Source organism: Artibeus jamaicensis, unplaced genomic scaffold, assembly GCF_021234435.1.
Source record: "Artibeus jamaicensis isolate MK-2021 breed Jamaican fruit bat unplaced genomic scaffold, CSHL_Jam_final contig_554, whole genome shotgun sequence".
Taxonomy (NCBI): Eukaryota; Metazoa; Chordata; class Mammalia; order Chiroptera; family Phyllostomidae; genus Artibeus; species Artibeus jamaicensis.
In genome coordinates, this window is record NW_026521885.1 from 2,036,113 (window position 1) to 2,097,060 (window position 60,948).

Below are 60,948 nucleotides of genomic sequence, written 5' to 3' on the forward strand. Positions count from 1 at the left end.
AAAAAATGAAGAGAGGCTGAGGGATCTCTGGGCCAACTTTAAGTCCTCCAACATCTGAATCATAAGGCTGCCAGAAGGAGATGAGGAAAAGCAAGAAATTGAAAACTTATTTGAAAAAAAAATGATGAAGGAAAACTTCCTGAATCTGGTAAAGAAAATAGACTTCAAGGAAGTCCAGGAAGAAGAGAGTCCCAAGAAATTGGACCCAAGGAGGGAAAACAACAAGGCACATCATAATTGTTACCCAAGATTAAAGATAAGGGGAGAATGTTAAAAGCAGAAAGAGGAAAGGAGAGAGTTACCTACAGAGGAGTTCTCATAAGACTATCAGCTGATTTGTCAAAAAAAACCCCAAAACTTACAGGCAAGAAGGAACTGGAAAGAAGTGTTCCAGGTCATGAAAGGCAAGGACCTACATCCAAGATGACTCTATACAGCAAAGCTGGCATTTACAATGGAAGGGCAGATGAAGTGCTTCGCAATAAGGTAAACTAAAGGAGTTCATCATTACCAAGTGCTTATTATATGAAATGTTAAAGGGACTTATCTAAAAAAAGAAGATGATCAAAAATATGAATAGTAAAATGACAACACACTCACAACTTTCAACAACTGAAACAAATACAAAACAAACTAAGCAAAGAACTAGAATGGGGACAGAATCACAGAAATGAAGATCACATGGAGGATCATCAGTGGGGAGGGAGAGGGTGGAGAGTAGGAGGAAAAGGTACAGAGAATAAGAAGCATAAATGGAAGTTACAAAATAGAGAGGAGGAGGTTAAGAATACTATAGAAAATGGCAAAGCCAAAGAACTTATATGTATATCCCATGGACATGATCTAAGGTTGGAGGAGGAATGCTGGTGGGATGGAGGGTGCAGGGTGGTGGGGAATAAAGGGGGAAAATATGATAACTGTAAGGGGGAAAATATGATAACTATAATAGCATAATCAATAAAATATATTTTTAAAAAATAAACATTTTTAAAACTTTGTTGTTCTAATAGATAACAGGAAAGGAGAAAAAGAGCATAGAAACAGAACACACAAAATAACATGGTCAAAATAAGTTCATATATACCAATAATTACAATAAATGAGAATAGAAAAAAGGGAGAGAATGGTGGATTCTCCCTGAGCAAAGCCCATGCCACTCCCACCAACAGGAGGCCATAGGAGAACAGTTCTCTCCCCACCTCTGGGTTCAGCTTGCTTGGCCCATCATTTCCCAGGGTTCTATAACCTGGCCAAGCTACCTGTGAAAAGGAGGGTAGATTGCATTATAAGGACCCATTGGTCTGGTTCATGGCTGCCAGAGCCTCTTTCAGGAATTGAAGGGACAAAAGGAACATAAGTTTGGCACTGGACTTCTTCCTCTCTTTGAAACCTGGCTCCTTCCTTGTTCTTTATTTCCTATTTTCCTTAACACTGAGCCTTTCACATAGCAGATGTTCAATACATTTTAGTTAAATGAATGAATGTAACCTCATCTCCACTGTCTCTGTTGCTAATTACAATGAAAAGTTTGCAGTCCTTTCCTCATTGGATAATTCTGCAGAATGTGATAATGATTGTGGCAGATGGTGTCCCCAGAAATGCATGATTTTCACAGTGATTTGAGCCCACAGTTCTGGAGGTACAAAGCAGAGTTTCTGGTAGTGGAACCTGAAAAGACATATGAAGGAAAGGTCCTGGGAAAAGGGTGTCTCCTCTTGATGGTGAGACCAGGTTAGCAGAGAGAAGTGGCAATATTTGAATCTGACCCTACTGCCTCTGTATTTTTAGTTGTCTGGTTGTCTCTTTCAGAGAGCCTGACTACACACTCCCTGACCATACCCTGCCCTAGGGCAGTCAGGCTACAGAGGGCATCCTGAGGAGGAGCCCCTGCCAACTGCTTTCCCCACTGGCCCTCTGAGCTGGTCCTACTTCCCTGAGGCCACTGTGGGCACACTTGCCCTCACTAATTTGACTACTTTGCAACTGATGTATAGATCCAGAGCCTCAACTTCCAAATCCAGAAGCCCAAGCCAACATGGGAAGCAGACAGCAGGACCCAGCCTCTGACTACTGTGCCTCAGCAGGTGCCAAGAAATGTCACCTGTGCGGAGGACTTTGTGAGAGTTCCACACCTGCAGCCTGCATCTTTTGGCTGTCTACACAACTTTCAGATGGATTTTAACTAAAAATAAACAAATTAATTAGATCACATTTTTGCCCTGCTTAAATCTTCCAGTGGCTCCCTACTTATCCTCAAAGTAAAATCCAAACCCCTTTTCCAAGGCCCACAGGGTCCTTTATAACAAAGACATTGGCCCTCTATATGGATTTGCCTCCTTCCACTTTCTCCACAGTCTGAGGCTAAAGGCTGCCTCATCCTTCAAGTAAAGCTGGGGGCCCTATGCACACTGCCTTTGTGCACTTGAGTTTCTGTGGCCTGTGAGGACCACCTTTTGCAAGGGCTCAGGCTTACCATGCCTCCACCTCTCTGATCACCCAATTGTGGGATGGGAGGTTAACACCTCCTCTACCTTCATTTACCCAGGTGCTTGGCTAAGAAGCCACCTCAGCCCAGCCTGCAGGACCTAAGAAGCTGGAAAGTGAGAAGACTAGAAAACTTGGGAGCTGGGAGCTGTTGTCAGATCCCTCAGGGCCCTCCAAAGAATTCCTTGTAACAGGATGCCTTGTGGTAGGCATTCTTCTATGATATCCATGAGGCAATTTGGTTATGCAGTTATTGGTCCCAAATACTAGCTCACTCATCCTTAGGTGGCAGGACCATGCAGGGAGGTCATTGATTCCCCGGTGGTCCCCTTCCAGGATTAATGGGCAGCTTTCTCCCTGACAAAGCATTTTTCAAGCCAAGAGTCTGCCTCTTCCTATCCCTCAGATCTTTTAATTGTGATTAAAATGCACCTAACATAAACTCTGAATCATTTTAAGTGTACAGTTTAGTGTTATTAAGCACATTTACATTGTGGTGCAACCATCACCACTACTTATCCCCAGAACTCTTTTCATCTTGCAAAACTGAAACTCTGTCCCCATTAAATACTAACTCCCCCTCTCCCTCCCAGCCCCTTGCAAACACCATTCTACTTTCTTTCCCTATGAATCTGACTCTTCTAAAGACCTCAAACAAGTAGAATCATGCAGTAGTTGTCCTTCCATGTTTGGCTTCTTTAAATCAGCATAATGTCCTCAAAGGTTTATCCACGTCATAACATGCATCAGAATTTCCTTCCTTTTTAAGGCTGAATAATATTCCATAATATGGACATAGTGCATTTTGTTTATCCATTTACCAGTTAATGGGCATTTGGGTTGTTTACACCTCTTGGTTATTGTGAATAACATTGCTATGAACATAGGTGAGCAGATATCTGTTCAAACCCTTTCAATTCTTTTGAGTATATACCCAGAAGTGGAATTTGCTGGATCAATATGATAACTCTCCACATTCTTGCCAACACTTGTTATTTTCTGCTTCTTTACATATATTTTTAAAGTAGCTACACTAATGAATATGAGCTGCTATCTCACTGTACTTTTGATTTGTATTTCCCTAATAATTAGTGATGTTGTGCATCTTTTCATGTGTTTATTGGCCATTTCTACATCTTCTTTGGAGAAATGTCTATTAAAACCCTTTGCCTATTTATTTTTTTAAGATTTTATTTATTTTTAGAGAGAGGGGAAGAAAGGGAGAAAGAAAGAGAAAAAAACATCAATGTGTGGTTGCCTACTGCATATCCCCTACTGGGGGCCTGGGCCACAACCCAGGCATGTGCCCTGACTGGGAATCAAACCAGAGACCCTTTGGTTTGCAGGCTGCCACTCAATCCACTGAGCCACACCAGCCATGGCTCTTTGCCCATTTTTTAATCAGGTCACTTGTTTTATTGGTGTTCAGATTTAAAAGTTCTTTATATATTCTGGACATTAACTCCTTTTCAGATGTATGATTTGCAAATATTTTCTCCCATTCTATAGGTTGCCTTTTTTATTCTGTTGGTTGTTTGCTTTGATGCACAGAAGTTTTTTATTTTGATGTCATCCAATTTATCTGTCATTGTTTCCTATGCTTTTGGTGTCATATCCAAGAAATCATTCCTACATCAAAAGTCATGAAGTTTCTCCCTTATATTTTCTTCTAAGAGCTTTACTGTTTTAGCACTTAAGTTTAGGTCTTTGATTCATTTTGAGTTAATTTTTTCACATGGTATAAGATGAAGGTCCAACTTCATTTTCTCTAATATAGATACCCAATTATTCCAAGACCATTTTTTTGAATTCCTCAGCTTTTAAAAGAAGTAGTGACAAGGAGCAGGGAAGCTGAAGGTAACTGGATGACTATTAACAAGGCTTTTCTTCTCCCTGGACCGCTCACTTGCTCAAGCAACCTGTGTAAATTACTCAACACTAACTCTTTTGTCATTTTGTCATTTTTCATTTGCCATTCATTCATTCATTCATTCATACAGCATGCAATGTCCAAACCTGGAGCTCACAACTTGTGTAAAATTTAGAGGGTCTGTGATGTTAGATGGGGGAATAATATTCTTTATATTCACTAACCTCCAACTGAAATTTAGCATTATGGGTAATGAATGCAGGCAACCAACTACAGGAAGATTAGCAGTACCTGTGAGTTTTTCAAAAAGAGAAATACCCCTGATATTTTCATATCATGTTATCATGGCAGCAACTTTATCCAAATATCCTTTATGCTTATCACTACTTACAAATTACAGTAATTACTGTATTTTTCAGACTATGAGACACATTATTTTTCCCCAAATTTGGGAGGAATAATGGCTGTTAATACTGCTGTTGACTTATGTTTATATTTACATTGGTGAAATAATATGTATTTATGTTATTAAATATTTTACCACATTTTTTGCTTCAACAATTTTTTCCTATTTTCCTCCTCTAAAACCTAGGTGCATCTTATGGTCTGAAAAATATGGTATTGGACCTGCCACTTTAGCTTATTATTTAACTTATCAGTGAAGATACATATATATTTTACAATAGCACAATTGTGATTTTTATAAGATTTTGATCACTGTATTCAATAAAAAGCTTTCCTTTGTAATTCTACCTGAAAAATATTATTCCGAGAAGAACCCTACAGGCTCTCCCAGATGATCAAGGAAAAGGTTAAGAAGCTCTGCCCTACATTGGTTGCTAAGGACACAGCCTTGGACGATGCCAGCTGCCAGTAGTGGGAAGGAATACAGATGCATAGAGACAATATAATATGGTGGTTTTTGTGCTAGGCACTGCAGGATCCCAGCAGACTATGCAACTCCAAGTTGACCAGCCTTTTCTTGGAGGCCTATGTATAAGGAAAGACCATCCACTCATCTCCTTGAGGAGTCATCCTGCCCCAATGACCTGCCCTTCTTTGTGTAGATAATGAGATTCAGAGAATGCAGACCTTCCCACTTGGCAGCAGAACATCAGCTCTCCTTTTCCCTCTTCTGCTGACACCAGATATATTTAGCTGTAGTTCAGAGATGCTCACTGTACTCTGGTTGCTATGGAAATTCCAGGGTTTCCCTAGCAACAGCTCTGGTTCAGCCTCGTTGCTAGGAATGCTGGGATTTCCCAGGCTGCTGCCCAAGCAAGACTGCTCTAGCCCTTGGAAAGAGGCATGAACACAGTTGTGTGCCTAAGCCCCAGGGAATGAATGGCCCGTACCCTTTGGACCCTGTTCCTCTCAGGGCACCCTGGCCTGTAGCTAAGTGAAGGTAGGCTGCACAATGGGTGAGAAGTCTTGAGAAAGGGATGAGAAGGGAGTGCTGTGGAGTGAGCAAACTAAGTACAAAAATCCAAATGAGCCCAGTGGATGCCAGGAAGCAGAAGACAATGGATTTCTAGGAGCTCTTTAATCTTCCAGTTCAGCACTTGGCTGTTTTTACAAGATTTTTACATAGAAAAAACCTACTTGGTTTCAAGAGCAGGCTCAAGGTAAGAACAAAGTCTAATCTCATGGTTGCACAAACTAAGCAGTCCCACAGGACCCCATGCTTAACAGGGCTCTGCATGATTGATATAATGCTCTGGTGTCACCACCCTGAAACTCAATTTTTAAAAAAAGCTCCAAGTGTTTATTTTTCACTGGGCTCTTCAGATTATGTAACCAGTCCTAGTCATAACTCCCATTTTACAGAGAAGAAAACGGACTCATAGGAAGCAGTAGTTAGCTCAAGTTCAAACGTCACAGAGCACACTTTATGGGCCACTATATTTGACCTTTGCTGCTCTCAGACACAAGCAACTGGAGGGGCTTGATCCAAACAGGCCTTTGGCATGGGAAGACACTACTTGGACCCTCATGGAAGGAAGATAGGGATGGCCAGAGTCGTGATCCCCTCACTTGTTCTAGGGGTTGAACAGAGAACAGAAGAAAATAAGGCTTTAGGGAACTCCCAGTCTAGTAAAAGAAACTGCCAGCATTAAGTAAATACAATTGGAATAACGGCAGAGGCAGTGGTGAGTCCATGGCAAGTGGGAGCAGCACTGGTTCTACTGATGTCTTAGAAAGTCCTGAAGAGGATATCTACTTCTTACTGCCCTGGACCTTTTAGTGTGGGTGTTTCCCATCTTTTTGTCCCCTAGGCACTAAATCTATGGCACCAGGAAAAGCTCCATGCAACATTATACATACATTTAGTGAGACTTTCTGCATGCCAGGACCTGGGATGATATTTTTTCTGGGCTGCATTGTACTCCCCCTGCCCCCAAATTTATATGTTAAAGAACAAATACTAGTATGTCATAATGTGTCTGTATTTAGAAATAGGGTGTTTAAAGAGGTAATTAAGTTTAAATGGAGTTTTTAGGGTGGACTCTAATCCAATATGACTGGTTTCCTTAATAAGAAGTAAAGTTAAAGATGCAAAGACACACACAGAGGACAGACCATGTAAGAGCACAGGGAGAAGATAGCCATCTGTAAGTCAAGGAGAGAGACCTCAGGATAAACCAACCCTGCCAACACCTTGATCTCAGATTCCTTAGCCTCCAAAACAGGGAAATAAAACATTTCTGTTGTTTAAGCTCCCAAGTCTGTGGTACTTTTGTTATTGTAACCCCAGGAGACTAATATAATATCCTTCACTATTCCTACTCCTATGGGAAAAATATGAATATCTCACAGATGAGAGACCTGACACAATGAGGGGTTAAGTATCTTGCTTAGAGTCATACAGGCTACCCCACAGCCATGCCAGGACACAGACTCAGCTTAGTTTAACACTCAAGCCTGTGCTTTCAATTCAGCCAGCTTGGGTGGGTTGCACCCCAACTCACACATCTCAGAACAACTCAAGCCCTTTCCTGGGTATGCCTGTACCTCTGTTGCCCTGTGGGCTCAGGTACTTTTGGCACAGTTCATGTGCCTCCAGGACCCATGACCAGCATATTTTTGTCTGGGATTCCAGTGTTTCAAAGCTTCCTGGTAGTTGGCACCAGTGACCCAGCTGAGATCATTGCCCTGGCTAGATTCTTTCACAGAAGGACTCTTGGGCCATATTGACATTTACTGTCCTAGAAGAAACAAAAGAATGGATCTGAAAAAGGTGAAAAAATGTCACAAAGCATAGTGGCAGCTGCATGGGGTCCCTAAACTCTTCAGCACTAGGGGGACAGCTTCCTTTAAGGTTAAAATGGCTATACTAGGAAAGGCCAGATTCTGCTGTCCTCATGTAAAGGAGTACTTTAGCTCTTAATTTGACTTTCTCCTTTTATCTCTGAGGAAGTCAAGTATCTCCCTAAGCAAAGAGCTGTTACTCATAGAAAATCATGTCACTCCCCTGGAAAGCAAAGCAACTGCAGATAGTTAAGGGGAGTTGCTTTTAAAAAAAAATTAAGTTAACAGGGCTTTTTTCTTGAGGTATAATGTACATATAATAAGCTGCACAGGTCATAAATATAAAGCTTGATGTGAAATTTAACAAATCTACACTCCTGCGTAATCATCTAGGTCAAAATGGTAGTTGTAGTTTTAAATAGAAACCCCCACCTCTCTGCTGTAAGGTTTACATGCACAGTGTACCAACTCTGGCCATGCCAGGTATTGAGTCTGAGAATGCAGAATTGAGGCACAAGGTCAGTGAAGTAGATGCCTTACTAACCTACCAGCACCAGAGATGTGATGGAGAGAACAGGGGCTAGAGGAGCACTGAGAGGCATATAGATCCAGCCAAGGTCAGTCACAAAAGAGTCCCCTAGAGCATGTGACAGGTAGGCTGAGTCTTGTAGAATAAGAATGAGTCTTCTGAGGGGAGAGGAGAAATAAGGGGGCATTTTGGACATACAGATATGCAAAGATTTAGGGGTATCATACAATTTAGGAAAGAGTTCACAGGATGTCATTGGGTCAGGAACAAAATGTGATTACAGAGAAATGAAACTGAGCTTTTTGTCTGAGCTGGAAGCTGTCTCTGAGGCCAGAACAGTCAGTGGCTCTCTAATGGTCATGTCAGGTATTATTACTTGTGTTCAAGGGTTGCTGTTGCACAATCAATACACAGAACAAAGCACAGTAACAGCATGATTCTCATAGCAACGTCCAGAATAAATGTGAGTCTCTGCCTGAAAAGTCGCATTGCAGAGCAAGTTATATAAACGAAATTATCTAACAGATCCCAGTACAAATTGATCCAGTTATCTACAATCAGCATATCAAAGAGATGTTCAGGGTTATAAAACCTAAAATGCATGCTTCATTTCATTCATTGTCCCAACACATTGTTTTCTCCCTCTTTAAATATTTGTTTCATTTTGTCACCATAATGTATCTTTTTAAGCTTCATTTAATCCTTTCTGAAAAAAGTATACACATAGATGACTACATACATATATGCATGTATCAGAAACAGTCCATTGTGTCACGCCATCCCTGACATAAACCAAATTGCAATATACACCTAAATCTCTTTCAAGACCATTTCTTCTTCAGTTCCAATAGTCATTTATTTCTGGCCCTATACCACGTTGTTTTTATTTTCTGTAATTCCCCCCACCACACTTTAAATATTCAAACATTCTCACGTCTCTCCCATTAAAAAAATTCTCCCCCATGCCACTTCCGTACGATCGCTGTGGAAGATCGCTACTGCCTTTCTCTTCTTATACTTTACACTCAAATTTCTCAAAAATGTTCTACATATAATCTTCTACTTCCTCACCCACATGTCACCTCTAATCACCACAATTTAATTTCTTTTTTATTAAATTTACTGCAGTGATATTGGTTAATAGGGTCATACATGTTTCAACTATACATTACTGCCACATGATCTGCATAGTTCATTGTGTGACCACCACCCAAAGTCAAATCATTTTTTATCACCATATATTTGACCCCCTTTTACTCATATGTGAGATATAAAATAAAACACAATCTGAATTCCACAGAAATTTCTCTCACTAAGGTCTGTCTCTTGACACACTCTCTCCTTGCTTCTGTGATATTCCATTTCTTTGGGTTTCCTGAAGTTGCTGTCCTTATTTTCACTCTTTTCTCTGCCTCTCTTCCTCTTCCCATTTTTGAACACTGAAGCTCCTGGGACTTCAGTTCTTGTCAGCCTTCTCTTAGCACACCCACTACACAGTTACCCTAGGAATGCTCCTCACATCTATATTATCTGTGACATAGGCAATGCTACATGTTCATCAAACACCATTTCCTCTTCCTCCTTTACTTGAAGCTAGACCACATTTCCTAGAATCCCTTGCGATTTGGTGTAGTCAGGTGACTGAGTTATGACCAGTAGGGTGTGGGTAAAAGATACAATGACATTTGCAGGTCTGGCCACTCAAAAGTCACACATGGGTCTCCAAGATCTATCTCTTCATTCATCTGCCTGTCAGGTGCAAAGAAGCCAGTGGAGACCTCCAAGTGCCTAAGGACCTATCAGACAGAAGGAAGATGGGTCTCTAATTACCAGAGTGGAGCAGAACCCAATCCCCACTCCAACCTACCCTCACTGACTTTGAACTGTAACATAAGTGAAAATAACCCTTTAATGAATCAGCTCACTGAGATACAGAGATTATATGATATAGCAGTTAGCCTGTCCCAACTAATACACTATCTTTATGCTAATATAATCAAATATATGAATTTCAGGACTGTATTTATTGTGCATTAAATAATTGACAAGAGTTCCAAAAATGATAAGCTAGAGAATATTTTATTAGCAAGTCACAGAAATTTATCAATTCATTCAACAATATTTGAGTGCCTACTGTGTACTAGACTTCTAGGCTCTAAGGTTACAATGATGAGTGAAGATAGATCCCAGTTCTCATTCTGAAAGAATTTAGGGTGACCTGGATGACAGCAGATCCTTAGGTCTCCTTATGATATCCCAACTTTCCAACTGTCAGGAATTTCCTCAGCACTGCTGCATCATACAAACACACCATCCATAAAACTGAAGCTACCCCTCTGTGGTCCCTAGAAACCATTATTTTCCCCTTTATAAAAGGGTACAACCAAATCTAATAGTACAACACTACTTTCTCTTAAGATTTTTTATGTTTTTTAAATTGTGGTAAAATATACATATTTATTATTTTAATGATTCATAAGTGACATTAAATATTTTATAATGTTACAGAGCCATCACCATTATCTATACTAAGAACTTTTTCATCATCCCAGCCAAAGCTCTGTACCCATTAAAAAATAGCTCCTCTTTCCCCCTTCCATCAGCCCCTGGTAACATCTATTCTACATTCTGTCTCTGTATATTTGCTTATTCTAGGTATGTCATATAAGTAGACTCATACAATATTATAGTCTACTTCAAATATCCTTTGCTATAGCATATATCAAATGTAATTCCTTTTTATAGCTGGATAATATTCCATTGTGTATGTATACCACATTTCGTTCATTCATTTGTCAACAGGGACTTGAGATTTTACCTTTTGGCTATTATGGATAATATTGTTATGAACATGAATATACACATATCTTTCTAAGTCCCTACTTTCAATTCTTTGGTAATATACCTTAAAGTGGAATTGTTTGGTCATTAGACTGTTTCCCAAAGTAGTACACCAGTTTATATTTCCACCATCAATGTATCAGGGTTCCAGTGTCTCCACATTTTTTTAACTTTTTTTTTGCAGTTAAATGCATTTTTTTAAATTTTTTTATTGATTATGCTGTTACAGTTGTTCTATTCCCCCCTTCATTCCCTTCCACCCTAACCCCCCATCCCCACCATTACCCCCCCTTTAGTTTATGACCATGTGTCTCAAGTCCTTTAGATTCTATATTTCCCATGCTATTCTTGCCCCCCCCATCTACTTTCTATCTACTGTCTATGCTACTTATTTTCTGTACCTTCTCCCCCCATCTCCTCCTCCCACTCCCCTGTTGCTAACCCTCCTTGAGATCTTCACTTCTATGTTTCCACTCCTGATCTAGCTGTCCTTTTAGTTTGCTTTCGTTTTAGGTGTGGTTGTTAATAAGTGTGAGTTTGTTGTCCTTTCACTGTTCATGTTTCTTTAACTTCTTTTTTCTTAGATAAGTCCCTTTAACATTTCATATAATAAGGGCTTGGTGATGATGAACTCCTTGAATTTGATCTTATCTGAGAAGCACCTTATCTGTCCTTCCATTCTAAATGAAAGTTTTGCTGGATAGAGCAATCTCGGTTGTAGGTCTTTGGATTTCATGACTTGGAATACCTCTTTCCAGCCCCTTCTTGCCTGTAAGGTCTCTTTTGAGAAATCTGCTGACAGTCTGATGGGGACTCCTTTGCAGGTGACTGTCCCCTTAGCTCTTGCTGCTTCTAGGATTCTCTCCTTCATTTTAATTTTGGCTAAGGTAATTATGATGTGCTTTGGTGTGTTCCTTCTTGGATCCAACTTCTTTGGGACTCTCTGAGCTTCCTGGATTTCCTGGAAGTCTATTTCCTTTGCCAGATTGGGGAAATTCTCCTTTATTATTTGTTCAAATAAGTGTTCCACTGGTGGCTGTGCCTTTCCCCCTTCTGGTACCCCTATAATTCGGATGTTGGAGCATTTAAAGATGTCCTGGAGGTTCCTAAGACTCTCATTTCTTTGAATTCTTGCTTCTTGACTCTTTTCTGTTTGGCCATTATTTGCTTTCTTCTGGTCCACTCCATTGATTTGAGTCCCAGTTTCCTTTTCATTGCTATTGGTGTCCTGTGCAATTCCATTCATTTCAATTAGTTTCACCTTCATATATTTGTCTAATTTGTGGCTATAATCAACCAGTTCTGTGAGGATCCTGATGACCAGTGTTTTAAACTGTGCATCTGAGAGTTTTGCTATTTCTTCATGGCTTAGATCTATGGGCTCTGGGGCTTTGAGATCTTGCGACATTTTTGGTCTGTTCTGGCCCTTTAAGTGTGAGAAGCTGTGCCTTGGACTCCCAGGTTGCTGGGTTGTGACGCCGTACGTGGGGGCGTGGTCAGAGCAGGGAAACGGCGGCACCCTCTACTGCCGCTTGCCGCCGGGGACCCGCCGGGCCCCGGTCCAACCACCCACTCCCTCGCCTGTCCGCTCGCACACAAATGGGCGACCACAGTCAACACGCAGCACCACTTCCTCGCTGTCTCCTCCACGGTCGCTCGCCTGGTGGCTCGCTCAGTCGCTCACTAGGTCCAACCCTGCGCCTGGATTCCGCGCGTCTGGATTCCGCGCCTGAGTCCATCTGACCGAGTCCTCCTGTGCAACCCCTCACCAGCCGCTGGTTTCGCCCCTTACCGGTCAGGCTGAAGAATTTGTTGTTAACGGACTTCTGAAAAGTTCAATTTTCCGTGTTCTGGCTGTGTTTTCTGTTGCTAATATTTAGTTGTCTCTAAACTTGGTTGTGTGAGAAGGCAAGGCACATCCACCTATGCCTCCATCTTGGCGGAAGTCTAACTTTTTTATTGATTATTCCATTACATTTGTTCTATTCCCCCCCATTCCCCTCCACCCTGTATACCCCTCCCCCACCATTTCCCCCTTTAGTTCATGAACACGTGTCTCAAATTCTTTGGACTCTGTATTTCCCCTACTATTCTTACCCTCCCCCCTATCTATTTTCTATCCACATTCTTGATAACACTTGTTATTTTCTGTTTTTTTATTATAAGCATCTTACTATGTGTGAACTATTATTTAATAATTCTTTTTTTTTTAGAAACAAAACACAAGAGTTTATTAAGAGATTGGTTTTTTTTTAACTATTTACTTTTTTTATTGATTATGCTGTTACAGTTGTTCTATTCCCCCTTTATTCCCCTCCACCCTACCCCCCATCCCCACCATCACCCCCCCTTTAGTTTATGACCATGTGTCTCACGTCCTTTAGATTCTATATTTCCCATGCTATTCTTGCCCCCCCATCTATTTTCTATCTACTGTCTATGCTACTTGTTTTCTGTACCTTCTCCCCCCTTCTCCTCCTCCCACTCCCCTGTTGCTAACCCTCCTTGAGATCTTCATTTCTATGTTTCCATTCCTGATCTAGCTGTCCTTTTAGTTTGCTTTCGTTTTAGGTGTGGTTGTTAATAACTGTGAGTTTGTTGTCCTTTCACTGTTCATGTTTCTTTAACTTCTTTTTCTTAGATAAGTCCCTTTAACATTTCATATAATAAGGGCTTGGTGATGATGAACTCCTTGAATTTGATCTTATCTGAGAAGCACCTTATCTGTCCTTCCATTTTAAATGAAAGTTTTGCTGGATAGAGCAATCTTGGTTGTAGGTCTTTAGATTTCATGACTTGGAATACCTCTTTCCAGCCCCTTCTTGCCTGTAAGGTCTCTTTTGAGAAATCAGCTGACAGTCTGATGGGGACTCCTTTGTAGGTGACTGTCCCCTTAGCTCTTGCTGCTTCTAGGATTCTCTCCTTCATTTTAATCTTGGCTAATGTAATTACGATGTGCCTTGGTGTGTTCCTTCTTGGGTCCAACTTCTTTGGTACTCTCTGAGCTTCCTGGATTTCCTGGAAGTCTGTTTCCTTTGCCAGATTGGGGAAATTCTCCTTTATTATTTGTTCAAATAAGTTTTCCACTGGTGGCTGTGCCTTTCCCCCTTCTGGTACCCCTATAATTCGGATGTTGGAGCGTTTAAAGATGTCCTGGAGGTTCCTAAGACTCTCCTCATTTCTTTGAATTCTTGCTTCTTGACTCTTTTCTGTTTGGCCATTATTTGCTTTCTTCTGGTCCACTCCATTGATTTGAGTCCCAGTTTCCTTTTCATTGCTATTGGTGTCCTGTGCAATTCCATTCATTTCAATTAATTTCGCCTTCATATGTTTGTCTAATTTGTCCGTATAATCAACCAGTTCTGTGAGGATCCTGATCACCAATTTTTTAAACTGTGCGTCTGTGAGTTTTGCTATTTCTTCATCGCTTAGATTTATTTCTGGGGCTCTGAGATCCTCCTGCGCCATTCTTGGTCTGTTCGGGCCCTTTAAGTGTGAGAAGCGGCGGCTTGGATTCCCAGGTCGCTGGGTTGTGACGCTGTATGTGGGGGCGTGGCCAGAGCGGGAAATGGCGACCCCCTCTGCCGCTTCTCACCGCGGGGTGCGGAGGAGCAGTGCCTTAGGTGGTTCACCTGGGCTGGGCCACTCAGAGTCGCTGGGTTATGACGCTGTATGTGGAGGTGGGGTCAGAGCAGGGAAATGGCGGCGCCCTCCACTGCTGCTTGCCGTGGGGACCTGCCGGCCTGGTCCAACCGCCCACTTCCTTGCCTGTCCACCCTCGCACAAATGCGCGACCTCAGTCAACATGCAGCCCCGGCCCGGCTGTCTCCCCCGAGGTCGCTCGTCTGGTTGCTCGCTGGGTCGCTCACTAGGTCTGACCCTGCGTCTGGATTCCGCGGGCCTGAGTGTGTCTGGCCGAGTCCTCCTGTGCAACCCTGCTCCGCCAGCCACTGGTTTCGCCCCTTACCGGTCAGGCTGAAGAATTTGTTGTTAACGGACTTCCGAAAAGTTCAATTTTCCGTGTTCTGGCTGTGTTTTCTGTTGCTAATATTTAGTTTTCTCTAATCTTGGTTGTGGGAGAAGGCACGGCACATCCACCTATGCCTCCATCTTGGCGGAAGTTAATAATTCTTTTTAAATTATAAAATCATATATGAAAACAATCTTGTTTTAAGAAATTCAAACCCAGATCAGAATAAAAGAAGGGAGTCCTTCTTTTTCAGTGTAGCTCCCTCTAAGAACCCTCCTCTCTCCAGAGAAAACCACTATAAAAACTTTGGTGTGCATCCTTCCAGACCTTGTATTCTGCCATAATTTTTTACATTATGTATATGCGTACATTATGCCAGTAATATCAGTAATATCAGTTTCCATCCTTCTTTCTACTCATTCCACTGTTATTTCTGTTAGAGAAATCCCATCTCTGAAATCCATCCCACTGGTTATAATGCAGTCTTGGATTTCCAGTGTTGGGTAATTTTGTCACGAGCAGAACTTCAGTGTTCGTCTCATGCAGAATGCATTTCCTAGGATGTCTCAAGCTTGTTCTGGAATGACCTTCACCTGTCAAATATACCAACAGCTATGTTCCTTTCTTTCTCTGAAATTATCATATTTTGTTTGGTGGTAAATAGAATTAGAAAGAGTTTCTCCCTTTTGAAGAAAACTGTGCAACAGTTCCAAATGGGAAATAGGAAGCATGTGGTAGGAGATGGCCCTCTGCTGGCTATGCCAGTTGGGTTCTCCAAAGAAACAAGCAATAGGAGATTAGAGAAGTGGGGGGAGGAGATTGATGTGTTATAAGGAATTGACTCACACAGTTAATGGAGTCTGACAAGTTTCAAGATCTGCAGTGTGAGTCAGCAAGCTGGAGACCCAGGAGAACAGATGTTGTCATTCCAGTCTGAAATCTGGCAGGCTTAAGACCCAAAAAAGCCCATGTTTCAGTTCAAGTTTGAAGACAGGAAAAAGCCAGGTCCCAGTTTGAAGGAGGGCAATTTGCTTTTCGCAGACTGTGAATTTAAATCACAGGTGTCAAACACAAGGCCCACGGGTCAAATCTGGCCCTCCACCTTGTTTTATCCAACCCAGTACCTTGTTTCTACCTAGCAGCAGCACCGAGGTCCTTGCCCCTAGTTCAGAAGTAGTTACATTTACACAGTCCTAAAATTACATTTGGCCCTTTGAAGGCAACAGCGAAGCTGATGTGGCCCCCCAGTGAAAATGAGTTTGACGCTCCTGATTTAAATGTTAATCTCAACTGAAAACACCCCTTCACAAAAACGCGCAGAATAATGTTTGACACCCCATGGCCCAGTCAAGTTGACAGATAAAATTAACCAACGCACTGGTCATGTAAGCCTCTTTGGAGGCCTAAACCCATAGCAGGAAGCTGAAATGCACTTAAGTAATTGATCTCATGGTGTTGTGGACTATCAAAATTCTAAGTAAGAAATTCATAATAGAAATCATGCAAACCAAACCAGAGAGAAAGAGAATAGGATAAAGCATCTAATTATCACTTAAAAGTATTTACCATATTTTGCCATGTATAACACGCTCTCATGCATAATGTGCACCAACATTCTTGGCCCAAACTTTCGGGGAAAAAAACTTTTAGTTTAAGTTTTTAAAATCATTTATTTATTTATTTATATTTAGAAACAAACTGATTCTCATATTCCAAGATATTTTTTAAAGATTTTATTTATTTATTTTTGGAGAGGAAGGGAAGGAGAGAAACATCAATGTATGGTTGCCTCTCATGCGTCCCCTGCTGGGAACTGGCCCGCAACCCAGGCATGTGCCCTGACTGGGAATCAAACTGCAATCGTGTGGTTCGCAGGCCCGCGCTCAATCCACTAAGCTACACCAGCCAGGCCCCAAGATATTATTTTACATATGGATATCATTATTGCTTTCCAGAGTTACACTTTTAACACATAAGCATAACTAAAATATTTTAAAACATTTATATAGATATGGAATTAGTACGACCCATGTATAATGTGCATACTTATTTTTCCCTCAAAAATTTGGGCAAAAAAGTGTACATTATACATGGCAAAATATGGGTAAGCTAATTGAAACAAGTAGAATATTGTCTTACTTAGGAAGCAGAGTGGTAGAGTAGAAAGAACATGAACTTTAGAGTCAGAAACTCAGCTTGAGCCTCAGCTTCCATGCTTAACCTCCTTGAGGCTCAGCAACTTCATCTGTAAAATGGGGTAATAATAACCTCTGCCTGATACTGAGAATACAAAGATCAAGTCCTTTGTAAACCACAAGAGTCTGGGAAATCCTGGGTCTGGGAGTTAGGCCATTGACCCTGGAATGATCTATGAAACCTGGCCAAATAGAGAGAAGAATTAGCTGTGGATGAAGAAATAATTAAAACTTGGGAAAATAATAATAACATTTTGAAGTTTATAATAATAATAGACAAGCTTGGATGGACATGCATGAGCTTAGAGTAGAGGACCTGAGAAGGAAGACTCCAGGAGGAAAAACGAAGAAAACACAATAGCATACAACACAATCTGTGGTCCCACTGCTAGAGACTCTAGAAGGTAAAGGTGGTTGCTGAAAGATGATGATTCCAAAAGGCAGAAATCTTTCTCTATCACTTTAAATTTCAGATCAGAAATTTCCCAATCTCAAGTAATTCAAATGTGATTTTTTTTAAACATCAGGCATGTGGCTATGTAGGGAGATGTCTAAGTGAGCTCATATATGAAAAGATATATGCTTTTACTCCTGCTGCCATAGACATTTCTCAACATTTTCAACACAGCCACCAATGCAAAACCTTATAATGTTACTTTCCTGCTCAGATCCCAGTGATGGCATTTCATCACCCAAAGAACATTAACCCTTATTTATGGGGTTTATGAGCCTTACCTTACCCCTGCCTACTCTGCAACCTGTCATTTTTCACTGTGTTCGCTTTGCTCCAGCCACATGTGCCTCCTCATTGTCCCTCACTCACAAGTCCACTGGTGCCTTAGGGCCTTTGCACTGATTTTCCCTCTGCCTGTGTATCCTTCCCCAGATGCTTGCACAGTTTCAGGTCTTTGCTTGAATATCATCTCTGCAGAGAGGCTTTCCCTTATCACGCTGTCGACAATAGTACCCTTCTCTATCTTTTTCTATCTCCTTATCCTGCTTTATTTTCTTGAGATTTTTTTCTCTGTCTCCTTCACTAGAATGTAAGTCCCATCAGGCCAGGGACTGTATTTATGTTACAGAACCTTACCAGTGCTGTTCTGGAACAGCTGTGGGGTTTGACTGCCTGCCACCAAGAAGCGTGACTCCCAATGCAAGATTTGGTGAAAAAGGAAAGGGGTTGTTTACTTAAAGGTTACACAGGTTTCGAATAAATGGCAGTTTCTGCCATCAAGTCCCACTTCCTTCAAAAACACCCCAAAACACATCATCCTGCCTCCCTTGACTAAACCAGGCCAGCTTCAGAATATACCAGTCAGAGGTACCATCTTTCAGAAAAGCAGATGTACAGAGGATCCAGAGACACATGAAAAGATGCTCAATATCGCTAGCTATCAGAGAGATGCAAATTAAAACCATAATGAGATACCACTTCATACTGGTCAGAATGGCCATCATAAACAAAGCAACAAACAAGTGTTGGAGAGGTTGTGGAGAAAAGGGAACCCTAGTGCCCTATAGGTGAGATTGCAGACTAGTACAGCCACTATGGAAAACAGTATGGAATTTTCTCAGAAAACTAAAAATGGATCTGCCTTTTGACTCGGCAATTCCACTGCTAGGATTATACCCTAAGAACCCTGAAACTCCAATCCAAAAGAACCTATGCACCCCAATGGTCACAGCAGCACAATTTACAATAGCCAAGAGTTGGAAGCAACCTAGGTGCCTAGCAGTACATGAATGGATCCAAAAACTATGGTACATTTACACAATGGAATTCTATGCAGCAGAAAGAAAGAAGAAAGAAAGAAAGAAAGAAAGAAAGAAAGAAAGAAAGAAAGAAAGAAAGAAAGAAAGAAAGAAAGAAAGAAAGAAAGAGAAAGAAAAGGAGGGAGAGAGAGAGGAAGGAAGGAAGGAAGGAAGGAAGGAAGGAAGGAAGGAAGGAAGGAAGGAAGGAAGGAAGGAAGGAAGGAAAGAAGGAAGGAAGGAAGAGCTCCTACCCATTGCAACAGCATGGATGGAAATGTAAAGCATTATGCTAAGTGAAATAAGCCAGGTGGTGAAAGACAAATACCACATGATCTCACCTTTAACAGGAACCTAAACAACAAAACAATAAAACAAGCAAAGTATAACCAAATACACTGAAATAGAGAACGAGCTGACAATGCCCAGAGGGGAGAGGGGAGGGAATTTCAGGAGAAAAGGGGAAGGGTTTACAGGAGCAAGTATAAAAGACACGTGTACAAAAACTAGGGGGATAGAAATGGGAGGGAGGGGGGAAGGCCGGGTGGGTAGGCTGGAATGAGAGTAAAAGATAGAAAACTGTATTTGAACAACAATTAAAATTTTAAAAATAGTTGAAAAAAAAGAAAGAAAAGCAGCAGTCTGCAGCTTAGTATTCCCAATTATAGTTCAGCTCCAAGCATCTCTCCCAAATCAGGTCACTGCACCTCCATCAGCTCTGCTGCTGTCTTTTCTCTAGGCAGGCTTCCAGGCCAACCTCCTTATGGTAGACTCTCTCACTCCACCCTTCATGACAGACCTTCTCCTCTTTTTAGCCCACCCTAATTTAAGTGGTTGGCCCAGAACTTCCTGCATGACTTCACATCTGGCCCTTCCTATGGTGCATTAGTGTCAGCCATTTTTGCCAGTTTCCTCTCTATTTTTTACCTTCTTGTGGCTGCCATTTTTAGTCAGGGCAAAAATTCCCACTGCTATGTCAACGGTCCCTGTGCATTCTCACAATCACATACACAATTCGCCCTGTGCGGCAGCCCTCAGCCCTCTTCCCTTCAGTAAGGAATAGTTATTAATTTGCCATTGTTATGCAATGTATCTTAAACTCTGTACCATCCACTCCCCCATTCCCCCAATGAAGGATTGTGGGGGTTGTTCTCCTATTTTCAGGAGACTTATGCTCTGCACCCTGTTACACTTCTTTACTTCAAGGTCTGGATCAGAATAAGTGCTCATTAAATATTTGCTGAATGAATGAATGAATGAATGAATGAATGAACAGACATAATGATGGGTTTTTTTAAAGCAATGGTATAGATCCCAAAGAATAATTTCAGAGAGGCTAAAGCTGAAATGAATTGAAGCTTTTCAACAACAACAAAAAACTGAAAACAGAGAAGTAAAAGTTCTTTTAGGCAGTATAAAGAGGGGAAAGAGCTACTTTTTAGAAGAAAATAAGTCATCTTTTGTTGCATTTTTCCTTCAAAAAGATTGATTTTCAAGCTGAAAGAAAAGACTGGATGGAAGGTAGAGGAGATGGGAGGAAATCCAGGTGAATCATTAAGTTGCTAGATCCCGGAGACTCCATGGAGCAAATGATTGCCAGGTCTAGACAGCAGCAGAGATGGCTTGGTAGAGCTTTCCAGGCCCCAGAGCGGTAGGGAAGCAGCAGTTTCAGGCCCTGGGGCACAACAGGCAGGGCCAGGAAACAGACAGACCTCAGGGAATGCCTATGAGGACAGAGGTTGTCAATACCAGTTTCCCCCTACTGTGGGTTCATGTAGTTCTCTCCATGTCCCAAAAGGCAATGTCCAATTCCAGGGAAGTCTCTGAATCTTTTTTGTTGTTGCTGTTTCATGGACTCTGAACAAATCTGATGAAAATTGCCCACCTGCCTGTACCCACAAATTGTGCATGTTGTTTCAGGATATTTAAGAATCTCCCCTGAAGTGTAAGCGTCCCAGGTGAGGAATCCCTCTTCTACCAGTATACCTCTAAATTGCACCACTGGAATAAATGATGCAACCCCCGAACCCTACAGTTGAAGATTGAAGCCAAATTTTGAGTTTATTCATTCAACAAATGTTTATTGAACACCTACCACATGTCAGGTTCTTTTCAAAGCTCTTCAGGCATATTAGCTTATTTAATCCTCACTGATATCCTTGAGGTTAGTTCTATTTATAAATTCCCTCAGCAGATAAAACCAATGAAGTAACTTGCCAGAGGTCAGGTAAAGGAACTTCACAAATCCAGCTCCAAAGACATTTCACTGCTACTTATGGTGCCCCTCACAAGGTTGGTGTTAGTTCTTTCGGATAGCGAGGTTTATCCCCAAAGCATTTCTTTTCAACTGTGTAGAGCAGAAACAACTCCACCACTACCCCACATGAGTCTCTCTCACCTGGGGCTACTCACTCATTCCAATGGTTTTCTGACTCAGTTTAATGTCATTGGTGTAGCTGTTGGACCTCTTTGTATGAGCAATTGCACAAATATTTCGCTACACTCGTCATCACACAAGGAGATGGCCTCACATCCATGTATTATACAAGCTTTCAGGCAGTGATGCCACACGTTCCTGTGTGCTCATGGATGTCACAAGAGAGGCTACATCTAGTACCCATGGAAAAGAAGTTCTGCAGTGCAGATTTCAAGGCCAGGCTTTGTTTCTTCAATATCACCATGTGTGCTTCTGGTCAGGATACTTAAAGGAACAAAGTTTTCAGTCAGAGAGTAGGATGAACAAGTTTGCTGGTGCTGCCAAAAAACAGTACCCCAACTGGTGGCTTAAAACAACTGAGTTATATTGTCTTTTCATTCTAGAAGCTGGGAGTCCAAGATAAAGTGTCAGCAGTATAGGTTCCTACTGAGGCTGTGAGGGAGAATCTGTTCCAGATCTCTTTCCTTGGTTTGCAGAAGACTGTCTTCTCTATGTGTCCTCACACTGTCTTCCTTCTATGCATGTCTCTGCGTTCAAATTGACCCTTTATAATAAAGACACCAGTCATATTGGGTCAAGGCCCACCCAAACGACCTCATAATAACTTGATAAAGATCCTGTCCCCAATACAATCACATTCTGAGGTATTTTGGGTTAGGATTTCAACATATCTTTTAAGGGAACACAATTCAAATCATACATAACAAGAGATAATGGTCAGAAAAAAAGAGCCACAAAAATGCTAGAATATTTTAATGAGTTGATAAATCCTTCCTAGTGGATCAACAAAGTTGGTGAATGAGTAAACCTGATTGTGAACAGAGCATTATAGAAGGCATAAAGCATGGCTATGAAGGAATCAAAGGCACATCTGTGCTGTTGCCTTGAGAAATGTTCAGTGTACTTGGAGAGTCTCAGTGAGGCCATTTAGCAGGTAAACCATTTTCCCTGTACACACTAAGAAATGCAAATATGTCATCGCATTCTCTTTTATTTAGACCTAATTGAGCATCCAAACAGACAAGCTGTCATTCCATTATGATCTGTAACTGGTGGCTTTTTCTAAGGGGTCCACAACTCCTCCAGGAATCTCTCCATTATGGCAACCTTTCCGTCATACTCCAAGGCTGTTTGGGATCATAGCTCCCTTGAGGCATCAAGAAGCTCCCGTTTGAAGTCACTGGTGGATTCCAGATGACTCAATGTCTTGGAGCCTCTGTGTCCTGGGACTCCACTTAGTGGCATGAGACATATCTGCAAGGCTAATATCTCAGAATTCCAGCTGGGAAGCAGCCCACAAGTCCTTTCTACTCTCAAACTGAAGCTCCTTCTGGAAGGAGAGAGATCTGGAGTGTGTGGGGGTGGGGGGACTTTCATAAGAAGAGAAGAACACAGATTTGGAGAAAAGATGGGCATAATACATTATTAGAGATGACAGCAGAGGCATAATAAGTACAGGTATAGAAGTGACCTCTACACCAAGGGTAATACACATAGGCACTACTAAGGACAGAACTGTCCTAGTTAAAGGTAAAAAAGAAAAAGAAGCTAATTGGGCAGTGGTCACTGGCCCTCAAGAGTGGTAGACTGGCTCTACATGGGACCATGGCAGGAGCATCACCTATTGTGTGTCCAGCAGGTGTCTGGCACTACACTAAGTACATTTGTTAGCCTACTTTGACCTCATAGAACCCCTGTTTTCTAGATGAGGAAACTGAGTATCGAGGCAGTTGTCATGTCCCCCAAGGCCACAGCTGCTGAATAGAACAGGTGGGATTTGAACCAGGTATGAAGGCCTTTCTGAGCCTTCCTGAGCAAGGTAGTGGCACAAGGAAAATATTACCACAAATCAACTTGGGAAAAGACAGGACAGAGAAAGCAGTTAAGAAGAAATCACAGCAATCCAAATTTTGTTTGAGGCGATGACTTAAAAAATGAAAAAGGAAGGGATCAATCGGAGCAACTAGATGTTCAATACAACGAAGAGAAAGGAAATGAAAATGACATGCCTCAAAACTGTGGCAACCAGAAGAAAAGGAAAGGTTAAGGGAAGGCTCAGAAGAGAAGACTGGGGGTCAGCAGGAAAAATTTAGAAAAGGGGTGACTTGGCTCACAGGTATATCAAGTTCCCAAGGTGATTTTTTGTAATTTTATTGTTGTTCAAGTACACGTGTCTGCATTTTCCCCCTCCACTTCCCCCTCCAGCCATCCCCACCTCCCCCCCCCCATTATACCCATGTGTCCTTTATAGCTGTGGTGATGATTTTAGAAATGGGTCCGGAGTCCCTGTGAGAGTTTTAGGCACTGCTGATGTCATCACTAGGATGCTATCACTGCTTCACAACTGTGATCATTGCAGGCTGATTAGTTTTGCTATAATTCAAGATGCACAATATTCCAGCAGCTTCTAGAATACAGGATGTGGAGCCCAGCAGGTGATGAAACATGGAATGAAAGAGGGAGCCACTTGCTGTAAGTGATATGACCACAACACAATGGCTATGGAAGGCTCCAAAAGGGTAGTTCTTGGACTGCAGGGAACTCGGCATCATGCAGGAGTGCCATCCAGGAGCAAGCAGTTCTAATCAAACCAAAAAGTGACTAAATGCATAGTAGATGACTACTGGCTGTTTACTATGGAGGAGTGACTGAGTTGTCATCATCAGTAAAGTATTGTTTGGGGTGTATTACTCCCTTTGAGTGTGCTGCCAAAAATCCTAGTATTTGAAAGTGTGATGAAAACAATAATTTAAAATCTGAGGGTGAAAAGACCTCAAGAGGGCCCCCTATGGCAATCAATGTGCATTTATTTCCAGGCTTCAGTGTTCAGTCAGCAATCTGGATCCAGCTGCTCTTCACTGTATGAAAGGACAGGATCTGAGCTGAGAGGAAGCTTCCTTAGAAGCCTTAGACAACTCTTAGACAGAATCTACTTCCTTAGACAGAATCTACTTATCTCAAGCCTCAGTATTGCTATCAATGAATCCAGCTGTTCCTAGTAGTTGAAACAGTTTGGAACAACAACAACAAAAAAGACTAATCCACCAGAGAGTTCATTCAAGGAAGCTTGAAATGTCCTTGGGTTACTAGGGAGGAACACAAGGCCCCACAGGAACTGACTCCTTCTCCCACCCCATCTCTCTCACCTTCCCTCCCCTAAAGCTCCCATTCCCTTCATCTGTCTATACCTCCCCACATCCTCATAGGAACTGACTCCATCTTCTTCTCCATTCCTATTCTATCCCCTACACCTCTCTGTTCCAGCTTTATACAAAGGTACTTCTGCTCCCTCTCCATCTGCATTCCTGCCACCTCCCTATGACTCTCTGGTCCATCTAACATCAACTAATAATGGCCCCCTCTCCTTCCCAACATTCAATCAATATGATATTCCCCCTTTTACTCTCCATCTCCCCACACTCATATACTTCTCTACCATACCCGCATTAATAGATGCAGGTATGGTAGAAAAGAACTAACCTCCACTCTTTCCCTTCGACTACACCTGCATAGTTCTCTCTGGTCAAGCTCCATGTGAAGGTAAATTTCCCCCCTCTTCCTCTCCCTTACCCTCACCCCCCCATGAAGCTCTCTGGTTCATCCTGCCTTAAACAGATGTCTGTGTTCTCTGTGTCAAAAAAACCCCACCCTCATCCCACAACACCTCTCCACTCAAGGTGAACATGAACTAACACCTGCTCCTTCCTCTTCCCCTCACCCCCCTAAGCCCCTACAGCCCCGGTTCACCTGCACACAATCTAACCTTTGCCCCCCTTTTCTCCCCATCCTCCCAAGCACTCTTTTCTGCCCACATGGATGACTTCAGTACCTCTCAGCCCCATCTCACTCCCCAGTATCATGCTGGTCCATCCTCAATTGAGCTAAACTCTTCTACCTCCCTACTCTACACCCCCTACATCTCTCTGATCTGCCCCCAGATGCTGATCCCTATTCCCTCTCTGTCCCTGACCATCTCATCCAGCACTGTAAATAATCCCCATAAGCCGACCTGACCTGTTTTTTTCTCCCTAACCATCCCACACCCCACCCGATTTCACTCCGCCTACATCTCCCTGCTCCAGCCCCACAGAAACTAACCTCTTATATTTCTCCATGCTCCCCATCTCTCCAACATCTCTTGGTCAAGCCCCACAAGAGAGAACCTCTGCCCCCCCTCTCCCACCTCACCCTCCACTCATTCTACAACTCTCTCCATCATCTTCACATGCAGTGACATCTCCTACCATTCCCTTTTTATCCCTCTCATCCCCTCCATCTATCTGGTCCATCAGTTTGGGACACTCGAACTGACCCCAGCCCTCTCTCTATACACATACTCCCACCCCCTTCCAGTTCTCTTTTCTTCCTCCATATGAACAGGCCCCAGCTTCTTCCCTGTCTCCATCTTCCTGAATCCACTGTGACTCTCTGCTCCTGCCCCTCATCTATTGATTCTGTGTCCCCATCCCCTACACTGAGTAAATGCCAACCTGTTTTAGAATGGTTTCTGGGCACAGATATGGCCATCAGCTCTTGCTAATTTTTATCTTCAGGGGTAAAGATGTTACTTGTCACTCTCCCTTCTCTCAAGAGATTCCTGGCTTTCAGTTATGTAATCAACCAGAAAACATGTTTCCAGAGAGACAGTCAATGGTAAAATGGAAAGTAGGGCCCAGTATTTTCACTCCTTTCCAATACTGTCTGTCTTTTATCATACTGTATGCCTCTTATTAGAAAATAGCAATGTGACAAAGGTCAAATCCTCTCAAGAAATGCTGTCAACTCAACTTGGGGACAGTAATCATAAAAGCTTCATGGACCTACCTTTAACAACAAAGCCTAGGTGACAACCATACTAAAAAATGATAGTGAAAACAAACACTCTGAAATGCCTCCTTCTTAGACACTGTGAAGCCAGGTCCTTTGTTATATCTTCATTGGACCCCCAGTGATTCTAAGTTAAGCACAACTCTTGTCCCCGTTGCACAGACAAGGAACCCAAGGGATCCAGCCAGACAGGTGTCTTGGTCCAAATTAGCCAGCCAGGAAATGGTGGAGCCTGTGTGAGAACCAAGTTCTGAGGCTACTCTGGGCTCTCTCTCCCACATACCCCAGTGTTTCTCAAAGAGCAGTCCCTCTGCAGGAGACTCAGGGCGGGGTGGGGGGGGTGTGTGTGCAGTCCTCCAGGATGCCAGTGTTCAGGGACTGAGGCCCAGGGTCATGCCTCTTTAACATGCTCCCCACCTAGGGTTGCTGGCTGAAATACAGAACACCCAGGTAAAATGGAATTTCAGATCAATAATGAATAAATCAGCAGAAAAATCCAAATGGGATATACTTGTACTAAAAGAAATTTTGTTGATTTGAAATTTAAATTGACCTAGTTTTTTTTATTAGCTAAATCAGGTGACCTTACCTCAGTTTGAACTAGGATGCCACCCCTGTTTGAAACCCATTCTCTCTCCACCCTGTGTGACTAAAGAAGCATTACATCCTTGTCTGTTTTCCATCACCCCTGCCTGTTCATGCTCCCCATCCTCAGCCTGGGCCAGAGAGCTTATTGCCATCTTCCAGGGTTTCTGTTATAGATCATCCTATGTAGGACCAGGAAGGAGATGAACAAGGTCACCCAGCTCAATCTGATGCCAATATTCTGAGACACCAACCAGCAAATAAATTGACAAGAGGTTGGCTGAAATAAACCAACTGTCATAATAACCTGGCTTTCCCCTATTTGCCCAAGCACAAATTACCAATAACTCTTTTTTGGCCTTACACTTTGTCAAAACTATATTTAGGGCATCATTTAGGTTTATGTGAAATGGATTCTTCTCGTTTGCATACTGATAGGTTCCTAAGACAAAAAATAAAAATTCATGCCAATAACAAAGAATTATTTCATTTTCTGTACACAGGCTGGTAAGGAGTTTGGGATCTACCAGGCTGCCTACAAAGGTTTGGAACAGTGGTCCCCAACCTTTTTGGCACCAGGGACCAATTGTATCAGGAGATTGAGCTCAGAGGAGCTTCCCTTGCTTGCTCGGCTGCTCCCCTCCTGCTGTAGAGGGGGGCTGAGGACGGAGACAGGGAGGGGGCGGGTAGAACTGGGGCAGGGCTGGGAGGTGAAGCTCAGGAAAGCTTCACTGGGGCCCAGTTCTTAATAGGCCATGGACCAGACAATTACCAGTCTATGGCCTGGGGTTTGGGAACCCCTGATTTAAAAGATCAGTTCATAGTCAAGCCTAAAGAACTCATTCTTAGGGGAAAAAAAGCTCAAAATAAGACACATTTTATTCTTAAGACCAAACAAATAGTAAAAATATATCCAAATGTGAGTGAGAAAGTTCACTGGATTTTTTTAAAACAGAAAGCTGTACTCAAGTGTCAGTGAAAACCAGAACCATCCAAGAGATGCCCACTGCTGTGGTAGCACAGGTACATGTGCTTGTCTAGTGAGTCCTTCTGTGGTAGCATAAATGTGGGAACACATGACAAGAGAAGCACTATAAGTCAGAACAGCAAGTGGGTGAAAGCTTTCAGACCCTTTACTCTAATGTGCTCTGGTTCTGCCTTGGGGAATTAAAGTAAGCAGCGTGTCACCTCACAAAGAACTCTACCATCAAAGAACACATGCAAAAATCTAAAACAGATTCGAGGTTGTTACTAAAGTTATACAGGGAGGTTGGTGGGAAAAAACAATTTGTGTTCTCGAAAACCAAGTTTCACACAATGGCAGGCACTAAATCTAGTGATGTGTGCTTGGACTAGAAAAGAAGAGAATAATCTTAATAAAGGCTGGTCTTTTTCATGATGCGTAGGAACTCTTGCTCATTGACTTCTCCATCTCCATCTCGATCAGCTTCATCAATCATTTCCTGCATGACAGTAAGGATTCAGATTAGATTAATGAAACTAAAATGTGACCAAGCAACAGGCTTTTATATGCTACATGAATAGACCACTGTAGTCCACCCAATGCAAATGTGCTGCTTTTTACAATTGCTTGGTTCCTGAAAAGTTATCTGAAATCTAAGTCATACTTTGTCACGCATACCACCTACAAGAGAGCTTGAGGGGGGATGCCTAAAACCTAAAATTGTAAGTAAAATTGTCCATGTTTGTATTTTTCTGGGAGCAAGGTTCACAGCTTTATCACACTATCAAAAGAGAAATTAAGTGGTCAGCTGAGGGACAAAAAACACTAGTTTTCCTTCAAAGCAGTGCATACATCAGAGAAAATGTAACTCAGAAAAGTCACCCAGGGCTGCAACCAGGAATTCTGGGTTCTAGTGTGATGCATTACAAACCTGCAGCTCCTCATCAGTGAGGTTCTCACCCAACTCCTTGGCCACACGTTTTAGATTGTTGAATGATATTGTCCCAGTCTCATCATCATCGAAGAGCTTAAAAGCCTTCAGGATTTCTTCTTTGGTATCTTTCTCAGACTTAACAAGTAGAACATAAAACACGTGAGTAGGGAAACACTGCAGTTACTCATGTCCTATAGCTCCACTACTGCCTAACCCCCCTGCCCTGCCCCTACATCACTGCATGGTCTTGGTGATAGCCTTCATGACACAGGTCTAGGTCACAGGGGATCAAGCATCATCCAGTACAGGACAAAAGAACAAACTCAATGACATTATACAAACCCAAAGGCTAAAAAGGAACTTGATAAAGTACTGCACTTAAAACATCCCTTCTGTACAAACTAGAAAAACTGGACTTATTTTTAAAATATAGAAGGAGAGGGGTTAAAATTAGGAGAAATATAGCTGCTTAAGCTGGTGTTAGTCCACAAAGAAAAATATAGATATGATTAGATTATTTCAAAGCAACAGAATTATTAGAGTATGAATAGACTTATGCCTTGGGACACACACCTGAGATGCTAATGGAGATACTGTTCCACAGACCAGTAGAGTGCAGATGAGCCAAACTAAGAAGGAGCTGGGATGCCAAAGAAAAGAGCAATGGTCCAATGGTAACATACTTCCTGAGTGGGATGACACTCAGGGAAGTGAGGTGGGGTGACATAGTATGGTATCTCTTGACCCTTTGGACCCTTTAAAAGAGTGATACTTGACCTTACAGGCAAGAAGGGGCTGGAAAGAGGTATTCCAAGTCATGAAAACCAAAGACCTACAACCAAGATTGCTCTACCCAGCAAAGTTTTCATTTAGAATGGAAGGACAGATAAAGTGCTTCTCAGATAAGACCAAATTCAAGGAGTTCATCATCACCAAGCCCTTATTATATGAAATGTTAAAGGGACTTACCTAAGAAAAAGAAGATAAAAAAGATGAACACTGAAAGGACAGCAAACTCGCAGTTATTAACAACCACATTTAAAACAAAAGCAAACTAAAAGGACAGCTAGATCAGGAGCAGAATCATAGAAATGAAGATCTCATGGAGGGTTAGCAACAGGGGAGTGGGGAGGAGGAGAAGGGGGGAGAAGGTACAGAAAATAAGTAGCATAGACAGTAGGTAGAAAATAGACAGGGGGAGGGCAAGAATAGTAGGGGAAATATAGAATCTAAAGAACTTGAGACACATGGACATAAACTAAAGGGGGGGTAATGGTGGGGACGGGGGGGTAGGGTGGAGGGGAATGAAGGGGGGAATAGAACAACTGTAACAGCATAATCAATAAAAAAATTTAAAAAAAAAAGAACTTGAGGCACATGGTCATAAACTAAAGGGGGGGAATGGTGGGGGTGGGGGGTGCAGGGTGGAGGGGAATGAAGGGGGAATAGAACAAATGTAATGGCATAATCAATAAGACGAAAATTTTTTTAAAAACAGTGACACTTGAGAGGCTAGAAAATGGGTGAGTTAAGCCCTGGAAGTGCTAAAAGGCCAAATCCCCAGTGCAAAGCACACTGCTAAAGCAACGGATCCTTGGGCTAAGCCTGCCCAAAATAACAAATGGAGAAAGAAGAATTTCAAACTTTAAAGTAGAGGAAATTTATCTTGTCAAAATGCAAGACACTGTAATATCATTGGTGTGTATAGGTTTTACTGCTCTTGGTTATCACATTGACATATCAGTTAGAGAAAGAGAATAGATAAAAAGTGACAACAGTAGTACTTTTACTACTTAACAGAGGATAAAATGACTTCCTGTGACTTTGTGCCTTGAAGAAAGCCAAGTAAAACTTAAGCAGCCTAATTCTCAGTCACCAATATTATGCTTTATCAGCCAAACTCTCCAGTTTTTATTAATGTTTGGTTCTTCAATGAAGACATTTTCATATCCATATTCAAATTTGTCCATTGTGGATAGAAAATATGCTGATAATCTTACCATTTTCTGAGTCATCACAGTCAAAAAGTCATTAAAGTTCATTTTTCCTGTCCCTTCCTTATCAATTTCAGTTATCATTTTCTTGATCTCTTCTTTCTTGGGCTCAAAGCCCAGTGCCCTCATTGCCACCTACAATGAAAACAGAATCAATCATCTCAATGTGCACATCTAAGTAGAGCAAGAGCAAAAATGACAGTGAGAGCATTAAGCCAGCATCTGAAACACTCATGTTAAAATATTGGGAAACACTATAACATTAAGTACATTGATATTTGCACTCATTTTATTTAATAACAGTTGGGGTAAGTAAAGCTAGGAAAACAGCAGTACCTTCTTCCCTTGGCACATTTTCCAGGGAGGAGAGGACAAAAGGGCAGAGCGGTGACAGGGAAAGAAGACAAAGAGGCAAAGGAAAGGCAAGGCAGCAGAGCAGGAATGTACAGGGCTTGCCTTAAGTTCCTTAACATCGATAGTCCCAGTTGCATCAGTGTCGAAGAGATCAAAAGCTTGCCGGATTTCCTGCACCTGCTCCGCAGTAAGTTCTGGCTTAGGGCTCACTCTTTTTCGCTGGGCAGTTGATGCCATGTTTGCCTTCTTAAAGTTAGAGGCCTTTAGACGTTTTGCAAACACATAAGCACAATATTATGTAACACAGTCCATAATTTACATAAAATAAAGACAACCATATCTTTTAAAAATACTTTATACTAACCTATTCTAGAGCTTTGCTTAACTGTAAAGATAATTAGAGTTTACTGGGAAGGACAATGAATCTTTCCATGCACCTCTTTCCCTCCCTCTTTTTAAACTAATTTGTAGAAGCAAGGAGATTCTTTGTCCTGTGGAACATCCCTTATTGAAAATCATCCCAAAAGACACCTAGTTAGCTAAGGAGTAGATAATAAGCTCTCCCTGAATTTGAGGATCCCAATTCTAGAGATGTCCTTACAATGCCCACTCACGATACTCCACTTCCCTCTAAGTACTCTTTCTGATTACTTCCGATTTGGCCGAATATAAATCAGTTGTTAGGATGTATATTCTGTCAGTACCTAATAATAAAATGCAATTCCCCCGGCACATCTGTCTGTGCCTTCCCCAAGAAGCTCAAAGCGTCTCCTGAATGGCCCTATATTTAAATTTAAAAATGCATGTTAATGAACGTCATCAACCTCCCCCAGCATTGTGCGGAAACTTTGGTAGAGCTTGGCGGCCAGGAGGCCAAGGTCTGAGAAGGGTCGGGGCCTTTGAGGAACCCTAGTCTTCTTTACCCTAGTACAGGTCGCCCGGAGGGCCTGGATAGCCAGAGGAGCGGGTAGGAGCTAGCTGTGGGTTAAGGGGAGCCAGCCACAAATCGCAGGCCCAGCACGGTGGCTGGCGTCTCTTCCTTTCCCTTGGGAGAAAGATGTCAGAGAAAGGAGGGGCGTGCCAAATCCGAGAACTGAGGAAGAAAGACAACGGAAAGGCCAAGGCCAGTGAAGGGCTCAATCTCTGGGGCAAGGGGCACAACAGGAGGGGCGGCACTCACCATCTCAAAGGCTCAGGTACCCGTTGTTACGGCAACCAATGTACACACTAACTCGGCTCCCGTTCCCATCGTCCAGAGCGCGCTGCCCCGCTCCTCATTGGTGATCAGCTTGCCGCCACAGCCTCTCGCCGTAGGCGTTGGACTGGAATGGGTGGGACTAACTCAGCAGAGGCCCCGCCCAAGGCCGGTAGTGGCGCGCTGCAGGTGGAGCTCTGGCCTCGTCAGGCGCGATCACGCCACAGGCGCTGATTGGCCAAGCCCAGCCAGTCCTAGTGTTGGAGGAGCTTCCCCAGAGTCCTAGCTCACTTCGGGCTGCTAGAAAAAGTTGGCGGCCGTCGACCAGAGCAGGAGCCCAGTGGGTGCGGCCTGCAGTCGTGGTGAAACCGGCAAGGGGGACATCTACTACAGGTAAGGGTCGTGACCCCTCCCCCTTGGAGGCTGTCTGGTGTCAGCGACTGGGCGGGAATGCGAGGGGCTGGGTGGGGCGGTCCAGGTCCGGGCTTTTTGGTCTGGCCTAAGACTGAGTTAGGGTCGCTGGGCCCCAAACGGATTAGAGAACCTTAAGTGTTGGCGTGGAGACTACTCATAGGGAAACTGAGACCCAGAGAAGGGAAGGGACATACCGAGCATTGTCGCATAGGTTCGGGCGGCTGGGACATAGGAGCTGAAACCAGCTGAGGCTTTCTTTGAAGGTACCCCTTTGAGAGCACTCCCTTCCCTCACCAGGTTCCAAGAGACTCATTTCGGTTCACCCCTGGGAAAAAGCAGCCCAGGAAGCTAGCTGGGGGCCTGGGAACGGACTTTGAAGGGAGTGAAGGAGACATGAGCGAGCATGAGAGGGAGAGGTCATCACAATACACTCTTTTTGACACGCAAACACTCAAGGTCAGATAGGGAGGAGCATTCCAGGCCTAGATACCCTCATAAATAAAGCTTCAGAGGAGTTTTGGAAGTGTGAGGGATGCTTGCAGAATTATAAGGGGGCGTCTGCGAGGATTTGGGCTGAAACGGAGCTGCACTAGTGAAATTGGAAGTCCAGCATCGGCCTTCCTCAACCAGCCCCGTGTTAAGAGATCTATGTGACTCTCAACCCCTACCTGCTTCCCATCGGGACATTGGAGTAGTTTTTACGGAGGCAGGGGTCAGAGCAGAAGTTTCTCAGGCTAAGAAAGGCCTGAGGTTTATTAGTATTCCTTAAATGAAAGTGTTCACCAAACTTGTGCCCTTTGCCTTTTTCCCCTCTGAGTGTGAGCCAGGAGCCAGGTCCAAATCTTTGGGTCATACATTCTTTTTTTTCCTGTCCCCTCTGCATTAACCAGCCACCAAGTTCTATCAATTCTACCCCTTAGGTGCCATTCCTTTTCTTCTTTGCTACCTCTGGTGCTCCACTCCCAATGCGAGCCTTCATCATCAACATCCCAAATAGTCGAAGTCCAAGTTCTCACCTTGGTCTGCAAGGCAATGACATGCCCTCTCCTCTCCCCAGACCCTCCAGCCCTGGTACACAGGCTTCCTTGCTGGGCTTTAAAAGCACAGGGACACTCCTACCTTAGAACTTTTGCTGTAGCTGTTCTTTCTGCCTCCTTGGTCCACTTCTCCCCCCTCCCATCTTTGCTTTATTCTTACCTTCCCAATGAGCCATCCTAATACCCTGTTTCGCACTGCAGCCCCCAGCACATCCAAACCCCACACCCTGCTCTACTTTTTTCCCCATAGTACTTCCACTTTCTAACCTGTGGTATATTTTACTTACTTTGGTTTTTATTGCTCATCCAGCAGAAGGTTAGTTCTATGAGGGTAGAAATCTTTGTTTTGTTCACTGCTGACACTCCAGTGTCTGCAACAGTGAGGGACCCATATCAGGTGCTCAGTAAATCTTGCTTGAAAGACTGATGAGTAATCCTTCTATTTGATGCTCCTTACTTATTTAGTCCACCCTGTTCTACCAGGTTAATTTTCCCTGTGAACAGCTCTGGCCAGATCACCTCCATGCTTTTAAACTCTCAGTGGTTCCCTGGACTATAGAGTAAAGTCCAACTCAGCCTGGCATCTGAGCCTCCTGCCCAGTTTTGCCTCTGCTAGTAGTCTTTCTTACTTCCTGTCCCTCCACATCTTCCCAGTCAGTCTGTAGGTGGCAGCCTGGCCGAGTAGAAGCAACAACTGCAAGTTCTCTGCCTTGATTATGTACCAGATGTGTGACTTTGGGCAGGTCACTTGACTTCTCTGAGCCTCAGTTTCTCATTTGTTGAATGAGACCAGTATTGTCTTCTTAACTGGTTGCTTTTTGGGTCTTATTGATATAATATATGTAAAAGGGTCTGCATTTAGCAGGTCTTCAGGTAATATTAGTTTAGTTTAGTTTTGTTTTGTTTTGTTTTTTCTGAATTGCTCTTGTCATTCCACCGACCTGGCATACTTGGAACCACAACGTGGCTAAAATCCTTTCTCCACACTGGAGCCAGAGTGATCTTTCTGACGTTAACATTCACCCTTGCTTACAGCATCCAGGGGCTTACTCCCCCTTCTCCTCCTAGGGTAACTCTAACTTGATAAACAGCCTATGCATGCTCTCAATTTTGCTCCCAGTCTTGCTTCACACTCAGCATGACACAACTTGTCATAGTTGCCAGAACATACTGGCTCTGTACTGTCACCTCGTCATTGTCACCCTGGGACTTGGAATATCTTTCAGGACACCTGCCCTGTCCACTTAACTCAATCCTCCAGGGTCTTGAGAACTCAGCTCAGGGATTGCCTTCTAGGCCAGGCTCCCTGCTCTCAGTTTTTACCCTCAGCAGAGCTCAAAGGCACTTCTGCAATGCTCTCCCAGGTCTATCTCAACATGAAGTGGTGGGCTCCTTGTCTTGTGCAGGTTCTGCTTGGCAGCAGCCAGCATATAATGCCTTGTGAATGATGGAATGTAGGAATGAATGAGCTGACACACCTGGCTAATCCTACCAGCTGCAGTGCCCTTTTTACACCTGGGGCTTGTTTGGGCCCCACAGCAGCTCTGAGGTCAGCAGGTAGATTGCTGCCCTACAGGTGAGGTCTCAGGCCAGCTGCAGCAGCACAGTTCAACCTGAACTCCATTCCAGGCCCTTTGCTGGCCCTCCAGGGGCTCACAGCCTAGTCAGCCAAGACAGATGTGGGCAGGGGAGTATAAACCAGTGGGCAAAGTGATAGAATGGAAGCAGACACAAGTGCTAAGGAAGCAGCTAACCTTTCGGGGGGAGGAGGAAGGGGTTTCACAGAGTTGATAGTTGAGCAAAGCCTTGAAGGATGAGTAGGAACTCACCTTGGAGCAGAAAGGAAACAGCATACACTGAAGCTCACGGGCATACTGATGGGTTTCTCAGTGGCTACCACAAATTCAAAGCCAGGGCCTTTGTATGTACTAAAAGTAAACAGATAAGCAGAGAGACGAATGACAGAAACATACAGATGCCTCAGGTCTGTGAAAGAACAAGGAGAGAACACTCGTCTTTCTCTATCTCGTTTGAAATGGACAGACGATCTATTTCTTTTCTCTCCAGGACTCAGTAGTGTGGAACTTTCTCCAGCAGGAAGGAAGAAACCAGGTTCATTCACTCCCCTCTTTATTGAATCCTGTCAGCAGCCCTCCTCTTCTTGCCCAGAAGTTGAGTGAGGCACTTGTATTTCACCAGGAGCAGGTAGCTCTCTTTTCCTAGATTCTTTTCAGCCTAAGACTTTGTCCCAGTGTGCATAGCAGGGCATACATACCAGTTTTTCATGGATTCAAAGACATACCATTTTAAAGGAGAAAGACTTAAGGCTTCTGATTGGTGAACCTTAGCAATTACAACCCCTAGAATGTTGGTCTTTGGGGTCTTATTTTCCCATTCAGAGCTGTTCTTCTGAGTGAATGTGTAGTAAAATAGAACTGAAAATTTACTCTTTTAACCATTTTCAAGTGTACAGTTCAGGGGCATTAAGAATTGGGTTGGCCAAAAAGTCTGTTTAGTTTTTTCCATAAAATAAATGACACATTTTTCATTTGCAATGATAACTTTATTGATTTGGATATTTTGAGTATGTTGGCTGTCTTCCACGTGGTATAGTGTTGATTGTTCTCAATTAATGTCTCAATGTGATCGCTGTCAATTTTGACTGGTCTACCTGACCATGGAGCATCATCCAGTGAGAAATCTCCAGCACAAAACTTCACAAACCACTTTTGACACATTTGATGAGTCACAGCACCTTCTCCATATACTGCACCAATCTTTTTCTGGGTTTCAGTTGCATTTTTACCTGTCTTGAAATAATACAGCATAGTATGCCGAACAGTGTTCTATATTTTCTTCCATCTTCAATATTAAAATAGCTATACAAAATTCACCAATTTTGTTAAGCTTTTGAATGCAAGCTGCTATGACAGCTGTCATGATATAATCTAACAAAATTATCTTAAATGAAGTTAAAGACAACTAAGCTCTACTAGAGCCATCTTGTGGAAAAAAAATGAACTTTTTGGCCCACCCAGTAGGTTCAAATTGTTGTGCAACAACCAATACCATCTATCTCCCTGAACTCTTTTCATCTTGTAGAACTGAAACTCTGTCAACTAAAGGGTCACTCCCCAATTCTCTTCTCCAGGCCTTGGCACCTAGCATTCTACTTTCTGTGTCTATGAATTTGACTATTCTAGAGACCTCATAGAAGTAGAGTCATACATTATTTGTCCTTTTGTGTCTGGCTTGTTCACTTAGCTTAATGTCCTCAAGGTTCTCATTGCACTTAACATGTCCTCAAGGTTCACGCATGCTGTAACATGCATAAGAATTTCTCCTTTTTAAAAAACATCTTCACCCAAATATATGTTTGTTGTTGATTTGAGAGAGAGGGGAAGGTGAGGAGAGAGAAAAAGATACATACATACATACATCAATGTAAGAGAGTAGAACATTGATCAGTTGCCTGTCATACTCACCCTGACCTGGATGAAAACCAGGAATCTGCCCTGGCTGGTGTAGCTCAGTGGATTGAGCGCGGGCCTGCGAACCAGACAATCGCAGTTCGATTCCCAGTCAGGGCACATGCCTGGGTTGCAGGCCGGTTCCCTGCAGGCCAGTTCCCAGCAGGGACGCACGAAAGGCAACCATACATTGATGTTTCTCTCCCTCTCTCCTTCCCTTCCCCTCTAAAGATAAATAAATAAAATCTTTAAAAAAAAAAAAACCCAGGAATCTAACCTGCAATATTTTAGGGTATGGGATGACGCTCCAACCCACTGAGCTACACCAGCCAGGGCTCTGCTGTTTTTTAAGAATATTTTATTGATTATGCTATTACAGTTTTTCCATTTTTCTCCCATTCCCCTTCCCCTAGTACCCCCCCTCCCAGACCAGCATTTCCCTACATTAGTTCATATCCATGGATCATACATATAAGTTCTTTGACTTCTCCATTTTCCATACTGTTCCTTTTTTTAACAGATTTTATGTTTTTATTTATTTTTTATTTTAAAATTTTATTGTTCAAGTACAGTCATCTGCATTTTCCACCTACCACTCCCCCCCACCCCAGCCATCCCCATCTCCCTTCCCTGATTCCAACCCCCTTGGTTTTGTCCATGTGTCCTTTATAGTTATTCCTGAAATCCCTCCCCCCCCCATTCCCTCCCACCTCCCCTCTGGTTACTGTCAGATTGTTCTTAACTTCACTGTCTCTGGTTCTATTTTGCTTGCTTGTTCATTTTGTTGATTAGGTTCCTGTTAAAGGTGAAATCCTATGGTATTTGTCTTTCACTGCCTGGTTTATTTCACTTGGCATAATGCTCTCCAGGTCCATCCATGCTGTTTGAATTTCACTACTATGGAGAATACTTGTGCTGATTTCCTGGGACTGCTGCAACAAATGACCACACACTAGAGGGCTTAAAACAACAGACATTTCTTCTATCACAGTGCTGGAGGCCTACACTCCAGAAGTGAGCTGGGCCCTGTTCCCTCTGGAGGCCCTAGAGGAGGGCTTTTCCTGACTCTTCCAGCTTCTGATGGCCTCAGGCATTCCCTGGCTTGGACTACATCACTGCCAGTGCTGTCTATCATATGTCACTTCCTCATGTTTCCCTGAGTATCTGGGGAAATTGAGTAAGAAGCCAGCAGTGGCTATTTGTGAGTGTAGCACCAACAGAAATATGACAAACCTGTTTGCCCCCTTGAAACTCTTTCACCTTAGTTAAGTGTCTCTGTGTATGTGGTGGAAAGCAGGAGGGGGTCTGTATAGGCATGTAAACACTCCATGTATTCATGGGTCTGGTAGATATGTGAATGCCCGCTTTGTGCCAGGCTTCATGCTGAGATACTGCAGTGAGGAAGACAGAACTCCTGGCACATGCTGCTACACCTTGGTGCAAGTGGCTAAAAACTCATTCTCCAGCTGATTACACATTGAGTCAAATGACTCAAAGCTCACCAGTCATTTCTGTTTAGGGTGGACAGATGGCAGGGGCCCCTACCAACACAAGGAAGACTATGGGATAAAGAGAGAGATGGGATAGGCATAGAACTAGAGGACAACTTACATGTTCTGAAAAGATCTATAAAAAGTGAAGTTTTGGCTTTGCCACTTCTACTGCGAGGGCAAAGACCATTCTCAGCAATCAGACTGTTGACATCCCTGAGAATGTGGACATCACTCTGAAGGGGCACACAGTTATTGTGAAGGGCCCCAGAGGCACCCTGCAGAGGGACTTCAACCATATCAACATAGAATTCAGTCTCCTTGGAAAGAAAAAGAAGAGGCTCCGAGTTGACAAAAGGTGGGGAAATAGAAAGGAGCTGGCCACCGTTTGCAAGATCTGCAATCACGTACAGAATGTGATCAAGGGTGTTACACTGGGCTTCTGTTACAAGATGAGGTCTGTGTATGCTCACTTCCCCATCAACGTTGTTATTCAGAAGAATGGTTCTCTCGTTGAAATCAGAATTTCTTGGGTGAAACATATATGCTCAGGGTTCGGATGAGGTCAGGTGTTGCTTGTTCAGTACCTCAGGCCCAAAAAGATGAGTTGATTTTGGAAGGAAATGACATTGAACTTGTATCAAATTCAGCTGCTTTGAGTCAGCACGCTGCAACAGTTAAAAACAAGGATATCAGAACATTTTGGGATTGTATCTATATTTCTGAAAAAGGAACAGATCAGCAAGCTGATGAATAAGATCTAAGGTGTCCAGCTATAGAAAGAGCAAGGTGCCAAATGATTCCTCACACTTACTTGAGATATTCCTTACATTTATTTGTGTAATTTTAAAGATGCGATAAAAGCTGTGTATTGAAAAATAAAGTGGCCCTGGCTGGTGTAGCTTGGTGGATTGAGCACAGGCCTGCAAACCAAAGAATCATGGTTTGATTCCCAGTCAGGGCACATGCCCTGGTTGTGGGCCAGTTCCCAGTAGGGGACGCACAAGAGGCAACCATACATTGATATTTCTCTCCCTCTCTCCCTCCCTTCCCCTCTAAAGATAAATAAATAAATTTTTTAAAGTGAAGTTTTGAAATACATTTTCCTGATAACTTTCATATATTGTCCCCATAACTTTCAGAAATACAGGGTCTGGCAGAAGTTTCACCTGCTTGAGTGTGGTTGGTAGGGTAATAATATGGGTGTAATAATTTATAGTTTTAGTTTGAATGTTTCACCTAAAATGTCATATGGTGTGCTTGAGTGTGAGATTGTAATGTTACAGAATTACATGCTTATGATTTTGTAATAAAACAGGAGTTTTATTTGTGCCAGACCCTGTATATTTCCCCAAGCTGACCCCATTGGTCCTTGAGGATCCTAACATCTGTTTCAAGGCCATTTAGCCACCCACAAAATCAGTTCCTACAGGGACATTTGAGCATGGCAGTATGTATGAGTGTGAGTGTGTAATTCAATGAGAGCAATCATGCTATTTGAGACCCTGGTGCTGGCTGCCCTGCTACCTCCTCACCAAAGAGTGTTCTATAAATCTAGCCTTCTGTGAGCAGTCAGACTGTTTTCCTTGTCATGAATTTTGCTGTCTTTAGATGTTCAGGGATCTGTGATAGTCTTCTGTGGAGTATCACTGTGGGACTTAGTCAGCTGGGATGCTTCACTACTATCTCTCAAGATTTCTGATGGCCCCAGACTCTCTGAGTTCTTCCATGCATAGTCAGGATGGCTTTAATTTCACCAAAAAGGAAAGGTCCATCTCCTGTTACACTCTTCCCCCTCCCAGCACCCTAGGCCCTGGCTGGCATCTCAGTGATGAGCACCTAGTCCATTTTATTGATGGGGAAACTGAGCTACAGTAAAAAGGCATGACTTGAGTAGATTTACAGTTTGTGATCAGGGCAGGGCTCCCTAGGTCAGTGCATTTTCCCACTGCACTATCACAGTATAATGATCAACATAAGAGAAATAGAGAGTAACGAAAGTACATGCGTGCCATGGGAAAAGCTACAATGCCAAAGACATTCTTTTTGATGTGACTGATGAATGAGGTTACTTAACTGGCCTTTCATTCTGCCTCTAGTCCAAGTATATAGTGAGTTATGGGACCAGTTATGACCTTTTTTTTTAAACTTTTTTTTTATTGATTATGCCATTACATTTGCTCTATTCCCCCCCTCCATTCCCCTCCACCCTGCATACCCCTCCCCCACCATTTCCCCCTTTAGTTCACGAACACGTGTCTCAAATTCTTTAGATTCTGTATTTCCCCTACTATTCTTATCCTCCCCCCTATCTATTTTCTACCTACTGTCTATGCTACTTATTTTCTGTACCTTCTCCCCCCTTCTCCTCCTCCCACTCCCCTGTTGCTAACCCTCCATGAGATCTTCATTTCTATGGTTCTGCTCCTGATCTAGCTGTCCTCTTAGTTTGCTTTTGTTTTAGGTGTGGTTGTTAATAACTGTGAGTTTGCTGTCCTTTCACTGTTCATCTTTTTTATCTTCTTTTTCTTAGGTAAGTCCCTTTAACATTTCATATAATAAGGGCTTGGTGATGATGAACTCCTTGAATTTGGTCTTATCTGAGAAGCACTTTATCTGTCCTTCCATTCTAAATGAAAACTTTACTGGGTAGAGCAATCTTGGTTGTAGATCTTTGGTTTTCATGACTTGGAATACCTCTTTCCAGCCCCTTCTTGCCTGTAAGGTCTCTTTTGAGAAATCCGCTGACAGTCTGATGGGAACTCCTTTGTAGGTGACTGTCCCCTTAGCTCTTGCTGCTTCTAGGATTCTCTCCTTCATTTTAATCTTGGCTAATGTAATGATGATGTGCCTTGGTGTGTTCCTTCTTGGGTCCAACTTCTTTGGGATTCTCTGAGCTTCCTGGATTACCAGTTATGACCTTCTCTAAGAGAGCAGCCTGCATCACAGGAATGGAGGCTGAGGGCTCTAGCCAACGGCTACACTAAAGTTCAGCTCTTTGTGAAAACTCAATGAGGGATGGCATGCACACAAAATACTTACAGCTAAAACATGTTTATGTTTAACTATGTCTTTCAGAAAAGAAGGGTTGATCACAAACAGGACCATATTTGGAGCTGAAATGGAAGAAGCAGTTGGCAAGCCAATGAGAGACCAGGTCACAGGGCCACATTTGACAGAAGACAGTCCAAAAGTAAGTACTGACACAAAAAGGGTTAGCCAAAACCAGAGAGGGGGAAAGTCAAGCACATACGTACCAGCAAGCTATTCATAGTTAGCGGTGGGTTAAACATTATACTTGGTACATTTATTAAATCAGTTAATGTTGAATATTGTTTTTCTATATAAGATATATCTCTTTATTTAAGGTATCAGTTACTGCTTTGTAACAGTGTCAGTGGTTTAGAACAGCACCCATTTCTTTGTTCATGATTCTGTGGTTTGAGCCGGGCCCAGGTAGGGGGATCTGTGGCTGGTCTACCCTGAACTCACTCCCAAAGCTGCAGCCATGGGGAGCCCCTGAGTTATATGTTCTAGGTATCCTCACATGCCTGGTAGTAACTGCTAGCAATCAACTGGGTGCCTCAGTTTGCCTTCATATGGCCTCGGCATGCTAGACTGGGCTTCTGAGTGAAATGGCAGAAGCCTTACCCAGGGGCAACAGTGGCAGTAGCAAAGCCTCCTGGAGATTTTCCAGTTCACTTTTAATGAATGATAATACTTCAGAAATGTAGTCATGCCAAGGTAAAATGTGTTTATGTCAAATGTTAATAAAGGAGGACTCCCCAGAGGGGTCCCATGGGCCACTGCATCACCCTGGTTTAGGTGTGGAACTCAGAGTAAAGCCTTCTTTGTGCCCCTGTAGTTGAAAGTTAATGTCGCACTCTAGTGTTCAGACAAACCAGCAGAGCCATTTGCCAGCTACAGTTTCTTGTATGTATAAATTAGGATTTTACTGATACTCAGCAACCAAAAAAAAAAAGTCTAGATTCCAATGGTTGTATCAGATGTTCTTTCTCATTGATTAACTTTATAGTAAGTAAAAGCTACACATTCAAACTACTAAAATCAAAAGAACACTTTCATCTTATCTAACATTCTGTGTAAGACATCTTTGGAAAAAAAATGAAAACATGTTTGGAAGAAACCCAGTGGCCTAGACCATTCTCTTATCTCAAGACCATACTGCTATTAAAATAGGTCATCCAACCCTGGCTGGTGGGGCTCAGTGGATTGAGTGCCAGCCTTCGAACTAAAAAATCGCTGGTTTGATTCCCAGTCAGGGCACATGCCTGGGTTGCGGGTCTGGTCCCCAGTGGGGGCATGTGAGAGGAAACCACACACTGATGTTTCTCTCCCTCTTTCTCCTTATCTTCCCCTCTCTCTAAAAATAAAAAAGTAATAAATAAAATATTAAAAATATATAAATAAATAAAAACTTTTTAAAAATAGGCTGTCTAGATGGCTTTCTTTTCTATACTTAAAACTCTCTCCAGAGCACAAGTTTTGTTTTTGAAAAAGAAATAGGAAATCCTTAAATCACTTTTGTGATCAAAACCAAGATGACATAACTTTAGCATAGGAATATCTTTTGAAATGTGAAAGAAATTTACACTAAAATAGTTGGGAGCAGTAAATAGATGAATGTAGATATGTAGATGGATAGCTAGATAAAGTAAAAATTGCGCACTTTTTAAGAATTTTTTTCAATTACATTAGACATACAATATTCTATTGGTTTCGGGTATACAACATGCTGATTGGACACTTACATGACTTGTGGGGTGGTCACCCCGATTAGTCTAGTGCCCATCTGGCACCATGCAGTTTGCAATGTTGTTGGCTATACACATATTCCCTATGTTGTACCCAGCATTACCTATAATATCCAAGATATGGAAGCAAACTAAATGTCCATCAATAGATGAATGGATGAAGAAGGTGTGGTGCATGAATAAAATTGGATACTTCTTGGTTTGCCTTATTACATTTAGTCTTTTTGTAAATTTAATAGATATGTCCCTGGATTTGCTTATGTTTTTCAAGAATGTTTGAGAATATAAATGATAGTGAATCAGAAAAAAAACTCTAAGATAATTGATTTTATAACTTCCCTCAGTTATGCTCTTCCTTCAGTAACCCAATTCTTGAGTTTCCTTACCTGTTTTCAGTCTGGAGTTCTATTCTTACTTTCTAATACATATTCCTTACCCATTGTGTCCACTTCCCCTGCATTTTCTTTCATGGCCATAAAAATTGGTTATTTCACATGAACTCTAACCGCATAGCATTATCGTTGTGAGTAAAGACATTAGCCCCTTTTTAGGCCCAGGCAGACTCTGTGGAAACCAAGAAAAGTAAGTGTGGGAAGCAGGGAGCTTTGGAGTTCTTTGGAAAAAAAAACAAAAAACCTGAATTTGCCTATACAACTAACTTGGGAGGAAAGGATGAGAAGGGTTTGCTAAAAACAGAACTGAAGCCCTGGCTGGTGTAGCTCAGTGGATTGAGCGCGGGCCTGCGAACCAGACAATCGCAGTTTGATTCCCAGTCAGGGCACATTCCTGGGTTGCAGGCTGGTTCCCTGCAGGCCAGTTCCCAGCAGGGGATGCACGAAAGGCAACTATACATTGATGTTTCTCTCCCTCTCTCCTTCCCTTTCCCTCTAAAGATAAATAAATAAAATATTAAAAAAACAGAACTGAATGGGATTTATGTGTTTAATTTGCCTACACCCTAGGGATATCTGAGAAATTTCAGTCAAGGTACAAATTACTAAGCATGAGGTGATTACATGCACACAGGAGTAATGAAGACTGTAAACAAGAATGGGTTGAAAAGATCATTTGGTGGGAGTGGCATGTGAGGCCTGGGCAAATGATGCTAAAGCTCCAGAGCCATTTCCAGATGCCCAGTGGACTCCAGTATGAAAATGTTATCCCAGGTGGGACACCAGGGTGGCAAGAGTAGATCTGTAATAAGAGTCCCTGGCTTATCTCAATTATCTCAAGTCTCCTGCTTATCTCAATTATATAGGTATGTAAGGAATAAGTGGTGGAATGAGTGAGTTTGTTTTTAATCAGAAACAGAATTTCTTTAAGATATTTAGTTTCTAACCCCCAACTCTGACTTGCTGTAGACAAGCTTAGGGGGAAAAATGGGTATTTGTCTTCTTAAGGAACTCTAGATACAGTTTTAGGAAGACCCAAGGGTGTAGTGATATCACAGGTCCTCATTTGGGGACACTTGTAGCCAGCTTAATCAGCATGCAATAGCCACAATTTTGCATCGACTTCCTGGAGTGAGAATATTTAAGTGCTTGCACTTACGTTATTTATCAAAGTTGGGATTTGGGCAGGAAAGTGAATGTGTTACAGAAGCCGAAATGTAAAGGCTAGAGATCTCCCAGATTCGTCAACCTCCTCAGAGTTCAGAGAAGGCAAAGCAAAGCCCTGGCTAACAGCTCCCCCATCCTCACTGCAGTCCTGCCAGCAGATTCCACTTCACTGTAATAGTCTTGGATATACTAAGGTGAGCAGGGGTTAGGCAGTGAGTCCAAGGCCACAGAACTCAGCCTCATAGGGTCAGGAAGAAAAAGGGCCTGTCTTTCTCCTGAAACTGTGGAGCCTTGGCTTTCTTCTTTCTGATGTTTTGAATGCATACTGTAGTTGAGTAGGGGTGTCTTTTGTTTTGCCTTATAAGTGACCAGTGATCAGCTATCAGAAGCAAGAAGACAGCACTTTTTTTTAGATTGTCCAGTTTTGATCATAGGTGGTTTAAGTTCTTTCTGAGACACCTCCTTTTCCTCTCACTAAACACACAGCAGATATTGGATCATCTAATGTAGCCAAAGTCTTTCTCAGTCTCATTTGCACACTCTCTCTCTTCCCCCTCTTCCCCCTCTCCCCCCTCTCCCCCCTCTTCCCCCTCTTCCCCCTCTTCCCCCTCTTCCCCCTCTTCCCCCTCTTCCCCCTCTCCCCCCTCTCCCCCCTCTCCCCCCTCTCCCTCCTCTTCCTGCTCTGAAATGTAAAGGCTACTTTTCCCCTCCTTACTGATCCCAGGACAGGAGGTCACCACTGATGACAGAATACCAGAATTGTGTAAAGCTTCCAACTTGGCTCAATAAGGGTTTCTTTTTTTTTTAAATATTTTTATTCATTTATTTTTAGAGAGAGGGAAAGGGAAGGAGAAAGAGAGGGAGAGAAAAACAATGTATGGTTGCCTCTCATACACCCCCCACTCGGGACCTGGGCCACAACCTAGACATGTACCCTGACTGGGAATTGAACCGCCGACACCTTGGTTTGTAGCCCACACTCAATCCACTGAGCTACACCAACCAGGGTGGGTTTCAAAGAAATGGACCTGTCATTCTAGTGGCTCATGACATATGAGTCCACATTCTTTATAGGTTACAGTACCCCCTGCCACCCCTTTCTCTCTGCAGGCCAAGAAGTGCACTGTGATCGGAGGCTCTGGGTTCCTGGGGCAGCACATGGTGGAGCAGTTGCTGGCAAGAGGCTACACTGTCAATGTATTTGATATTCGGCAGGGTTTTGACAATCCCCAGGTGCAGTTCTTTCTGGGTGACCTCTGCAGCCAACAGGTAATGGGCCATACAGCCTTACTGATTTCCCATAGGACCCCAAATAGAAACTAGTGACTTCCCCTGCTTGAAGACCAACCAAATTGTTGTGTCAAAATTTTTTTAATTTTGAAAAATATGAAACTAGTGCAAAAACAGCCTGGTCAATATATAAATGAATGGGCATGGGCCAATTAAACTTTATTTACAAATAAAGTCATCCATGGACTATAGTGTACCAGCTGCTACTCCAAAGCATATACTCAAAAGTATAATTGCTGGGTTTATTTTAATTTTTATTGTAATATAATATACATTCCATACATTTCACATTTTAATTTTTTAAGACTTTCTTATTTATTTTTAGAAAGAGGGGATGGGAGGAAGAAGGGGAGGGAGAGAAACATTTATCAGCTCAACCAGGGACTGAACCTGCAACCCAGGCCTGAGACTTGACTGGCAGTCAAACTGGCAACCTTTCACTTTGCAGGACAGTGCCCAACCAACTGAGCCACACCAATCAGGGCTAAATTTCACATTTTTTTAAAGATTTTATTTATTTATCTTTAGAGGGGAAGGGAAGGAGAGAGGGAGAGAAACATCAATGTATGGTTGCCTCTCATGCGTCCCCTGCTGGGAACTGGCCTGCAACCCAGGCATGTGCCCTGACTGGGAATCGAACTGTGATCCTTTGGTTCGAAGGCCTGTGCTCAATCCACTGACCTACGCCATCCAGAGCTAAATTTCACATTTTTAAAGTGCACAATTCACTGGTTGTTAGTATATTTAAAAAGTTGTGCAGCCATTACCACTACCTATTTCCAAAACATTTCCTCCATCACTCCATAAGAAAACCCCGGGTGGTTAGCAGTTGCGTCCCATATCCTCTCCTACTCTCCCAGCCACTCATCTCCTGCCTCTGTGGTTGTGCCTGTTCTGGACATTGCCTACAAGTACAATCATACAGTGTTTGCCCCTTTTATGACTAGCTTCTTTCACTCGACATAATGTTTTCAAACTTTACCCATGTCATAAGAGTATTAATATTTTGAATTTTATTAGATGTTGCCAAATTGCTCGACAAAGCTGCTATGTCATCTTTTCGTCCCCACCAGCAGTGTGGTAGTAGTATCCCATTGCTCCACATTCTTGCCAACACTTGGTGTGGTTAGACTTTTTTGGCATTACTGTTCAGCAGTGGTTAGAGTCAAATGTCCTCCCTGTGGCTCTATTAGATCTATTAGATCTATTGGGAGCGATAATTAGATCATCACTGACTGCTGAAATCAATTGGTAGAAGGTTTCTGGGGAGGATATTTATAGTTTCAAGTGATTGTCCCACAGATTTCTTTTTAATTACAGAAAGGGAAAGGTATCTTTTTGATGGCCAGAGTCTGCCAGCCATCACCTTAACCAGTGATCGAAGTCAACCTGCAAAAAGTATTAAACCTGAATCAATCGTGAGGAAACAGACCAATCCAAAATGAGGAACACTACAAAATAACTGACTTGAAAAAGTGGCATTGCTCTAAAAGACAAAAAGAAAAAAATATATATATAGGGATATTCTTCCAGATTCAATGAGATGGGAGAGGTATGAGGACTAAATACTATGTGTGATCAACCCATGAATGGATCCTAGATCGAAATATAAAAATGGCTCTAAAGCACATTATTGGGACCATTGGGGAAATTTGGATAGACTAATTATTGGGTAAGAGTGCCCCATGTGTTAATTTCCAGGTATGATGGTGGTTTTGTGGTTTTTTAGGAGGGTGGCTTTTTTCTTAGGATATGCTGGGTGAAGAGCTTAGAGGCAAAGTGGCACAATGTCTGCAAATTAGTCTCTAATGGTTTCAGAAAAATCATATATGTATGTGTATCTAAATAGAGGGAATCATGACAAAATATTAATAAGTGACTCTAGATACTTAATTCACGGTTATCTTTCTTTTGGTGATGTTAGTATCTACTGATGGTTTTTCCCAGATCCTATTACTTAACTGAGGCTTTGCCAAGTGGTGACATGCTGTCATTATTCTCTCTTTGTTTCTTACCTCAAATCTATGTACCTTATGCAGATTAAATGCTTGACTCTTCCTCTTCATTTACTAATTTGCAGAATGTATTGTTATTCTTACTGGTGATCAAATTGCTCCCTCTTTGGCTAGTGGGAGTCTCTATAAGTTGGCTCTTAAGTCCTTGTAGCAGGACCCCAGGAGTCTTGGCTAGTGTTCTTGCTTTCTGGTATGACGAGGTGTTCCTGGCTTATCTCATCCATTTCCTGTCCCAGATCTTCAGTTGACTATTGTTCTGGGGAACTCTGGTTCCTCTTAGCAGTGAATTAAGCATACCTGTTTTCAGTCCCTTTCAGGCAGCTGTTTTCTGTCTAGTTTCACAGAAAAGAATACTCCTGTATATTAGCCATTTACACTGTTTCATGATGTGGGGCTTTTTCATATGATTCATAATTTGTGTCTATGAGCTCATCTTCCCCAGGAAGTTTACCCCCAGGTATCCTGAATTGTACCTCACTCTGTAGGGCATAATGGCACAGATCCCACAGGCGTCTGATGGGAAGCCTATTTTTTATTAGAGACAAATTAATGGACAGGGGGCAGTTAAAGGGACGACATTGTTTCTTTCCCATGTACTTCTATAGTTTGAATCTTTTACAATGAGAATGTATTTCTTTGTTAATTGTAGAATTATAAAAGGGCAAGACACCTATGTGCGACAGATCAGGGAGTGGGAATGTGAGGAGGCTGTTTACTTGTGTAAAGCAGGAGTGATTGGCGTTGTCTTTGTTTGCTTTTCTAGGACCTGTACCCAGCTGTGAAAGGTGTAAGCACAGTTTTCCACTGTGCATCACCCCCACCATCCAGTAACAACAAGGAAGTCTTTTATAGAGTGAATTACATTGGCACCAAGAATGTCATTGAAACTTGCAAAGAGGCTGGGGTTCAGGTAAGGGGAAGATTGAAGTGAGTGCTGTCACACATTTCTAAATGTGCAGGGGAAAGGGTTCTTGCTCTCCTCCTGGGCCTAGCAAGGCTTGCTTCTGAAAGAAGAACATCTTAGAAATTAAGCCCTGGAACAGCTGGGCCAATTTGAGCTGTAATATTCTAACTGCATTGGAATAGACCATCTGAGGACCATAAGGCTTATCAGTCGTTGGTTAAAGAGCCAGAAAATGTAGATATTGCTTGTATTTTTATTGTGACAATATATATAACAGAAAAGTTACCATCATAACCATTTTTAAGCGTATAGTTCCGCAGCATTAAGTGCATTCACATTGTTGTGCAACCATCCCCACCATCCGTCTCCTGAACTTTTTTTATCTTCCCAAAGTGAAGTCCGTCTCCATTAAACAACAGCTCCCTATTCTCCCTCCCCCAGCCCCTGGTACCCACCTTTCCACTTTCTGTCTCTGAATTTGATCACTCTTAGGACCTCATACAAATGGAATCATACACTATTTGTCCTTTTGTGTCTGGCTTACTTCACTTAGCATGTGTCAGAATTTCTTTCCTTTTTAAGGCTGAATAACATTCCATTGTAAACAAGACTACATTTCATTTCCTCATTCACCCATCAGTGAATTGGAAATGGCTCAGGTCGTTTCTACCTTTTGACTATGGTGAATCATGTTGCTGTGAATATGGTTATTATAAATATCTGCTTCTGTCTCTGCTATTGATTCTTTTGGGTAAATACCAAGAAGCGGAATTCCTGGATCATACAGTAATTCTTTCTTTAACTTTTTAAGGAACTACCATACTATTTGCCAGACTTTGCTAATATTTTCAAAGAAAAACTATTTACTTTTATACAGGATGAACTGGTTAAAATGCAGACCCAAAGGGGACGTGAGTTTTTACCATGTCATAACTTGTTGCAGTGTTGTAAATCCTGTTTCTCAGGATCCCCTTTATGGGGTACCAGCTGCTGGACAGAGCAGCTCCCTGTCACCCAAGCACTCCACCCTCACAAGTGTCATATGCCCTAGATGGCTGTGTAAATGGGAAAAAAGACTGAAGTGAGCCAAGGGCTTCTCTCCCAACAGTCCTGATGCCATCTGCTGGCTCCTGGCACCAGCAAGAACAGGAGCTCTTCTGAACTCTGCACCCCGGAAAGGATCAGTCCTAATAATAGTGACCCCTTACACTTGGCAAATGACAAGAAACTTTGCCCTGCAGTTGTCCTCTGACTTGCTCCTCGCAAGGTAGCCAGGGGCTACTAATATCACTAACAGGTGAGGAAGCAGATTTTGAGGAGTAAGCTCGGTCTCTGCTATTAAGCGAAAGAAGTGGGATTCGAATCAGACCCTCCATTGCCAAAGCCCAGACTCCGTCCTTACTCTGCTGTGCTTGAATAACACAGCACGAAGCACACTGCTGCTGGTTTTAAGTGGAATATCCCAGGCATCCCAAAAAAGATTCTTGAATAACATAGCAACCATGCACTTGTCACAACATTTGAGAAACACTATCACTGGTAGAGTTGAGGCCCTGCGTGTACCCTTACTCCATGCCATTTCTGTTCTTCCCCTAGCTATGGGGAGCTACTTCTGTGGGTTGGGGTTTATTTTTTATTTGCTCCATGTGCAGCCAATATAAAGTATGGATTGCATGTTATAAAACTTTATAAAATGGTATGTTGAATAGCTCATCCTGTAACTTGCTCTTTTCCCCCTTAATGTTATATTCTTGAAATATATCCATCTTGATAATGTAGCTCCAGTATATTCACTAAAGTGGCAGAAATAGCTTAGTGGGTAACAGTGTAGGAAAGGATTTTTTGTGTTGTGTTTAGGGAACATTTCATAATACTGCAATCCAAAGATTGTTTAACATGGTATTTTCCCCTGAAAGTTTTTAAGTGTTACTCCCATTTAAACTTTTTACCTACCAGGAATTTATGTTCGCATCGGATCTGAGGTAGAGACCACATGCTTTGTTGTTCAGCGCCATTTCTTGTGTGATCCATCCTTTCCCCACTTTCAGCACCCCATCCAGCACAACTCGCATGTTGGTGCTCTGCGTGGGTCTGTGCCTGGCTCTCTCTCCCTCTTTGTTGGTGTCTGTCTGTACCCAGGCCACTGTGCTCTGCCTTAATTCAGTGAGCCTAAGGATAAATCTCAGTGTCTGGTAGGACAAGTCACCCCCAACCATGTTCTTCAGAATTTGCTTTGGCTGTCCTTAGCCCTTTGCTCATCCATACACTTTTTAGGGTCAGCTTGTTCAGTTGATAAAGCCTGCTGGAATTATTATTGTAATTGCTTCAAACTTAAAGGTCATTTGGGAGAGAATTGACATCTTTCCAATATTAAGTCTTCCTTATCCATAAATACATAAGATCTCTGTTTATCTCTTTAATTTCTTTCAACAGAGTTTTCTACTTCATAATGGTTTTGCACATCTTTTGTCAAATTTATCACTCTATACCTCATTTATGGGTTATCAAAATGTCGTTCGTATCACATTTTCAATTGCTAGTGCATAGGAACACAGTTAACTTTTGTATATTGACTTTGTACTCAGCAACTTTGCTGAACTCTAACTTCAGTATTTTATGTATATTCATAGTGTTGTCTGTGTACACATATCCCATATCTGTGAATGGTGATAGTCTTATTTCTTCTTTTTAGGTCATTATACATCATTCTTTGTCTTATCCTACCATGCTGGCTAGAACTTCAGGGCAATGTTGAATAAAAGTAGTTAAGATATAATTCAAGCTAATGATGTTCAGTGTTGGATGAGATACCTTTAACCAGAGGGCTGCCAGCTGGGGACCCTCATAAAAGAGCATCTTCCTTTTGAGTAATATTTCTCAAATGGGCATGGGCATTTGCCTGCATGTGCTGACATGCCAAGGTTGGTATCAGAATCACCAGAGGTCTTTTTCAGACAGACATCTCTTTCAAAGTTTATTAGCTGTTCTTCCCTCACGCAGAATCACTCCCATAGTGAGATACTTTGAGTAATGGAAGTCTATCATATCCCTTGGCTGTGATAGGAGAGAAAAGAAGTAAAATCTGTTGTTTTATAATGGAATTCCATCATGTGTGTAGAATCCACATAGCTGCAAAAGATAGTGATCTTTGGATTATTTTAAGAAGGCCTGAAAAGCAAAGGCATTGCAGTAAATAATTTGTGTGGTGCCTTGCATGTGAAGGTTGTGAACAAGTACCATTTGATTCTCTTTCATAAATGACCATTGTAGTGCTTAAATAGTGATCATTACTGACTTTTTTTTTAATCTTCCTTTCTCCTCTGCCAGAAACTCATTTTAACCAGCAGTGCTAGTGTCATCTTTGAGGGCGTTGACATCAAGAATGGAACTGAGGACCTCCCTTATGCCATGAAACCCATTGACTACTACACGGAGACAAAGATCTTACAGGAGAGAGTACGTACCTGAGAACTGGTTGAGTTGAGTGACAAGTGAGTTCCATGAACATCTGAAGGTCCTAGGTCCTTAAGAATAAGATTTGTGAACATAATGAAGTTAGTATTCTGAGGCCTAAGTACCTAATGTGGGAAGTAAAATTTGTGGGTGAAATTCAGTTTTAAAAAAATCATAAAAAGCCCTGGCTGTTTGGCTTATTTGTTTGGAGTGTCATTCCTTGCACCAAAAAGCTGTGGGTTTGATTCCCAGTCAGGGCACATAGCTAGGTTGTGGGTTTGATCCCCAGTTGGGGCACATACAGGAGGCAACCAATTGATGTTTCTTTCTCCCTCCCACCCCTCCCTTCCCCCCCTCCCTTCTCCCCCTCCCTCCCCCAAAAATAAATCAGCCCTGGCTGGTGTGGCTCAGCGGACTGAGTGTTGCACTGCAAACCAAAGAGTCACTGGTTCAGTTCCCAGTCAGGGCACCTGCTTAGGTTGCTGGCCAGATCCCCAGTAGGGGGTGCACAAGAGGCAACCACACATTGTTGTTTCTCTCTTCCTTCCTTCCCCCCTCTCTAAAAATAAATAATAAATAATCTTTTTTAAAAACACCCAAATCTGTAGAAAATTTTAAAAACCATCAATTAAAAAAATCATTAAAAAATAGCTTAATGTGGCCAGATACTGCTGAGTCTTTTGCAGAAACTGCCTCATTTAAACTTCACAATGACCCCTTAAGGTGTGTACTACTATTGTCACCAGATTACAGATGAGGACAGTTGATTCCCAGAGATTCAGAGCCTTTCTGAGGCCATGCAGCTACTAGGTGGCTGAACAAAGGCAGTTTAGCTCCAGAGCCTATGCTCAAACTCATTCTATGCAGGGTTACTCAGTTGCTATAGAACTCAGAAATCTGACACATGGACAGAACTAAGGGGGAGTGGAATCAGGGCAGTGAGGTGGGGACGGCTGTGGTAGGGGGAGTGTTGGGGGGAAATGCAGGCAACTGTACTTTTGAACAACAAAAAATCTTTTTTTAAATTAGAAATCAGGCAATTTTTGATGATTCAAAGTGTGCAGGCAGAACTTGGGCTTAACATACAAGGAGTGTGTTTTCATTCGAAATACCTTCCTAATGGCATTCTTGTTTCCCTCCTTTTTAAAAATTAAACAGTGGAAGGATCCTGCTTTATTTGAAGGAAAAGTATTTTTCTGCTTGACAATCTGGCTTCTCCTGGGAGCACCTGGTTTTAGCAGCCATCTGAGTTGAGTAGCAGGCACCAACCCTTCAGACTTCTGGATTCTGGGAAGCCTGACAGCAGCTAGCTCCAGGATTAATGTCCAAAGAGGACACTACCCTGAGGACAGCCTCAGCTGAAAGGCCATGAATGTTCATAGTCCACAGACAGCATGCCTTAGCTGGATAGCTGTGAGTTTACCTCTCCCAGATATTTGTAGCACATCACAGCTACTGAGGGTTCTGTCATAGCCGGTACATATGGAACCAGAGTGTAATGCTAAATCGGCATGGGTCCCCTCACACTCCCGGAGAGTCTGCTGCCTGTTTGCTATTATTCCAGCTCAGAAAGTTGCAGAGGAGCTCATCTTCAGAGAGACATGAGGTCCATCCCAGTCCTTTTGGGGATGGAGGCCTAGTCTTTTGCAAGCTGGAGTCCTGTCTTTGCTACCCTGCTCCTTGGAGCACACCTGCCTGGACTTGACCCAAAGATCACTGAAGCTTCTGCTGGGCCCTGTGCACTCTCATCCAAGGTGCCTGGTGTGCACTGCAGGCACATGTTCTCAACTGCAATTAGCATCTGTGGCTCAGACCATCAGTGAGTCACTTGCATTGACTTTTGATGCCCAACTGGAAAAAAGCAAAGCTTATAAAAGCCTCCAGCAGGAGCCTCCTGGAGCCTGCTGTCAGCTACAGTTGGCACACAGTAATTCACTATTGGTTTTCAGACCTCCCAACATAAAAAGATGGAATGTGGTACTGATCTAGGACCCCTTCACCTCTCTTGTTTTTAGCAACAGAGATGAGTCTTGGTAGAAGGCATTGGAAGGCTTATTTAATCATTTCCCCCAGTGCCATGGGACCAGAAGTGTGGCGAGAAGAGGAGAGATAGCTGTGGGAATCTGTTGTGAGACCACTTCTCTACTGTTGGGTAGCTATAGTGCTTGTAAACTCAGTCAACAAGTAATGTAAACTCTCTAGGACCCAAATAGGTACAAAACTTTTTCCACCATAGAGTAGAAGTCCTAGGTGAGGTGATAACTGTCCTTTTTAAAATATTTTTAAACTTATTTTTTTTATTAAAAAAATTTTTTTTAGATAACTGTCCTTATTAAGGATGCACTTACTGAAATGGTTGGCTTGGGCCATCCCATTTAATCAGCATGCAGCCCTGTCAGGGCAGGCACTGTCATGGTCCCCAGTGTTACCAGTAATGTAACAAACCATTCAGGAAGTTTTGTTACTTTTGAGACAAACCTGTTTCTCTGTACTTTTAGCCCTTAAGTTCTAGTATGTCCATTAAGCTACACAGAACACAACTTTTCTCTTTTCCTGATGGTAGATGACAGGAATAGTGGCTGCCTCTCCCTGAGCACTTCATAGGTACTAGGCACTGCTCTTAGGACTTCACCAGTATTGGCTGCCTTGTTTCTTCCAACCCCTTCACCTTCTCAGTCCCTTCTTTCTGGCCCACTTGGGTTCATCAGAGTCCCTTCCTGGGAGGTGGTACTCAGAACTGACCAGAACAGCTCATGACTGGTAGAAATTTGCAGCAGCACATAAAGCTTAAGGCAAGGGCCCCTTTGTTGGTAACAACCCTCATGGGAGGCTCACAGGTAACTGGCTCACTACAGTCCCCAGATCTTTTGCACAAACTGCTGCCAAGGCTCATCTTCCTCTGGCTGCATTTCTACATTTTAGTCTTGAACCCAAACCCAAGCCTTTGGTCTTACTGATTTTGACCCAGCTGTCTCTCCTGCATTTTCCAGTGTGGGTGGTTGGGGTGGATGGGGTAAAGAAGTAACCAAAATTATACCATGACCAATGCAGATATTCAGCCCAGGGCAGTGGGTGGCATCTATGTTCCCTGTGGGAGGTACTACTTAGCCGGAGCGGCATGTCCACCATAAACACGCTCCTTCTGCTCTCCTACAGGAAGTCCTGGGTGCCAATGATCCTGAGAGGAATTTCTTAACCACAGCCATTCGCCCCCATGGCATTTTTGGCCCAAGGGACCCCCAGCTGGTCCCCATCCTTATCGAGGCAGCCAGAAAAGGCAAGATGAAGTTCATAATTGGGTAAGTTGGCCCATGCTTGCTCTTCAAGACCCCCTGAACCCACTATAGCAAGGATCAGTCACGTTCAGCTCTCTTCTTACATGTCCTTCTCTGCTGACCTCTTTATTTCTTTCCAGGGGCTACTACAGCAGATGCCCCATACTGGGTGGGGAGGGGAGCTTAAAACAATAAATAAATTCTCTCCCAGTTCTGGAAGCCAGAAGTCTGAAATCCTACTGTAAGAGGGTTGGTTCCTTCAAAAGATTCTGAGGGGAATCTCTTCCAGTCCTCTCTCACAGCTTTGGTGGTGGCCGGCAGTCCTTGGAATTTCTTGGCTTATTGATGCATCACTCCAGTCTCTGCCTGAATGTTCACAGGACCTTATTTTGTCTGTGCGTCTCTGTTTACATGTATCTTGTTTTGTAAGGACAGCAGCCATTGGATGTACAGCCCATTCTACTCCAGTATGAACTCACTTAACCTTGATTACATTTGCAATGACCCTATTTCCAAATAAGGGCACATCCACAAGTTCCAGGGGGAGATGAATTTGGGGAGGGCGCTATTCAACCTACTATAGGAGCCTTTCAGGCAAGCTGGGAAAATATTTGTGTCCTGGTTTGGAAATGGAGGGAACAGGCTCAGAGCGGGAAGATTGACCCAGGGTCAAGGGGCAGGCACTCAACTCTCCTTGTATCTATGAAGCTAGGTGGAGGCATTAACATTCCCCTTTAAGGAGAGTGCAGTTGAAGGGGCCTGTGCAGGTGCTGACAGTGTGGCTGTCTTCCCGATACATTTACCCCTTCCTTCCTTCCTTCCTTCCTTCCTTCCTTCCTTCCTTCCTTCCTTTGTTCCATTTTCTCCCTTTTCCCCGTAGTCTATCTACCCGTAGTCTCTCTACCTGGCCTGCTTGCCTTTCACTTGGCCTCCCTTCTGCCCTGTCCCATTGCTTTGAAGGACATCGTAGAAACATGTGAGGACAGAGCAAGGCATCAGCCCAGAGTGTCCTGGAAGGAGTTAAGAGCTGCTGCCCAAATTGGACCTCAGAACAGACTACACCAGTGTTGGCTGTGCCAGATGGTGCATGCAGGGCACCTGCCTTTCAGATTCATTAATTGGTCCTTAAATGTCCCACTACCCCTTAGGGCCCCAGGAGCCCTGGACCCCTGTACATCTTTAACTGTTATAGATATCCACGAGTACCAGGGGCTGGCATTGCCAAGGCAGGTAGCAGCTGTTGGGCAGGTAGCAGTCTTTTTACTACAACACTCAGTAGTAGCACTGAGACTTGGGAGCAACCCTGGGTCCACATGCAGAGTCTCCACGTGCAAGCCTCCACGTGCAGCTGAGTGTTCCCAGCCCAGTGGAACTATATCTGTATGCCCACAGAAATGGGAAGAACTTGGTGGACTTCACCTTTGTGGAGAACGTGGTCCATGGACACATTCTGGCTGCAGAACACCTCTCTCAAGACACGGCCTTGGGTGGGAAGGTAAGGCACCTACTTCTCCCAGCTTGGCAGTGGCTGACCCACCACATCCTCCCCCTGCACATTTGCCCATCTGAAGATTTCTTCGCTGTGTGATTAACTGCACTGGCACATTTCCCTTCATGGTTCTGCATCCTTGTAGACCTCCTTTAGGATCCTGTTTGGTCAAGGTTGAGCCCTTGTGGTTAAGAGCATGGTGTCATAGCAGTACCACATCGCACAGGAAAGCCAAAATCCAGAGGAACAAGCTGGGATTGAACAGGGATTCAGGACCTGGTTTCCCATGAACGTAACCTGGCTGCTCCATGGACATGGCTACTCTGGACAGGGTTCTGTGAACATTGGACAGAGTGTTTGCTATTTACCCTTTCTCCCACTCATTCCAGATGTCTCCATTTTCCCTCTATTCTCATGCTTCTCACTCCTTCTGAGGAGCTGGTGTAGCTGAATCTCCTGGCATTTGATACCCAGTGTACAGGGTGGCCATGTGGGGGAGGTGAGCACTCACCCAGAAATAGGAGAGCACATGTGGGCCCCTTGCCCTTTCCTCTCATTCTGAGTATTCCCCTCTTCCTTTTTTTACACTCGTGCCTTTGGCATCTGCTCTATCTGGGCCTCATTTTTCTCTCCTGGACCTCTGCCATTTTCCCACTCATATAACTCTTAGGGTAGGTGGCTTTAGACCAAACACAGCACATTTGAGAACTGTCATGCCTTGTTCATTGCATCTGAAGATGAGATGAGTTTTACCGTGATTAACACAATTACTAAATTAAATTAACAGGAGTGCCTTCCCAGGTACAATCTAAGCTTCACTTAAAACCCTGGCATATAGACAAAATTTTCATCACCTTCCCTCTCTACACCTAAAGCTGCCCTAGCTGCAAGTCGGAAAGTTGTCTCTGTCAGCAGCTGACACTTGCGTGTTTGAGAAGCACAGAAATGCTGCAATCTGCATGGGCTTAATGCCTGCCTCACTTTGGAGGTACCCTGTAAAGGAGCTGGGGCAGGTGGATGGTCAGGGAGTGGCCACTGGTTTCCCAAAAACGTTGGTCCTGGGATGAGCCAGCAGCTGTGCCTGAGCTTCAAGTTCTAAATGTGGCCTGCTCATCCCTCCAGTGAGGGAACAGTCTCTAACTTCTTGTTCTCTCTTCAGGCATTCCACATCACCAATGATGAACCCATCCCTTTCTGGACATTCCTGTCCCGCATCCTGACAGGCCTCAATTATGAGGCCCCGAAGTACCACATTCCCTACTGGCTAGCCTACTGTCTAGCTATCCTGCTGTCCCTCCTGGTGATGGTGGCCAGTCCTGTCATCCAGCTTCAGCCCACTTTCACACCAATGCGGGTCGCACTGGCTGGCACATTCCACTACTACAGCTGTGAGAAAGCCAAAAAGGTCCTGGGCTACCAGCCACTGGTCACCATGGATGACGCTGTAAAGAGAACTGTGCAGAGCTTCCACCACCTGCGAAAGGTCAAGTGAGGCCCCCAAGATTGGGTCCTCCGTTCACATTCCCTCACCATTAGCTCTTCCCTGTGGATTAATAAACTAACCTTCTTCAAGTAAGTTTATTCTGAGGTCGGGTCCCTCTTGCCATTTGGGTGGGAGTACACTCATTCTTTCCATGACCACAACTGGGGCAAAAACAGCAGATACTTTTCTTTGTAGGATCAGATTTGGTCGTCTTGTAGCAGGCAGCTTTGTATTCTATTGTTTTGTGTTCTCTTTGATCACCCCTGTCTCCTGGGTTCCTTATCATTCCACTATCTTTGCACATGATTGAGGAAGCTGTAAGGAAGAAACAACCCCTTTCTAATGGAAGATGGAGAAGAATACAAGAGGAGAAGCTGCAGACTACTCAAGGAGCTACATACTACAAATATCCTAGAAGAAAAACAAGTTAGAACCACATGGTGAGACATCATGTGTACATTTTAAATAGACACAAAGTTTGGAGAAAACACTTCTAAAAGCTTAAAAATTGCCATCATGGGCAAATTTCTCGTTATCAACAGAGTCCCTTTGTCCTGAGTGGCACGGTGGTGGTCTGTCCCTGTGGCATGCTATTTCAGCTGTTTAGCTACTCTCATGATATAGGACATCTGGCTGCTTGACAGAAAGGTCGGACAGAGGAGAGCTGCCTTTATCTGCTTGGAGTTTGGGCAGAAACTCCATTAGCTGGTTCAGAAAGGGCAATTTCCCTCATAGAACCCTTCACACTCAGAACCCTTCTGGCCAGTTTCCAGACTAGCGCATATAATGATTTACCATTCTCTATTTTCTGGTGATGCTCTCCTTATAGAACCTGGTTTTTCTTAGACTAACTGACATGTAATCTTAAAGATTTCTATTTTCTTCTGTGCCTTTGTCCAAAATTGGGGAGGGTAGAATAAAAACATTGTATATGCCATTTGGTTTGTGTAGTATGAGAATGACCCTCTGCTGTGGGGAGACTGCTGAACTGATGGGCTGGGAAGATACAAAGAGAAATAAGACAAGGTCTTTGCCCCGAAGGCACTAAGAACAGTGGAGTTAAGATATGTTCACAACCCCCTATAATACTGGGCAGGAAATGATATATACACTTGAGATGGTGTAAATTCAGAAGAAGGAGATATGGCTTCTAAGACCTTTGTGAAGGAAGTGACAGCATTGAGTTGGACCTTGAAGGCCCCTAGGTGGCATTTCAGGCTAAAAGGTCAGGTTCACAGTTAATGGCTTGTAGTAGTTTCATCAGTAGTATGTTGTCTTTCTCAGATTCAGTGAAGTACAGAACTGACCAGCTGGCTCGGGGTGGGAGGTGTGGAGCAGTGGGAGGTTTGTCATGCTGAAGAGGTGGAGCACCTAGAAAAGAGTCACAGCTCACTGCCTGATTTCCCTGGGGGAAGGAGAGGGAGGGAGGGAAGGAGGGAGGAGGCCTGGGCACAGAACGGGAAGACTCCTGAGCTGCCTGGAGGAAGCTCTCTGTTTGGAAGACTGAGGCTGACAGACCTTGCTAAGAAGCATCAAGGGTCAAATTGCCATCAGCTTTGTCCTCCCAGCTTCCCTGGGAAAATGCTAGCACCTGCCTTGACCAAAGATGTCCCTCATCAAACTCAACTGTATATGTTTCCACATGTTTATTGAGCAATGCACGGGCTTCAGTGGTGAATAGCCCCCAGCTGATATTCTAGTGGGGCCATGGAAATCAATGCATAATTGAAAACAAAAGTCCCAAAAAGTAAGTGTGGGAGTGACACTGGGCTGAAAGTGAGCCTGGCCCAGTTGAAAATGGGGCAGGGCAGAACAGCCATTGAAGGCTTCCCAAGGAAGCAACATCTGTGCAATTCAGAAAGGTGAGACTGAGATCAGTAAGTGGCTGGGGGAGCTCTCTAGACAGAATCTGAGCCCTGCATGGTGAGAGCTTTCACCACCCTTCCTTGCTCTGCCCTATAGTCCTGACCTAGATCTATGTAAACCACCTCCTGCCACCTGTTTGGAGAAAGTCTGACTGCCAGGAAACCATAACCTCCAAGCCCTCCCTCAAAAGCTTGTTGGAAACTCTGGGGCCCCACCCCACACCTACTGAGCTGAGACTGGGGGTGGGCCTG

The 60,948-nt window shown here is 43.1% G+C and overlaps 3 protein-coding genes across 4 annotated transcripts; 2 read left to right on the plus strand and 1 right to left on the minus strand.

The window, feature by feature from the left end:
- Nucleotides 1-27,597: 27,597 nt before the first annotated feature.
- CETN2 (centrin 2) lies at nucleotides 27,598-32,269 on the minus strand. The gene is made up of 5 exons (XM_037133314.2): nucleotides 32,163-32,269; nucleotides 31,085-31,243; nucleotides 30,635-30,763; nucleotides 28,632-28,769; nucleotides 27,598-28,199 (listed from the first exon to the last, which is right to left on the minus strand). Exons 1-5 carry the CDS (start codon nucleotides 32,163-32,165, stop codon nucleotides 28,110-28,112), a joined length of 519 nt encoding a protein of 172 aa, XP_036989209.1. The 5' UTR covers nucleotides 32,166-32,269; the 3' UTR covers nucleotides 27,598-28,109.
- Nucleotides 32,270-32,309: 40 nt separating this feature from the next.
- On the plus strand, nucleotides 32,310-39,347 carry LOC128628163 (60S ribosomal protein L9-like). The gene is given in 4 exon segments (XM_053670210.1): nucleotides 32,310-32,387; nucleotides 32,482-32,570; nucleotides 38,740-39,107; nucleotides 39,110-39,347. Coding segments are annotated over 4 exon segments (771 nt in total). The 3' UTR covers nucleotides 39,346-39,347.
- Nucleotides 32,418-58,924, plus strand: NSDHL (NAD(P) dependent steroid dehydrogenase-like). 2 transcript variants are annotated; one of them, XM_037133313.2, is made up of 8 exons: nucleotides 32,418-32,570; nucleotides 41,667-41,781; nucleotides 46,033-46,191; nucleotides 48,991-49,137; nucleotides 52,459-52,587; nucleotides 55,741-55,883; nucleotides 57,252-57,354; nucleotides 58,508-58,924. In XM_037133313.2, exons 2-8 carry the CDS (start codon nucleotides 41,710-41,712, stop codon nucleotides 58,838-58,840), a joined length of 1,086 nt encoding a protein of 361 aa, XP_036989208.2. In that variant the 5' UTR covers nucleotides 32,418-32,570; nucleotides 41,667-41,709; the 3' UTR covers nucleotides 58,841-58,924. The 2 variants fall into 2 exon arrangements, with proteins under 2 accessions (XP_036989208.2, XP_053526182.1); XM_053670207.1 differs by lacking the exon at nucleotides 32,418-32,570 and having other exon boundaries at nucleotides 41,656-41,781.
- Nucleotides 58,925-60,948: the final 2,024 nt, after the last annotated feature.

Coding starts and splice junctions, on each gene's coding strand:
- CETN2 (XM_037133314.2), bottom strand. Junction 30,764..31,084: donor TCGATGTTAAGGAACTTAAG/GCAAGCCCTGTA, acceptor TTTTCATTGTAG/GTGGCAATGAGGGCACTGGG. Junction 28,770..30,634: donor CTGTGATGACTCAGAAAATG/GTAAGATTATCA, acceptor CTACTTGTTAAG/TCTGAGAAAGATACCAAAGA.
- NSDHL (XM_053670207.1), top strand. CDS start 41,656: ATGTCTTTCAGAAAAGAAGGGTTGATCACAAACAGGACCATATTTGGA. Junction 46,192..48,990: donor GTGACCTCTGCAGCCAACAG/GTAATGGGCCAT, acceptor TTGCTTTTCTAG/GACCTGTACCCAGCTGTGAA. Junction 49,138..52,458: donor GCAAAGAGGCTGGGGTTCAG/GTAAGGGGAAGA, acceptor CTCCTCTGCCAG/AAACTCATTTTAACCAGCAG.